The sequence below is a fragment of the Bufo bufo genome, chromosome 3 (genome assembly GCF_905171765.1).
Source record: "Bufo bufo chromosome 3, aBufBuf1.1, whole genome shotgun sequence".
NCBI classification, from domain to species: Eukaryota; Metazoa; Chordata; class Amphibia; order Anura; family Bufonidae; genus Bufo; species Bufo bufo.
This window is the reverse complement of record NC_053391.1, coordinates 655,577,289-655,649,377: the sequence shown is the minus strand read 5'-3', so window position 1 is coordinate 655,649,377 and position 72,089 is coordinate 655,577,289. Positions and strand designations below refer to the sequence as shown.

Genomic DNA, 72,089 nt, shown 5'->3' with positions numbered 1-72,089 from the left:
ACAGCGATCGTGCTGTCACCCTTCTGTTGGCAATTACAAACAGTATAACATCTGTTTGCTACAGTGTAAAGTTATTTACCTACTATGAGGTTTTTACAGCATAGTTTACTGTTGGGTTGTATAGCCCAGTAGTTAAGATTCTTGCCTCTAACGCAAAATGTTGTGAGTTCAAATCCAGGCATAAACATTTCGCAAATAGAGATAAATTAATATTTTATATTTTTTTTAGCAATTGTAAAAAATGTATGGCACAAAATAAATGTGTAAATAATATATATATATATATATATATATATATATATATATATATATATACAGTACATAATTATTCATACCCCTGGCAAATTTTGACTTAGTTACTTTTATTCAACCAGCAAGTAATTTTTTGACGGGAAATGACATAGTGAAGATACAAAGATAGTGGGGCCATTCTTCATCAATGGAAACCTCAAGGCCACTGGATATGCAAAATTGCTACATGATGATGTATTTCCCTCTTTATGCACTGAAGCTGGCACGTTCCCTGAGTTTTTCCAGCAAGATGGTGCACCACTACATTATGGGTGTCAGGTCCGAGCATTCCTAGATGAACAGTTTCCTGGAAAGTGGATTAGTCGTGGGCCAGTTGAATGGCCCCCAAGGTCTCCCGATCTGACCCCCTTAGACTTTTATCTTTGGGGTCATCTGAAGGCAATTGTCTATGCTGTGAAGATACGAGATGTGCAACACCTGAAACTACGTATACTGGAAGCCTGTGCTAGCATTTCTCCTGCGGTGTTGCTATCAGTGTGTGAAGAGTGGGAGAAGAGGGTTGCATTGACAATCCAACACAATGGGCAGCACATTGAACACATTTTATAAGTGGTCAGAAACTTGTAAATAACTCATGAAAGAATAAAGTTAAAACCAAGCACACCATTGTTTTTCTTGTGAAATTCCCAATAAGTTTGATGTGTCACATGACCCTCTTCCTATTGAAAAAACAAAAGTTGGATTCAAAATGTCCGACTTCAAAATGGCCGCCATGGTCACCACCCATCTTGAAAAGTTTCCCCCCTCACATATACTAATGTGCCACAAACAGGAAGTTAATATCACCAACCATTCCCATTTTATTAAGGTGTATCCATATAAATGGCCCACCCTGTATATATACAGTACAGACCAAAAGTTTGGACACACCTTCTCATTCAAAGAGTTTTCTTTATTTTAATGACTATGAAAATTGTAGATTCACACTGAAGGCATCAAAACTATGAATTAACACATGTGGAATTATATACATAGCAAACAAGTGTGAAACAACTGAAAATATGTCATATTCTAGGTTCTTCAAAGTAGCCACCTTTTGCTTTGATTACTGCTTTGCACACTCTTGGCATTCTCTTGATGAGCTTCAAGAGGTAGTCCCCTGAAATGGTTTTCACTTCACAGGTGTGCCCTGTCAGGTTTAATAAGTGGGATTTCTTGCCTTATAAATGGGGTTGGGACCATGAGTTGCGTTGAGGAGAAGTCAGGTGGATACACAGCTGATAGTCCTACTGAATACACTGTTAGAATTTGTATTATGGCAAGAAAAAAGCAGCTAAGTAAAGAAAAACGAGTGGCCATCATTACTTTAAGAAATGAAGGTCAGTCAGTCAGCCGAAAAATTGGGAAAACTTTGAAAGTAAGGGCTATTTGACCATGAAGGAGAGTGATGGGGTGCTGCGCCAGATGACCTGGCCTCCACAGTCACCGAACCTGAACCCAATCGAGATGGTTTGGGGTGAGCCGGACCGCAGAGTGAAGGCAAAAGGGCCAACAAGTGCTAAGCATCTCTGGGAACTCCTTCAAGACTGTTGGAAGACCATTTCAGGGGACTACCTCTTGAAGCTCATCAAGAGAATGCCAAGAGTGTGCAAAGTAGTAATCAAAGCAAAAGGTGGCTACTTTGAAGAACCTAGAATATGACATATTTTCAGTTGTTTCACACTTGTTTGTTATGTATATAATTCCACATGTGTTAATTCATAGTTTTGATGCCTTCATAGTCATGAAAATAAAGAAAACTCTTTGAATGAGAAGGTGTGTCCAAACTTTTGGTCTGTACTGTATATATATATTAAAGTGGAAAAACACACTACAGGCTAGTAGTGTGTGTGGCCTCCACGTGCCTGTATGACCTCCCTACAACGCCTGTGCATGCTCCTGATGAGGTGGCGGACGGTCTCCTGAGGGATCTCCTCCCAGACCTGGACTAAAGCATTTGCCAACTCCTGGACAGTCTGTGGTGCAATGTGACGTTGGTGGATAGAGCGAGACATGATGTCCCAGATGTGCTCAATTGGATTCAGGTCTGGGGAACGGGCGGGCCAGTCCATACCATCAATGCCTTCGTCTTGCAGGAACTGCTGACACACTCCAGCCACATGAGGTCTAGCATTGTCTTGCATTAGGAGGAACCCAGGGCCAACCGCACCAGCATATGGTCTCACAAGGGGTCTGAGGATCTCATCTCGGTACCTAATGGCAGTCAGGCTACCTCTGGCGAGCACATGGAGGGCTGTGCAGCCCTCCAAAGAAATGCCACTCCACACCATTACTGACCCAATGCCAAATCGGTCATGCTGGAGGATGTTGCAGGCAGCAGAACGTTCTCCACGGCGTCTCCAGACTCTGTCACGTCTGTCACGTGCTCAGTGTGAACCTGCTTTCATCTGTGAAGAGCACAGGGCGCCAGTGGCGAATTTGCCAATCTTGGTGTTCTCTGGCAAATGCCAAACGTCCTGCACAGTGTTGGGCTGTAAGTACAACCCCCACCTGTGGACGTCGGGCCCTCATATCACCCTCATGGAGTCTGTTTCTGACCGTTTGAGCAGACACATGCACATTTGTGGCCTGCTGGAGGTCATTTTGCAGGGCTCTGGCAGTGCTCCTCCTGTTCCTCCTTGCACAAAGGCGGAGGTAGCGGTCCTGCTGCTGGGTTGTTGCCCTCCTACGGCCTCCTCCACGTCTCCTGATGTACTGGCCTGTCTCCTGGTAGCGCCTCCATGCTCTGGACACTACGCTGACAGACACAGCAAACCTTCTTGCCACAGCTCGCATTGATGTGCCATCCTGGATAAGCTGCACTACCTGAGCCACTTGTGTGGGTTGTAGAAAGCACCGCCAGCATTCAAAAGTCACCAAAACATCAGCCAGGAAGCATAGGAACTGAGAAGTGGTCTGGGTCACCACCTGCAGAACCACTCCTTTATTGGGGGTGTCTTTCTAATTGCCTATAATTTCCACCTGTTGTCTATCCCATTTGCACAACAGCATGTGAAATTGATTGTCACTCAGTGTTGCTTCCTAAGTGGACAGTTTGATTTCACAGAAGTGTGATTGACTTGGAGTTACATTGTGTTGTTTAAGTGTTCCCTTTATTTTTTTTAAACAGTGTATATATATATATATATATATATATATATATATATATATACATACACAGTCCTGATCAAAAGTTTAAGACCACTTGAAAAATGGCAAAAAAAATTATTTTACATTGTTGGATCTTAACAAGGTTCCAAGTAGAGCTTCAACATGCAACAAGAAGAAATGAAAGCGAGCCAAAACATTTTTTGAGCATTCAATTAATTGAAAATAACGATTAAACTGAAACAGGCTGTTTTTCAGCTGATCCAAATTTTCGGACCACATGCCTTTAAAAGGCCAAATCTGTGCAAAGATGTGGATTCATTGTCCTTTTCTGTCAGGTAGTCACACGTTGTGATGGCAAAGGCAAAAAAACTCTCTCTTTTTAAACGTGGTCGGGTTGTTGAACTGCATAAGCAGGGTCTCTCACAGCGCGCCATCGCTGCTGAGGTATGACGCAGTAAGACAGTCATTTGGAATTTCTTGATTGATCCTGAGGGTTATGGAACAAAAAAGTCAAGTGGAAGACCCAAAAAAATTTCATAGGCACTGAGCCTGAGGATCCAATTGGCTGTCCGTCAAGACACTGGACGATCCTCGACCCAAATTAAGGCCCTTACTGGTGCTGACTGCAGCCCCAAAACCATCAGACGGCATCTGAGACTGAAGGGCTTCAAAAACAAAAAACGTCTTCAAAGACCTCGTCTCCTTGAACGCCACAGAACTGCTCGTTTGGACTTTGCAAGAGAGCACCAAACATGGGACATTCAAAGGTGGAAGAAAGTTTTATTCTCTGATGAGAAAAAAATTTAACCTTGATGGTCCTGATGGTTTCCAACGTTACTGGCCTGACAAGCAGATCCCACCTGAGATGTTTTCTACGCGCCACAGTGGAGGGGGCGCCATAATGGTCTGGGCTGCTTTTTCCTTCAGTGGAACAATGGAGCTTCAGGAAGTGCAGGGGCGTCAAACGGCCGCTGGCTATGTCCAGATGTTGCAGAGAGCATTCCTCATGACTGAGGGCCCTCGTCTGTGTGGTAACGACTGGGTTTTTTAACAGGACAACGCTACAGTACACAATGCCCGCAGGACAAGGGACTTCTTCCAGGAGAATAACATCACTCTTTTGGCCCATCCTGCGTGTTCCCCTAATCTAAATCCAATTGAGAACCTTTAGGGATGGATGGCAAGGGAAGTTTACAAAAATGGACAACAGTTCCAGACAGTAGATGGCCTTCGTGCGGCCGTCTTCACCACTTGAGAAAATGTTCCCACTCACCTCATGGAAACGCTTGCATCAAGCATGCCGAAACGAATTTTGGAAGTGATAAACAATAACGGCGGAGCTACTCATTACTGAGTTCATGTTTGGAAGTTGGATTTCTGTTTTGGGGGGGTTTAGTTTTTTTTTGGAGGTGTGGTCCTAAACTTTTGATCAGCTTAAAAACAGCCTGTTTCAGTTTATTCATTGTTTTAATTAAATTGAATGCTCAAAAAATGTTTTGTCTCACTCCCATTTCTTCTTGTTGCACGTTGAAACTCTACTTGGAACCTTGAGGACCTTTCACTAGAATAAAAAATGTAAACTAAGCATACAGACATGGAGAGCGGCGCCCAGGGATCTCCCTGCACTTACTATTATCCCTGGGCGCAGCTCCGTTCTCCCGATATAGGCTCCGGTATCTTCATATGTTCGGCTCAACTGGATGGAGCCTGCCGGCGTCTCCTTCTCCCAGGCTGTAGCGCTGGCCAATTGCAGCGCTCAGCTCATAACCTGAGAGGTTTTTTTCTCTCTCAGGCTATGAGCTGAGCGCTGCGATTGGCCAGCGCTACAGCCTGGGAGAAGGAGACGCCGGCAGGCTCCACCCAGTTGAGCCGAACATATGAAGATACCGGAGCCTATACTGGGAGAACGGAGCGGCGCCCAGGGATAATAGTAAGTCCAGGGAGATCCCTGGGCGCCGCTCTCTATGTCTGTATGCTTAGTTTACATTTTTTATTCTAGTGAAAGGTCCTCTTTAAGATCCAGCCATGCTAAATATGATTTTTTGCCATTTTTCAAGTGGTCTTAAACTTTTGATCAGGACTAATATATATATATATATATATATATATATACACACACTCACCTAAAGAATTATTAGGAACACCTGTTCTATTTCTCATTAATGCAATTATCTAGTCAACCAATCACATGGCAGTTGCTTCAATGCATTTAGGGGTGTGGTGCTGGTCAAGACAATATCCTGAACTCCAAACTGAATGTCAGAATGGGAAAGAAAGGTGATTTAAGCAATTTTGAGCGTGGCATGGTTGTTGGTGCCAGACGGGCCAGTCTGAGTATTTCACAATCTGCTCAGTTACTGGGATTTTCACGCACAACCATTTCTAGGGTTTACAAAGAATGGTGTGAAAAGGGAAAAACATCCAGTATGCGGCAGTCCTGTGGGCAAAAATGCCTTGTGGATGCTAGAGGTCAGAGGAGAATGGGCCGACTGATTCAAGCTGATAGAAGAGCAACGTTGACTGAAATAACCACTCGTTACAACCGAGGTATGCAGCAAAGCATTTGTGAAGCCACAACACGCACAACCTTGAGGCGGATGGGCTACAACAGCAGAAGACCCCACCGGGTACCACTCATCTCCACTACAAATAGGAAAAAGAGGCTACAATTTGCACGAGCTCACCAAAATTGGACTGTTGAAGACTGGAAAAATGTTGCCCGGTCTGATGAGTCTCGATTTCTGTTGAGACATTCAAATGGTAGAGTCCGAATTTGGCGTAAACAGAATGAGAACATGTATCCATCCTCTGATGGCTACTTCCAGCAGGATAATGCACCATGTCACAAAGCTTGAATCATTTCAAATTGGTTTCTTGAACATGACAATGAGTTCACTGTACTAAAATGGCCCCCACAGTCACCAGATCTCAACCCAATAGAGCATCTTTGGGATGTGGTGGAACGGGAGCTTCGTGCCCTGGATGTGCATCCCTCAAATCTCCATCAACTGCAAGATGCTATCCCATCAATATGGGCCAACATTTCTAAAGAATGCTATCAGCACCTTGTGGAATCAATGCCACGTAGAATTAAGGCAGTTCTGAAGGCAAAAGGGGGTCCAACACCGTATTAGTATGGTGTTCCTAATAATTCTTTAGGTGAGTGTATATATATATATATATATATATATATATATATTCTCCAAAGAAGAGGCAGCACTCCAGTGTATTGAAGGTGAAAAGACCCGCTTTATTGTCCCTCTGCAACGTTTCAACTGCTCATTGCAGTGTTTATCAAGCATGCTTGATGCTTGATAAAGACTGCAATGAGCAGTTGAAACGTTGCAGAGGGACAATAAAGCGGGTCTTTTCACCTTCAATACACTGGAGTGCTGCCTCTTCTTTGGAGAATTATAACTACTGATGACTGCCTTGTCCGTGGTCTGAGGAATTGCACCTGGATTTACAACCTAGTGCTGCTGTTTTTTCTTTGTTGGATATATATAAATATATATATTTTTTTTTGGTAATTACACATTTATTTTGTGCCATTCATTTTTTACAATTACTAAAAAACATATAAATTTAATTCAGTCTCTATTTCTGAAATGTATCTGCCGGCAGGGGTGTTGCTAGGGTCTTAAAACATCAGGGGCACAAGCCCAAGGCATATGTCTACCCCAACCCTCCCCCTCCCTCCTCAAAACTGAGCTCCTCCACTCCCAGTCTTTATGCACAGTGCCCCCACCCACAGTATATAAACAGCTCTCCCACCCACAGTATAAATGCACAGCTCCTCCACCTATAGTATACAGTATATGCACAGCTCCTCCACCCACAGTATATATGCACAGCTCCTTCACCCACAGTATATCTATAGCTCCTCCTCCCACAGTATATCCATAGCTTCTCCACCCACAGTATACAGTATATACACAGCTCCTCCACCCACAGTATACAGTATATGCACAGCTCCTCCAACCACAGTATATGCAGAGCTCCTTCACCCACAGTATACAGTATATGCACAGCTCCTCCACCCACAGTATATGCACAGCTCCTTCACCCACAGTATATCTATAGCTCCTCCTCCCACAGTATATCCATAGCTTCTCCACCCACAGTATACAGTATATACACAGCTCCTCCACCCACAGTATACAGTATATGCACAGCTCCTCCACCCACAGTATATGCACAGCTCCTTCACCCACAGTATATGCACAGCTCCTCCACCCACAGTATATGCACAGCTCCTTCACCCACAGTATATCTATAGCTCCTCCACCCACAGTATATCCATAGCTTCTCCACCCACAGTATACAGTATATACACAGCTCCTCCACCCACAGTATACAGTATATGCACAGCTCCTCCACCCACAGTATATGCACAGCTCCTCCGCCCACAGTATACAGTATATGCACAGCTCCTCCACCCACAGTATACAGTATATGCACAGCTCCTCCACCCACAGTATATGCACAGCTCCTTCACCCACAGTATACAGTATATGCACAGCTCCTTAACCCACAGTATACAGTATATGCACAGCTCCTCCACCCACAGTATATGCACAGCTCCTTCACCCACAGTATACAGTATATGCACAGCTCCTTAACCCACAGTATACAGTATATGCACAGCTCCTCCACCCACAGTATATGCACAGCTCCTCCACCCACAGTATACAGTATATGTGCACAGCTCCTAGAAGCAGTTTATAGTGTAACACACTGATGGGCCCATAAACAGACATGGATGAAAGTGGACTTAGGCCTCATGCACACGACCGTTGTTTTATTCCGTGTCCGTTGTTCCGTTTTCCGTGAAAACTCGGATAATGCACCGTTTGTCATCCGCGTCCATGATCCGTGTTTCCAGTCCATCAAAAAAATATGACCTGTCCTATTTTTTTCACGGACAACGGTTCGCGGACCCATTCAAGTCAATGGGTCCGTGAAAAAACACAGAGGCACACAAGATTGTCATCCGCGTCCGTGATCCGTGTCCGTTTTTTTCCTATCATTTGCAAGGCAAACTTGACTTAGATTTTTTTTTCACTTTTCATGTCTGGTGATCTTCCAAAAATCAAGGATTACACACGGAAACAAAAAACGGAAACGGATCACGGAACAACGGAACCCTGTTTTGCGGACCGTGAAAAAATACTGTCGTTTGCATGCGGCTTCCCTGCACTTCTCTGTGCTCCTTCACACTGGCACTGGGTGCTGCTGGGCTGGAAGAGGCAATTTACACACCCCTTTTACTGGTAAAGACAGGACACAGAAGCTCTGTAATCTGCTTGTCCTGTCTGGGATGCGGTGCTCAGCTGCTAGACCTGCTTAAGGGCCCAGGATATCTACAGGACGTTCTTCATAGACCCATACTGAGCCACTAGTGTTGGGCTGCTGGCTCATTCACCTACACTAGACTGGCAGTAAATGGAGCTCCTAATTATATGTTTGTCTCTTGCTAAACTTATAAACACTGGTGGCTCAGTGCAGAGTAATGGAGAAAGTGCTGGCCAGAGGTTCTGGTCAAAATGGTGCCTAGTGTTGCCCCTGTCTGCCGGGATTTGAACTCACACAACCTTTTGCATTAGAGGTAAGAATCTTAACCACTGGGCTATACAACCCAATGATAAACTGTGCTGGAAAAACCTCATAGTAGTTTCTAAAGTGGTAAGTATTCCTATAGAGAAGAAATACTTACTGATACAGTAACTACTATGAGGTTTTTCCAGCACAGTTTATCTTTGGGTTGTATAGCCCAGTGGTTAAGATGCTTGCCTCTAATGCAGAAGCTCATGAGTTCAAATCCTAGCAGAATCTTTTTTTGAAATACAGACTAAATTAGATTTAAATACACTGGGTGTCCCCAAGCACTGACTCCATACATGGACATAGCTATATGTGGAGTCAGAGCAGGGACTTCTAAGTCGCAGACTCACACTGGAGGATTCCCCCACTGTACAGCGATCTTCTGCATAGACATATTGGCTAAATTAGATTTAATTAAATACACTGACTTGAGCAGAACTGGTGCTCGGTCGAGCATGCTTGCTCAACACTATAAAACATATTGACTCAAATTTACCATTAACATTATGTGCAACGTGTCACAAAAAAACATTCTCAGAATGGCTTGGATAGGTAAAAGCATGCCAAAGTTATTATCAGATAAAAGTGACATGTCAGATTCGCAAAATAATGCTTGATCAGGAAGGGGTTAAGGCTACGTCTACACAACGACATTTGTCGAGCGACATTTTGCTGCACTGATGTCGCGCGACAATTTTTATAATGGCAGTCTATGGTGTCGCACTGCAACATGCTGCGACTGCGACACAACAGTCGCAGAAAATCCATTCGAGATGTTGCATGTTGCCGTGCGACACCATAGACTGCCATTATAAAAATTGTTGCGCGACATTGGTGCAACAAAATGTTGCGCTACAAATGTTGCAGTGTAGTTGTGCCCTATCAGTCGCGTGACAAATGTCGTCGTGTAGACCTAGCCTAAATGTCTTAAAGTGGTTAAGAGGATTAAGGCCCCTTTCACACGGAGCGAGTATTCCGCGCGGAATGCGATGCGGGAGGTGAACGCATTGCACCCTGCACTGAATACCGACCCACATCCATTTCTATGGGGCTGTGCACACGAGCGGTGATTTTCACGCATCACTTTTGCATTGCGTGAAAATCGCAGCATGCTCCTCTTTGTGCGTTTTTCACGTAACGCAGGCCCCATAGAAGTTAATGGGGTTGCGTGAAAATCGCAAGCATCCGCAAGCAAGTGTGGATGCGGTGCGATTTTCACGCACGGTTGCTAGGAGACGATCGGGATGGGGACCCGATCATTATTATTTTCCCTTATAACATGGTTTTAAGGGAAAATAATAGCATTCTGAATACAGAATGCATAGTAAAACAGCGCTGGAGGGGTTAAAAAAATAAATTGAACTCACCTTAATCCACTTGTTCGCGTAGCCCGGCATCTCCTTCTGGCTTCATCTGATCTCTGTGCAGCAACAGGACCTTTGGTGACGTCATTCTGGTCATCACATGATCCATCACCATGGTAAAAGATCATGTGATGTACCATGTGATGACCGGAGTGACGTCATCAAAGGTCCTGTTGCTGCACAGAGATCAGATGAAGCCAGAAGGAGATGCCGGGCTACGCGAACAAGTGGATTAAGGTGAGTTCAATTTTTTTTATTTTTTTTTTAACCCCTCCAGCGATGTTTTACTATGCATTCTGTATTCAGAATGCTATTATTTTCCCTTATAACCATGTTATAAGGGAAAATAATACAATCTACAGAACACTGATCCCAAGCCCGAACTTCTGTGAAGAGGTTCGGGTTGGGTACCAAACACGCGCGATTTTTCTCCACGCGAGTGCAAAACGCATTACAATGTTTTGCACTCGTGCGAAAAAATCGCGGGTGTTCCCGCAACGCACCCACACATTTTCCCGCAAAGCCCCGTGTGAAAGAGGCCTAAGAAAGAGAAGCATTCTAATACCATAGTTTTCCTCTGCTGTGTAACAAGGTTGATCACCAAGATTTGTTTCACTTTCAGTTTTGTAGCCAAAAAGGTCCCTGGAGATATTCCAAAAGTTTTCCAGAGCAAAAATGAACTTGGAAAACTCGGATGCCTCAGAAGGTTTTTTTGAACGCAGAGGAGGGAGGCAATTATGTGGCTATCGTGGGCAAACATACTAACCCTCAATTATATCAACTCGTCTGTATTTATCATATAAAAGAAGAAAAGAAATGAATCTCACATCCAGCTGCTATGCTGTCGATTGTCATCCCTGCTTATTTTGCTGATACTGCACTAAATAGCGCATGTGTACCGCCTCCTATGCTACATGCTAATGAGTTTAGTGTACATTTGATTCAAGAAGGCATAAGCCCACTCACCACGGTCAAGGTTGCCTCTATGAATGGGTCCTACTCTAAAATTGTCGCGCAGCTGCACGGCTACCACCAACGCTGTGGCGCCAATTTGACAGGCGGTGGGACGCAGCAGCCAAAAAGCCCCCCTGCTGCCTGACTATGCCATACCTAGCACTGGGCCCCACTAACCCGCCAGAAAAACAGCACAGTGGCCCCCCTGCAGCACCGCACCATGTGAACAGTTGTCAAAGCTCACCTTACCTGAAGCTCTCAGGAACTCCAACTGAGAGCATGGTAGGTTAATTTAACCCCTTCTGCAAAATACCTTGCTAATTAAAATTACCTGGCCGAATGGAATGAGTGCTGATCCAGGGACAGAATCTCTATACATATATAAAGAAGAAAAGAAAAGAAATGAATCGCACATCCAGCTGCTATGCTTTATATTTTATATCTGTATTTATTTTATGTATTTATTTTATGCACTTATATAGCACTACTATATTCCGCAGCACTTTACAGACATTAGCATTGGGCTGTCCCCAATGGGGCTCACAATCGAAGTTACTATCAGTATGTCTTTGGAGTGTGGGAGGAAACCGGAGAACCCCGAGGAAACCCAAGGAGAACATACAAACTCCATGCAGATGTTGTCCTTGGTCGGATTCAAACCTAGGACCCCAGCGCTGCAAGCAGTAGCTGCATATTGTTGTTTTGCAATATAATTATATTACAGTCTATTTTATTAATTGAGTTTGATTGATCTACGTGATGATAACAACATATGAGCAAACTGATGATAAAAGCTATGACTAAAGTTACCTGCCTACTATCGGTGAGTGCCGCTCGTTTTGTTCTCTCCTTCCTTTTATTATATATGCTCACTGCAGCTACAGGCTGAGCACCTCCGTGAGGCACCACTTCTCGGTATTTGCATCCTGACAATCCTAGGTTCGGTGTAGTGCCACTGGTTTACCTGCTCTACATTTCAGAAAAGCTATGACTAAGGGCAGGGTGCCTGCCCAAAACACGTAAGCAGCGTGTTCAGAATATTTTTGCTGAAGTATATTTTAAATGGCTTGAGAAATAAAAGGAGCAGTTGCAACTTTTAGGCCTCATGACATGACTTTTAGGCCAGCAGAGACACAACCTCATCTGGTACCACCTAGGTGGACTGCAGACTGCTAGCAATTCATTCATTACTTATAGAAAGAATGGCACAATATACACTGCTCAAAAAAATAAAGGGAACACTTAAACAATGCAATGTAACTCCAAGTCAATCACACTTCTGTGAAATCAAACTGTCCACTTAGGAAGCAACACTGAGTGACAATCAATTTCACATGCTGTTGTGCAAATTGGGTAGACAACAGGTGGAAATTATAGGCAATTAGCAAGACACCCCCAATAAAGGAGTGGTTCTGCAGGTGGTGACCACAGACCAATTCTCAGTTCCTATGCTTCCTGGCTGATGTTTTGGTCACTTTTGAATGCTGGCGGTGCTTTCACTCTAGTGGTAGCATGAGACGGAGTCTACAACCCACACAAGTGGCTCAGGTAGTGCAGCTTATCCAGGATGGCACATCAATGCGAGCTGTGGCAAGAAGGTTTGCTGTGTCTGTCAGCGTAGTGTCCAGAGCATGGAGGCGCTACCAGGAGACAGGCCAGTACATCAGGAGACGTGGAGGAGGCTGTAGGAGGGCAACAACCCAGCAGCAGGACCGCTACTCCGCCTTTGTGCAAAGGAGGAACAGGAGGACACTGCCAGAGCCCTGCAAAATGACCTCCAGCAGGGCCACAAATGTCATGTGTCTGCTCAAACGTCAGAAACAGACTCCATGAGGGTGATATGAGGGCCCGATGTCCACAGGTGAGGGTTGTGCTTACTGCCCAACACCGTGCAGGACGTTTGGCATTTGCCAGAGAACACCAAGATTGGCAAATTCACCACTGACGCCCTGTGCTCTTCACAGATGAAAGCAGGTTCACACTGAGCACATGTGACAGACGTAACAGAACCTTGAGATGCCGTGGAGAACGTTCTGCTGCCTGCAACATCCCTCCAGCATGACCGGTTTGGCATTGGTCAGTAATGGTGTGGGTGGCATTTCTTGGAGGGCCGCAAAGCCCTCCATTTGCTCGCCAGAGGTAGCCTGACTGCCATTAGGTACCGGGATTGAGATCTCTCAGACCCCTTGTGAGACCATATGCTGGTGTGGTTGGCCCTGGGTTCCTCCTAATGCAAGACAATGCTTGACCTCATGTGGCTGGATGTGTCAGCAGTTCCTGCAAGACAAAAGGCATTGATGCTATGGACTTGCCCGCCCGTTCCCCAGACCTGAATCCAATTGAGCACTATCTGGACATCAGGTCTCGCTCTATCCACCAACGTCACATTGCACCACAGACTGTCCAGGAGTTGGCAGATGCCTTAGTCCAGGTCTGGGAGGAGATCCCTCAGGTGACCGTCCGCCACCTCATCAGGAGCATGCACAGGCGTTGTAGGGAGGTCATACAGGCACGTGGAGGCCATACACACTACTGAGCCTCATTTTGACTTGTTTTAAGGACATTACATCAAAGTTGGATCAGCCTGTAGTGTGTTTTTCCACTTTAATTTTGAGTGTGACTCCAAATCCAGATCTCCATGGGTTGAAAAAGTTGATTTCCATTTTTTTATTTTTGTGTGATTTTGTTGTCAGCACATTCAACTACGTAAAGAACAAAGTATTTCAGAAGAATATTTAATTAATTCAGATCTAGGATGTGTTATTTTTGTGTTCCCTTTATTTTTTTGAGCAGTGTAGTTATAAGAATAAATACTTCTGAATTGTCTCCATATAGACAGTCCATAAAATGTTTATTCAGTGAAGCCTCCAGCAACACATAAGGCCTCACATCCTGCCCCCCCCTGAATGTTTGTAGGAGACCACTGCAATGCAGAATCAAAATGAAGATGGGGGGTTTAGACACCGGAGAATCCAGTACGGAGACAAAGTTACCAACATGAGGACATGAGGAGAAAAAAGTTGGATGGGAGGCCCCGTCACAGCCTTTCAATAAGTGAGCTGGTCATGTGGCCAATGCAGGCCATCTCCACTTCGTTTAGTCCACTTTTTTAACTGTTCATTGTTGGTACAGACAGCCCATTTTTGGGGGCAGAGCACAGTCTAGGAACATAATCATGAGACACCAGGAATCTCAATATGGCTTCCAGACAACCCCCACCAGTGAGCAGTTCAGTTCACAAGGCCCGGTCAGGTGGCTTCCAGGACAGTCCAGACTGTGAGATGGAGTATCTGGGGTCAGGGGGTTTCGTGGGACCTTTTATTACATTTAGAAGTCTCGTTGTGCTCAGTATGGTCTATTCACCCCTTCTCCTCCACCGTACATCAGGGCTCAATATATCATGTACTATAGGTTCACTATCCAACCCACTATCCAGACAAAGAGCACGCCATGCATCATCGATGAAATTGAAAATTGAAATTGAAAAGTCCAAAATTTTTAGAGACTGGGAAAGGGAAACAGAAGTGCAAATCAGTTACAGGCAGAAACATCAATGAAGAATAAGTCTTTTGTGTCTCATGACCATGGAGGTCACTGCTGCTCTTGGGAACATTGGTGAGCTAGCTTACAAAGATAATCACAAAATTGAATCATCTGATAATAGTACAGGCAAGTGCCAAAGATAACACACTGCAGGGCACCTGTAAAGATCCCCTACATTACTGTAGCAAAATAGCAGAACGGCTCACCCACCACACCCAATGGTGCATTTTCCCAACGGCTTTCTCTGGCTTTGAAGAAGCAGTGGTTCTCACGGAGCGCCAGCCTCTTCTAACATCTGATCAGCAGGGGTCCCCCATGTCAGACCCAGTATGGGTCCACTGTATGGGAAGGAGCGATCCTATGCCAGTCGCTTGTCTACATACAAAATCACTATTTGCCGGCAGACTGTGATCAGGTGGCACGATCTGCTGGCGGCAACGCTTTTATAGCATGTTAAACATGTGATTGCCCGTTTAATGAGAAAATGGCAGGACTATTATACAAATAGATCATCGCTAACAGGCGTTCCTACGAATAAGCTGCACGATTACCTGCTGGTGTAATACAGTCTTAACTGCAGATGCTAATCCTCATTTTGCACAATGCATGGTGTTCTGCTGCAGAACATTGACACTAAGGCCTCTTTCACACGGGCGAGTATTCCGTGAGGGTGCAATGCGTGAGGTGAATGCATTGCACCTGCACTGAATCCGGACCCATTCACTTCAATGGGGCTGTACACATGAGCGGTGATTTTCACGCATCACTTGAGCGTTGCGTGAAAATCGCAGCAAGCTCTATATTGTGCATTTTTAACTCAACGCAGGCCCATAGAAGTGAATGGGGCTGCGTGAAAATCGCAAGCATCCGCAAGCAAGTGCGGATGCGGTGCGATTTTCACACATGGTTGCTAGGTGACGATCGGGATGGGGAACCGATCTTTATTATTCTCCCTTATAACATGGTTATAAGGGAAAATAATATCATTCTTAATACAGACTGCCAAGTAAATTAGGGATGAAGGGGTAAAAAGAATTAAAAATAAAATTAAACTCTTCTTTCTTCTTCTTTACGGACCTGGGAGAAAAGGACCTTTGATGACGTCACTGCGCTCATCACATGATCCATCACATGGTCCATCACCATAGTGATGGACCATGTGATGGATCATGTGATGAGCGCAGTGACGTCATCAAAGGTCCTTTAGCCAGGTCCTGAAGAAAGTAGAAAGAAGTGGAGATCCGCTAAGCGACCTATTATTTTTAACCCCTCAATAGACATTTTACTAACCATTCTGTATTAAGAATGCTATTATTTTCCCTTACAACCATGTTATAAGGGGAAATAATAAAATCTACAGAACACGTGCAAAACGCATTAAAACACTTTGTACTCGCGCAGAAAAATCGTGCATTTTCCCGCAATGCACCCGCATCTTGGGCCCATCTAAGGCCTCATGCACACGACTGTATGTATTTTGTGGTCCGCAAAAAACACGAATAATTTCCGTGTGCATTCCGTATTTTGCGGAACGGAACAGCTGGCCCCTAATAGAACAGTACTATCCTTGTCTGTAATGCGGAACAGAAATACGGACAAACGGAAACGGAATGCACACGAAGTAACTTCCGTTTTTTTTTTTGCGGACCCATTGAAATGAATGGTTCCGTATACGGTCCGAAAAAATACGGAACGGACACGGAAAGAAAATACATTCATGTGCATGAGGCCTAAGAGCTCACACAAACTTTTTTTTTCAATGTCCGTTATGTTTTTTGTTGTTTTTTTTTTTGCAGCCTGTATGCGGAACCATTCACTTCAATGGACGCCGTAAATAAAGGGAAATTACTCCGTGGGCATTCCGTGTCCATATGTCCGCATAGCCGTTCCGCAAAATAATAGAACATCGCCTATTATTTGCATTATGGACAAGGATAGAACTGTTCTATTAGAAGCAGGCTGTTCCGTCCCGCAAAATACGGAATGCACACGGCCTGTATCCATGTTTTGCAGATCCACAATTTGCGGACCGCAAAACATCCAACGGTCATGTGCATGAGTCCTAAGGCAGAGAATGTGACAAACAGCATGGCATATATAACACAAGCTGATTCACATTAGAAACAGCCTAGCAGCTGTACACAGAACCAGAGCAAGGTTTAACCCTTGCAGTTCTGCCAGAATGAAGAGAGGCTTAGTGAAGAATTTCAGAATACATTCTCATCAATGGACACATGCATAACTTATAGGAATATTGCTTGTCCTTCATACCAGGGTGCAGGATACACACCCAGGTAAAGGGGAACAGGAAACAGGATAGATTCAGGGTACAGGATGCAGGCACAAGTTCACAGGTTTATACCCCAAGGGCCCCTTCCATGTAAAAGCAAGCCCTAAAGGTTTTCAGGATGCAGGTACAATTACAGATTAATACCCCAAGGGCCCTTTCCCTGATATAAGGGATTTCAAAGGGTTTTTAGAATGTATTCCAGGATAATAGCTTAGGTACAGGGTAAAGGTAGATACAGTGTACAGGTCTAACATGGAGATCCGCAAAGGAAAAGCAATTAGCATGGGTTGTGACGCTGATGTTGGCCACTATGGTGTTGGTTCCATCTATATCTGAGTTTGGTTCAGTTAGGCTGGTAGGTTCCAGAAGGTCAATCCCAGTTGATTCTCTGATTGCCTGGCAGAAGCAAAAATGACAGAAGCAAAGTAGCAGATTTCCAAGAAAGTGTTTCTTGGCTGCAGTGCACCCATCTCCATACAACATTTACTACTGTAAAATGATATTAGAAGAGGGAGTTTTGGTGGGCCTTGCAGGACAAGCCATAGAAAGAACATCACCCCCTTAAGCCAAGTTACATACTGTATGTTATTCTATAAGGAAATGTCTTGCCGACTCACATGGCATGTTTCCCATCATCCTCAAATAACTTCCAAAGATAGTTTACAAGTGCATACTCTTGGAAGCTGCAGAATGGAAAGAAGAACCTCATCATCTTCTATTTTAGTTACAAAATTCTAGACTGGAGGTCAATGATCGTTGACCATCTATGGAAAATAGCATGGTTTAGGAACAATGATATGTGACAGCTTGTCTATTCTGTAAGGATGTTACAGACAGAATGAGAACAACGGATGTAACTCTGTACGTTATAAGTAGGGATGAGCGAACTTCGGTTTTAGAAGTTCGGGTTATGGATCCCGTGACCACGGACTATAAGTTATGGTCCGTGGTCATTGGATCCATAATGCAATTCTGCGGTAACTGGAACCCAAACTTCTAAAACAGAAGTTTGCTCATTTACACTATTACAAAAAATTACCCTGATCCAGTGGCGTAGCGTGTGGGGGGGCGCTGGCGAATTTTTTTTTGTTAACCTCAGTTTTTCTCTCTGCCTTTGCTACACTGCACAGCGCCGCAGAGTGAGGAGCGGTTTCAGCAGAAGGAGCGCACGGCAGTATGGCACTTCACTGATAGGCTCCGCCCACCTTCCAGGCAGGAAAGGCACTGCGGAGCCAGAGCAAGAAGAAGAAGATGGCTGCAGTGCCCCTTCAGGACAGGCTTCACAGGCAGCCGGAATGAGTGACACTGACAGTGAGTGACAGTCAGTGTCACAGTGTGACTGAGTCACTCCCTGAGTGTTAGGTGGGGGGACCAGGCGGACAGGTGGTATATCAAGGGGTAATGCTGGTAGGCCTGGCCTGGTATATGGACAGCAGAGATGGGTAGATGGCATCCTCTGGGCAGTACTGTATCTCTGGTCATCCTTCACCAGCACCCTGACTGCCACCTGCTTGGTCTGGCTCTCATGGCACTTCACAGCACTGAGTGACAGTTGGTGTCACAGTGTGACTGTCACTCAGTGCTGATAGCCAAGCACCAGGCAGTGAAGTGCCATGAGAGCCAGGCCAAGCAGGTGGCAGTCAGGGTGCTGGTCAAGGATGACCAGAGAGACAGTACTGCCCAGAAGATGCCATCTGCCCGTCTCTGCTTTCCATATACCAGGGTGGGTTGGGGGGTGGATATAGAATTTGGCCCACACTGATGAAGCCTGGCCCCAGACTTCAGGTCACACTGTGTGTGTTCTGAATTCTGGGGATCACACCCATCTACTAGATTATCTGTACACAGAGAGTTATCACTGTGTTAACTGTGGTGTTACGTAGGGTAGGACTGCAGGTGACATCTACTGCATTATTTGTACAAAACATGCATGGTCGCAGGTTGGGGGGGGGCACAATACTTGGCTTGCCCTGGGTGCTGGCAACCCACGCTACGCCACTGCCCTGATCACACAATTGGTGACATTTACAGGGGTATTCTCATCTCAGACATTTATGGCATATCCTGTGGTGTGTGATGTGACCCTTAAACAAAACTAATGCAAAGGATTGCACTTTAGGGTGCCTCCACAGGCAGCAAATTTCTTTGCAGAACATTTCAGCGATTTAAAATCAGTTCCTTTCATCTGAAATAGACTTAAAGGGAACCTGTCACCAGTTTTATGGTGTCCTAACTAAGGGCAACATAAATAAGTGATTGATTCTCTTAGCACAATGCTGGGTCACTTTCTTAATTGACCCAGTCAATCTGCCAACATCTTGTATTGAAAAGCTCCAGCTGATAATGATGAGTCATGAATATTCATGAGCTCCTGACTCTCCCCGCCCACTTGCTGCTGAATGACAGTTTGTTTCCATATGAATCAGCAGCAGGTGGGCAGGGGAGTGGCTATAGCTCTGAATTAAATATACGCTGGACTCACTGACATCACGCTGGACTCAAACCAGCTCATTAGCATGCAGCATCTTTGTGTGTATATTATGAGGTAACCATCTGTCACACCAGTAAGTGAATACATCTAAGGCACTTTTTAGTAGTTAATGATTGTATATAATTAGTTAGATTATAATCAAATATCCACATGACAGGTTCCCTTTAAAGAACTTTCTCTGTGTAGCCTTGAGGAAACATCCCCATACCTACTCAATGAAAGTGATTTTCGAAATGTTCTGCAACAAAATCTGCTGCGTGTGAAGGTACTCTTACAGTCAACACTTCATTATGTTTCCTATAAGGGTATATGTAGAGAAAGAGACCACAACCAGAAGCCCTTCTTTTACTTGAAGGGGTTGTGCAAGAATACGGCGGTGGTTTTGTCAAAATCCCCCCCCCCCCCCATTCTGCTGGACCTGCAAAGAGACGATTATGCCTCATTCACTTGGTGTTTTGGTCAGTGATTTCCATCATGATTGTGAGACAAAACCAGGATTGGAGCCTCCACAGACATAAGGTATAAGGGAAAGATTAGCACCTGTTCTGCGTTTAGAGCCGCACCTGGTTTTGGCTCACAATCACTGATGGAAATCACTGACCGAAACACTGACTGTGTGAGTGAGACTGACCTGCTTCCGGGTGCCGGCTCCCTGCTCCTTCTCATGTAGGCCTGCAATGCTCTGCTGGGCTCCAGTGATGTCAACATCCAATCTGATATCATCGCAGCCAATCACTGGCTACAGCAGTGACAGGATGCCTTTACGTTATGTGAGCATTTGTCATGACGCAAGGGGAGCCGGACACCACCACAGCCAGTGATTGGCTGCAGCAGTATCACACCGGATGTTGACAACAAGGGAGCCCAGCGGGCCTGCAGGAGATGGAGCGGGTATCCGTCACCCGGAAGCAGGTAAGTAATTTTCCCTTTGCAGGTCCCCCCCATTCTTGGACAACCCCTTTAAGGCAAAAAGTCACATCTAGCATGCCTTTTGACTCAGGAGAACTGCAGTGAAATCAGTGATTCCATACTTAATGATTGCAGTTCCTTGCAGATGATGGATCCTCACATACAAATGTTTGAGGAATTCAACAATATGAGTAAGGGCTTTTCAGACATTTTTTTAATAGCAATTACACCTTGGATTGAAGGAGGTTTTTCATTTTCAGGGGGCCTTTTGCCATATACACCCTCCTTCTCATGGCCAGAGGGAAGTATACTTAGCTGCTCTCCGCCACTGGGTCCTGGCTCCTTTGGTCGCACAAAACCACTGCCTTACTAGCGTCTCCACATGTCAAAATTCTGTTTGACGCAGGTTATGTAACCGCTTCAGAATACCAGGTGTTGCTGAACAGTATCAATAGATCATAAACATAAATCCTCAAGTTTACAGGGGAGACCTACAGGGATACACTTGGGAAAGAAGATGTCCCTGCTAGATCCCTGGCTATTACCTCAACCCACATGAACACCCTGATGGTGGGTGGCCTGTGGTCCCGTACCTACCCAGTCTAACCCTCTCATTACCCTAAACATTTCCCCACATAGCGATTCATCAAGGGAATAATATGGGGTAATTATACATCAACACAAACTTAGTCAGTTTGTGTCATCACTGCCATCCTACCCCAGAGACACCATGGATTTCCTAAGAAAGTTAGAGACCCTTGACTTTGAACCCGATTGCATATTGGCAAGCATTGACGTTGAATCTTTGTATAGTTCAATTCCTCATGCCGAAGGCCTGGGGGCTGCCTGCCTCATACTTTCTGAAAACTCGGGGTGTCCATTTTAATAGCCACAATCAATTTGTGGTGGAATTATTAGAATTTATGTTAACACACAACTACTTTTTATTTGACGGTCGCTTCTGCCACCAGCTCAGGGGGACTGCTATGGGGGTCCCTTGTGCGCCCTTATATGCTAATCTCCTACTGGGCTGGTGGGACGATGTATGTGTCTTTCCGGATAGTCCGGTATGGTGGATGGACAAGATTGCATTTTGGACGCAATATATCGATGATGTATTCTTGATATGGAAAGGAAATCTAAGTGAATTTAAGGAATTTATCAACACCTTGAATGACATGAGTATTGGCCTCTCCTTTACATATGAATATAATGACAGCAGAATTACCTTTTTGGATGTAGAAGTAATCAAACAAGCTGAGAGATAGATTAATGACCACTGTTTTTAGAAAACCAACGGCTACTAATAGCTTACTTCATTGGTCTAGCTATCATCCTCCAGCTTTAAAGAAAGGCATACCAAAGGGCCAATTTTTAAGGATGAGGAGGAACTGTTTGGATGTGGAGGGATTTTACCAGGAGTCGAGAAAACTCAGTGATCAGTTTAAAGATAGAGGGTATCCGGAATCAACTCTGAGAGAAGCATTTAAATACGCTAGGGATCAGGATAGGAACGAACTCCTGAATCCCAAAAATAAATTGCGTGGTCATGAAGAAAATATGTCATCAGGGATTTTGTTAACTGTAAAAGTAAGGGTGTGATCTACTTATGCCAATGCCCATGTCCGAAAGACTATATAGGCAAAACATACAGAGAACTGCTACGAAGTGTGTGTGAACACGTTAATGATGTAATCATAAAAAATAATACACCAGTAGCTAACCATGTGTTGGAAGTACATGGAGGTAGACCTGAGGTCCTCAGGTTCTCGGCACTGGAAGTGGTTCGACAATCCCAAAGAGGGGGTGATTGGGACCAACGGATTTTGCAAAAAGAATCCGAATGGATTTATAGCTTTCGATCCCAGTCCCCCATGGGACTTAATGAAAGATTGACCTTCTCATGTTTTTCATAGGGTCTCGGATGTCTTTGGTGTAGTAGGGGGTTGGTTTGGCCTATTGTCCTCTTCGTCCCCTCCTTTTTTGATTGATTTTTGATACGTATAAGGGGCTGTGATCATCGACGCGGACAGCGTAATAATAGAATATCTTTGTTGAAATTGTGGTAGCCCTTAGTAACAAAGGGGCTTCAATTTACATATTATTTGCTTCATATACAATTATTATATTTCTTTTTATTGTTTTGGCTGCAGTGCATGTAGCAGCGGGGATAATAATTTATGCAAAACTCATACATATTGTTATATATGTTTAGTAGTCAAATCTCTAATGGCCCAATGAACATCCAAACAATACCTTTCCCCTACTCTTTATGAGTTTGAATCTAAATCTTGAGAGGCGCTTATGATATCAGCGCTTATGATAAATGCCTCCACTATCTGTGGAACGCATTTCTGGAAAGTGGAACGCATTTGCGCTCCATTGACCGGACTTCCGCCATTCAGGAGACGCATGTAGAGCTGGCATGCGCTCCATTAGCTGGAAGTACAACGCATAAGCTAGTGCTATAAGAAGGGGTAAATAGTGGACATAATAGGAACCTGCCGAACCTATACGTGGACCTCTATCTGCTATTTATCTATTACATAACTTCGGACTAATCAATCACTGGCGTGGCTCTTAAGCATATTGCAATAGGAGGAGTATACCCTTATGTCCGGTGAATATCTGGCAGTAAAAACCTCTAGGGCTCCATGAATTATAAACTATATACAGTGAGGAACAGAACTATTTGAACACCCTGTGATTTTGCAAGTTCTCCCACTTAGAAATCATGAAGGGGTCTGAAATTTACATTGTAGGTGCACACATTCCCACTCTGAGAGACAAAATAAAAAAATTCAGGAAATCACATTGAATGATTTTTAAAGAATTTATTTGTCTTCCACTGCTGAACATAAGTATTTGAACACCTAAGAAAATCAGTGTTAATATTTGGTACAGAAGCCTTTGTTTGCAATTACAGAGGTCAAACGCTTCCTGTAGTTCTTGACCAGGTTTGCACACACTGCAACAGGGATTTTGGCCCACTCCTCCACACAGATCTCCTCTAGATCTCTGTCAGGTTTCGGGGCTGTCACTGAGCAACACAGAGTTTCAGCTCCCTCCAAAGATGTTCTATTGGATTTAGGTCTGGAGACTGGCTAGGCTACTCCAGAACCTTGATATGCTTCTTACAGAGAGCCACCCCTTGGTTCTCCTGGCTGTGTGCTTTGGGTCGTTGTCATGTTGGAAGAGCCAGCCACGACCCATCTTCAATGCTCTGACTGAGGGATGGAGGTTGTTGCTCAAAATCTCACAATAAATGGCCCCATTCATCCTCTCCTTAATACAGTGCAGTCATCCTGCCCCCTTTCCAGAAAAGCACCCCCAAAGCATGATGTTACCACCCCCATGTTTCACAGTAGGCATTGTGTTCTTGGGATGCAACTCATACTTCTTTTTCCTCCAAACATGACGAGTGAAGTTTAGACCGAAAAGTTCTAGTTTGGTCTCATCTTACCACATGACTTTCTCCCATGCCTCCTCTGGATCATTCAGATGGTCAATGGCAAACTTCAGACGGGCCTGGACATGTGATGACTTGAGCAGGAAAACCTTCCGTGCAATGCATGATTTGAAACAATGGCATGATTTGAAAGGCGTAGTGTTCTACCGACAGTGACCTTTGAAACTGTGGTCCCAGCTCTCTTCATGGCATTGACCAGCTTCTCCCTTGTAGTTCTGGGCTGATTCCTCACCTTTCTTATCATCAGTGATACCCCACGAGGTGAGATCTTGCATGGTGTCACGGATGATGTTGCAGATAGCTGGAACTTATGAATAAACGTCCGACTGGCTTGATCCCAAACTAAGGAGGATATAGGTGAGCCCTATAAAACCCTAAGAGCTCTCCCTGACTGCTATGCCCATGCAAGGGTCTCAATGGTAGACGATTGCATGCCCACATACGTAAGACTGTGTGACACCTGAAAACCCCATAATAGTGAGGAGACACGACCACCGGCTCCCTGCACTTAATACGGACGGAGTCACGGTCACCTAGAATCAAGCCAGCAAGGAAACACAATACATGAAAAGACTTATCTGAGCAAACAGCAGCAGCAGCCTCCAGCAGTGAACACTTCATCCAGGAAGTAGTATAAACCGCAAAGTGAGGCAGCATGGGAGGGAATATAAAGGGAGACGATTAGTCTAAATAGGTGACACCTGGGAGAAGCAAAGGAGATGACAAAGTGAAACCAAAACAAAGAACGTCATGCAAGAGGTAGAGAAGGACGTCTGCCAGACCTTCTCACAGAATTTTCACCAAGCTGTTTGGCAATTGCCCCGTAGCCCTTTCCAGACTTATGGAGGTCCACAATTTTGTCTCTGGTGTCTTTTGACAGCTCTTTGGTTTTGCCCATGGTAATAGTTGGTGTCTGACTGTGGGGTGGACAGGAGTCTTTAACCACCTCCGTACCGCCTAACGCAGATTCGCGTTCCGGAGGTGGCAGCCCTGCGCAGAGTCACGCATATACGCGTCATCTCGCGCGAGCCGAGACTTCCTGGGAACGCGCGCACGCTCACAGGAACGGAAGGTAAGAGAGTTGATCTCCAGCCTGCCAGCGGCGATCGTTCGCTGGCAGGCTGGAGATGTGTTTTTTTTAACCCCTAACAGGTATATTAGACGCTGTTTTGATAACAGCGTCTAATATACCTGCTACCTGGTCCTCTGGTGGTCCCCTTTGTTTGGATCGACCACCAGAGGACACAGGTAGCTCAGTAAAGTAGCACCAAGCACCACTACACTACACTACACCCCCCCGTCACTTATTAACCCCTTATTAGCCCCTGATCACCCCATATAGACTCCCTGATCACCCCCCTGTCATTGATTACCCCCCTGTCATTGATCAACCCTCTGTAAAGCTCCATTCAGACGTCCGCATGATTTTTACGGATCCACTGATAGATGGATCGGATCCGCAAAACGCATCCGGACGTCTGAATGAAGCCTTACAGGGGCATGATCAATGACTGTGGTGATCACCCCATATAGACTCCCTGATCACCCCCCTGTCATTGATTACCCCCCTGTCATTGATTACCCCCCCTGTAAAGCTCCATTCAGATGTCCGCATGATTTTTACGGATGCACTGATAGATGGATCGGATCCGCAAAACGCATCCGGACGTCTGAATAAAGCCTTACAGGGGCATGATCAATGACTGTGGTTATCACCCCATATAGACTCCCTGATCACCCCCTGTCATTGATTACCCCCCTGTCATTGATCAACCCCCTGTAAAGCTCCATTCAGATGTCCGCATGATTTTTACGGATCCACTGATAGATGGATCGGATCCGCAAAACGCATCCGGATGTCTGAATGAAGCCTTACAGGGGCATGATCAATGACTGTGGTTATCACCCCATATAGACTCCCTGATCACCCCCCCTGTCATTGATTACCCCCCTGTAAAGCTCCATTCAGATGTCCGCATGATTTTTACGGATGCACTGATAGATGGATCGGATCCGCAAAACGCATCCGGACATCTGAATGAAGCCTTACAGGGGCATGATCAATGACTGTGGTTATCACCCCATATAGACTCCCTGATCACCCCCCTGTCATTGATTACACCCCTGTCATTGATCAACCCCCTGTAAAGCTCCATTCAGATGTCCGCATGATTTTTACAGATCCACTGATAGATGGATCGGATCCGCAAAACGCATCCGGACATCTGAATGAAGCCTTACAGGGGCATGATCAATGACTGTGGTTATCACCCCATATAGACTCCCTGATCACCCCCCTGTCATTGATTACCCCCCTGTAAAGCTCCATTCAGATGTCCGCATGATTTTTACGGATGCACTGATAGATGGATCGGATCCGCAAAACGCATCCGGACGTCTGAATGAAGCCTTACAGGGGCATGATCAATGACTGTGGTTATCACCCCATATAGACTCCCTGATCACCCCCCTGTCATTGATTACCCCCCTGTAAAGCTCCATTCAGATGTCCGCATGATTTTTACGGATGCACTGATAGATGGATCGGATCCGCAAAACGCATACGGACGTCTGAATGAAGCCTTACAGGGGCGTGATCAATGACTGTGGTTATCACCCCATATAGACTCCCTGATCACCCCCCTGTCATTGATTACACCCCTGTCATTGATCAACCCCCTGTAAAGCTCCATTCAGATGTCCGCATGATTTTTACGGATGCACTGATAGATGGATCGGATCTGCAAAACGCATACGGACGTCTGAATGAAGCCTTACAGGGGCGTGATCAATGACTGTGGTGATCACCCCATATAGACTCCCTGATCACCCCCCTGTCATTGATCACCCCCCTGTCATTGATCACCCCCCTGTCATTGATCACCCCTCTGTAAGGCTCCATTCAGACATTTTTTTGGCCCAAGTTAGCGGAATTATTTTTTTTTTTCTTACAAAGTCTCATATTCCACTAACTTGTGTCAAAAAATAAAATCTCACATGAACTCACCATACCCCTCACGGAATCCAAATGCGTAAAATTTTTTAGACATTTATATTCCAGACTTCTTCTCACGCTTTAGGGCCCCTAGAATGCCAGGGCGGTATAAATACCCCACATGTGACCCCATTTCGGAAAGAAGACACCCCCAGGTATTCCGTGAGGGGCATATTGAGTCCATGAAAGATTGAAATTTTTGTCCCAAGTTAGCGGAACGGGAGACTTTGTGAGAAAAAAATTAAAAATATCAATTTCCGCTAACTTGTGGCAAAAAAAAAAAATTTCTATGAACTCGCCATGCCCCTCATTGAATACCTTGGGGTGTCTTCTTTCCAAAATGGGGTCACATGTGGGGTATTTATACTGCCCTGGCATTCTAGGTGCCCCAAAGCGTGAGAAGAAGTCTGGTATCCAAATGTCTAAAAATGCCCTCCTAAAAGGACTTTGGGCACCTTTGCGCATCTAGGCTGCAAAAAAGTGTCACACATCTGGTATCGCCGTACTCAGGAGAAGTTGGGGAATGTGTTTTGGGGTGTCATTTTACATATACCCATGCTGGGTGAGAGAAATATCTTGGTCAAATGCCAACTTTGTATAAAAAAATGGGAAAAGTTGTCTTTTGCCAAGATATTTCTCTCACCCAGCAAGGGTATATGTAAAATGACACCCCAAAACACATTCCCCAACTTCTCCTGAATACAGCGATACCACATGTGTGACACTTTTTTTGCAGCCTAGGTGGGCAAAGGGGCCCATATTCCAAAGAGCACCTTTAGGATTTCACAGGTCATTTACCTACTTACCACACATTAGGGCCCCTGGAAAATGCCAGGGCAGTATAACTACCCCACAAGTGACCCCATTTTGGAAAGAAGACACCCCAAGGTATTCCGTGAGGGGCATGGCGAGTTCCTAGAATTTTTTATTTTTTGTCACAAGTTAGTGGAAAATGCAGATTTTTATTTTTTTTTCCATACAAAGTCTCATATTCCACTAACTTGTGACAAAAAATAAAAACTTCCATGAACTCACTATGCCCATCAGCGAATACCTTGGGGTCTCTTCTTTCCAAAATGGGGTCACTTGTGGGGTAGTTATACTGCCCTGGCATTCTAGGGGCCCAAATGTGTGGTAAGGAGTTTGAAATCAAATTCTGTAAAAAATGACCAGTGAAATCCGAAAGGTGCTCTTTGGAATATGGGCCCCTTTGCCCACCTAGGCTGCAAAAAAGTGTCACACATCTGGTATCTCCGTACTCAGGAGAAGTTGGGGAATGTGTTTTGGGGTGTCATTTTACATATACCCATGCTGGGTGAGAGAAATATCTTGGCAAAAGACAACTTTTCCCATTTTTTTATACAAAGTTGGCATTTGACCAAGATATTTATCTCACCCAGCATGGGTATATGTAAAAAGACACCCCAAAACACATTCCTCAACTTCTCCTGAATACAGAGATACCAGATGTGTGACACTTTTTTGCAGCCTAGGTGGGCAAAGGGGCCCATATTCCAAAGAGCACCTTTCAGATTTCACAGGTCATTTTTTACAGAATTTGATTTCAAACTCCTTACCACACATTTGGGCCCCTAGAATGCCAGGGCAGTATAACTACCCCACAAGTGACCCCATTTTGGAAAGAAGAGACCCCAAGGTATTCTCTGATGGGCATAGTGAGTTCATGGAAGTTTTTATTTTTTGTCACAAGTTAGTGGAATATGAGACTTTGTATGAAAAAAAAAAAAAAAATCATCATTTTCCACTAACTTGTGACAAAAAATAAATAATTCTAGGAACTTGCCATGCCCCTCACGGAATACCTTGGGGTGTCTTCTTTCCAAAATGGGGTCACTTGTGGGGTAGTTATACTGCCCTGGCATTCTAGGGGCCCAAATGTGTGGTAAGGAGTTTGAAATCAAATTCTGTAAAAAATGACCTGTGAAATCCGAAAGGTGCTCTTTGGAATATGGGCCCCTTTGCCCACCTAGGCTGCAAAAAAGTGTCACACATCTGGTATCTCCGTACTCAGGAGAAGTTGGGGAATGTGTTTTGGGGTGTCATTTTACATATACCCATGCTGGGTGAGAGAAATATCTTGGCAAAAGACAACTTTTCCCATTTTTTTTATACAAAGTTGGCATTTGACCAAGATATTTATCTCACCCAGCATGGGTATATGTAAAATGACACCCCAAAACACATTCCTCAACAGCTGGGTTCATACAAAACAGGTCCAGTATTGGGTTGTGGTTGGACTGCCAGACTAACTCAGGTACTGACCGTGAGGTCAGGTATCTGGTTAGTCTTCCCTAGGAGGGGGAGATGTGTGGCGAAACCAACCTCGCCACTGGGTTTTGGAGAGGCCTGTTTATCAGCCTCTTGCCTCAGGATTATGGCCCATACTAACTTTAAAGGAGCAGACAGACCGGCCGCACAGCTTAAATCTGTCTTTGCAATTGTATTTTGTTATGTGAGGGTACCCAGATAGCTAATTGTATTGTATTTGTGTATTCTGAGTGCCATTCACCTAATGATATGCACTCAGACTTGAGCTATCTGGGAATATTTTAAATGTCTGTGTTTGCTGTGACATTGTGTGTTTGGGTGGTGATTTCTGTCCGGTTGTCCCCACATGTGTATTGGCGATTTCCCTTTGTCTTGAGAGATAATTGGATTGCTCCTCGGGTGTCTCCAGGGCAGAGAGGAGGAAACCATGATGCATTGTGGGGATGTGTTGTGTCTGTGTATCCTGAGTTGCTGCATATCTGTCCTGTGTCGCAGTCTTCCTTCTGGTCCACTAGGGGCGTGTCCACCAGATGGGGACCTGCATAAATACGGGCGGGTAGCCCTCAATAAAGGAGTTCCTGTTTTATACCTTCATGAAGTCTTGGCTCATGTTTGGGGGATGGAATAACTACACTCTTGGGGATTGCTATATCACAATACTCCCCTGAGTATAAGCTCTTGTTAGGCTCCATTCACACGTCCGCAAAATGGGTCCGCATCCTTTCCGCAATTTTGCGGAAAGGATGCGGACCCATTCATTCTCTATGGGGACGGAATGTGCTGTCCGCATCCACATTTGCGGATCCGCACTTCCGTTTCCGCAAAAAAATAGAACATGTCCTATTCTTGTCCGCAATTGCGGACATGAACAGGCATATTCTATTATGTCGGCAATGTGCGGTCCGCAAAATGCGGAACACACATTGCCGCTTTCCGTGTTTTGCGGATCCGTGTCTCCGTGTATCCGCAAAACACATTGCGGACGTGTGAATGGAGCCTAAGAGCTTGCTCCTGGTTCCTGTCTCTGCATTTAGGAGAGGTTCACCCACTGGAGCCTTATCGTAGGTCCAGGGTGGGTAGGAGACGGCGGGACCTCCACCAAGCTTCGGCGGTTCGTGGGGTCTGCAGTGCTGACGGTGTCAAGTGGAGTGCTTGGAGTCCTCTGGAAGCACTAGGAGCACCTATCGACGGAGGTACCCGGTCGGGGTGCTAGGAGTTCCGTTACACTTACTTTTTCAATACCCTGTACCATAATGTGACTCACATCCCCTCCATGATGGTGTAAAACATGATGGGAGACTGCTGAAATATGGCGGAATGTGTTTGTGTTTTTATTGTCGTCTCTGAATTGCATCCGACAAATGCCGTCTAATCCTAATTTTTAAGGGTCCAGATGTACACCCTACATATTGGAGTTGGCAAGTTTTGAGGGTAATCAGGTAAACTACACCATATGTGTTACAGTTGATGTATTGTTTATTCATGTATGTTTGGTTCTCTGTGCAAGAACGTGAATACGTGAATAACAGAGCAGCAGGTGCAGACATTGTGGCCACATTGATATGTACCTTTATGTTGTAACCAAGTTTTATTTTCGCCAGTGCTATTCTCTCTAAATAGACTGGGGGATAAAGTATTACCCAATGTTTTTGCTCATCTCGCTACACACTGAATTCCCATACGGACTACTTCAGCAAAACCTGGGTCCATTTGAAGAACTGACAGGTGTTTTTTTCATAATTTGGAAAATTGTATTATATTGTGTACTATATGGGGTTGAAAACACATCTCATCTCTCTGACTCCAGTCAGGATAACTGCGTCTTATTAGTCTCTGAACTAGGTCAGTGGATTATTTTTGGTAGTCTTGTTCACATGTACAATTCCGTTTTGCTCTGACTGGTTCTTCTACAGGTATACTTTTAATTGTATGTGCAGGATGACATGATTTACCATGGAGTATAGTGTTACCTGCCATGATTTTTCTATAAGTGGATGTAATAATCCCCCCTGTGTCTGGTGAAGCTCTCAGATTCAAATCAAAAAAGGAAATGTATCTTTTGTAACTGCTTTTAATGGAGAAAAAATTAAATTGAATGGATTTTACCAATACCGGTGGCAGGAAATCGCTTATATGTTTCACAGTTGTGTTGTGGCTTTTCAGTTTTAAGATCCGGCAGAGGATTTCAAAACAGGGCCAAAACAGATCAGTTTTGTCCGCATTCATTGTCAATGGGGAAAAAACTGATCAAGATGCGTTCCTTTTTTTTTTTATCGAACACAAAACCCCAGCAACTGATCTCTGAAACGGAACAACCAGATCTGGCATAAAAATCAATGTTAGGCTACTTTCACATATATGCTTTTGCCTGATCCGGCAGGGATCATAAAAAACGCGTCCGTTACTAATAATACAATCGTCTGCATCCGTTATGAAAGGATCCGGTTGCATTATCTTTAAAATAGCTATGACGGATCCGTCATGAACTCCATTGTAAATAAATGGGTGCCAGATCCGTTTTCTATTGTGTCCGAGAAAATGGATCAGACACCATTGACTTACATTGTGTGTCATGCCGGATCCGTTTTGCTCCACATCCCATTCCAGACAGAAAAACGCTGCTTGTAGTGGTTTTCTGTCCAGTATGGGAACACAACCAAACGGAACGGAGTGCGCTCTTGTGCATTCTGTTCCGTTTGCATTGACAATGAATGGGGACAAAGCGGAATTTTGCCCGATATTGAGATCCGTCAGAAAAACACAGAAGGGAAGGGAGACTCCATACTAAAAGGTAAGCTTTTACCACACCTGTTTGTGGCGGCTAAATCATTAATTCCAAAGCACTGGCTTGAGAGGAGTCCCCCCTCCCTGAAGATGTGGTTTGGCCTTGTCAGTTTGATTAGTGCATTCGAGAGGAGAAAGTGGTCAATTATGAGAAAACCGGAACAATACGATAAGATCTGGGATAAATGGATACGTTTTAAAACTTCTGACAAATGTCTTTCTATTATTAATTTAACTGATGAGTCTATCATATCAAACGTTTAGGCAGGAACCCAAGTTTCTTTCTCGGTTGCAAGGTTCCTAGTAAAATTTGTTTTTAGTTGCTATGCTTCTATATCCCCAGTCTTCGTTATCTTCATCCTTCTCCTTCCATTTCTACTATCCTTTTAATTTTGTCTCTTTATCCCACTCTTTCCTCTCCCTCACCTTTTGGAAAATAATCTTTTATGTTTATTCTCTCATTATAACACATTATGTGCTGTTCCTACATAGAGGATAAGTGGGGATTTGAACACCCGTAAACTCTGCTTCTGTGTCTATACATTTTACATACACACACCATTGGCTGAAGCCTCCTTGGTTTACCTCCAATGTTAGCTATTCCCCTCTTTGCTCTGATTCTCTGTTATATTAATTTATCTGTTACCTACTCTCTGATATCCCTTATTTTCTGTTCAAATTGTAATATAAAGTAATATACTTCTACATTGCAGTATAACACTTTTACTCAAGATCCCGTTATTTATATTTTTTTATAACGTGCTTTTTTCACTCCTTGCTCTATGACCATAATATATTATTCTCTCTTATAATGCTATTGGTTTTGTCATGAACCAGCGTGTGTGAAACCACTGTGCCACGTCTAATACCTCCTCTAAAGGCGTTGTCGATCTTCACAATACCCCTGATGGCGGGGATAGATTTTCCTGATGAGAACGCCAGGTCGCTACCTCTTGAGGATAGGCACAAGAGGCAGCTGGTCCAGACGGACCAGGAGGTACCAGAGGTAAAGGCATTGTCAGCAAGCTGAGTCGTTACCAGGAGCAACAGTGCAGGACCAAAGGATGAGGCAGAGGCAAAGTCAAACAGGTAGCAGAGTCCAGGAACACAAGTACAAGTCAGAAACACAAGCAGATATGAGGAACCTTAGCAGGACACAAGGACATTGACACTGAGGCATCTGGGAAGGGGGCTGAGCCACTTATATATGTGGCATAAGGAAGCACATCTCTGAGCGAAACGGCCGTCGCCGCTATGTGTGGACTATTTGCTATCCGCCCCGTTACCTCTGCTGATACTGCATTTGCATCCCATATGAAATAAAGGATAATTTTTATTGAACTGCATGGGTGCCGCCTCCTTTACCTTCTACTACAGTAGTACCTAGTTGTCGTGTTGGGCTGAAACTAAATGCCGGAGATAGTTCTCTAATATTTTGTTGACCCACTCGACTTGCCTGTTGGTCTGGGGATGATAACTGGAAGAGAAGTCAAGGTAGACCCTGCAAGCGGAATATGTGTCTCACGAACAGTTTAGCAAGTTCAGCAGCCGAAGGAACAAAGTGCGCCATCTTGGAGAACCGGTCCACGACCACCCAGATAGCTGTACATCTGGCAGAAGAGGGCAGATCTGTAACAAAGTCCATGGCAATGTGTTGCCATGGGGCATCAGGAATATGAAGAGGTAACAACAGCCTGGGTAGTTTGGTCCTGGAGACTTTATTCTGAGCACAGACGGTTCAGGCAGACACATAATCATGCACATCCTTCCAGAGGCCGATTCTTCCTCTAGTGTCCATCCCATCTGAAGAGCCTATGCAAATAGAGCGTCTTTGATTGTCTGACCAGGAACGTTTACACTGCAAAGTAGAGAACCTGTGTCTGTATTGTGGAGGCAAGGCCCACTTTGTGCATAATTGTCCAGAGAAGCAGGGAAATGCCAATGTCTAGGGCAGGGATGAGCAAACTGCGGCTCTCCAGCTGTTGTAAAACTACAAATCCCATCATGCCCTGCTGTAGCCTGATAGCTGTAGGCAGAATGGGCATACTGGGAGTTGTAGTTTTACAACAGCTGGGTAGCCGCAGTTTGCCCATCCCTGGTCTAGGGTCAGTTGGAGAGGTGGTCCTAGACAAGGAGAAATCCTCTCCGAAACTTTCAGTTCCGGTGACTCTCACAAGGGAATCACACTGTCTGTGCCTGCATTCTTGGACTCTGGGTCAGCCGCTAACTTCATTCAGCAAGCTCTGGTCCATCAGAACCGGCTTCCTACCATCTGTCTAGAAAGGCCTCTGTCAGTGTCTTCCCTAAATAGAATGCCATTTCCCGAACCTGTGCTTTGTTACTATGCCCCTTAAGTTGCAAATAGGGGTTCTGCATTCTGAGATGATCTCCTATGTGCTGCCAACATCCGTGAATCCAGTTATCCTTGGTCTTCCCTGGCTGTGTCAGCACACTCCAGTTCTGGACTGGCACTCCGGTCAGATTCTGCGGTGGGGATCATCCTGCCAGTCCACCTGATTATCAGAGGTCTTACCTGCTTCCTCACCTACTGTACCTGTAGACCTGCCTGAGACTTCCGCAGCAGTACGCCAGTTTTGCGGATGTCTTCAATAAGAAAGAGGCAGGGACCCTGCCTCCTCATGATTATTAGATTGACCTTCTGCCTGGTACCACTCCTCCTCGCGGTCGAGTCTACCCACTCTCACTTCCTGGTACCCAAGCGATGTCCGATTACATCAAAGAGAATCTAAAGATGGGGTTTATTCGGAAATCTACTTCACCAGCCGGTGCCAGGTTCTTCTTTGTGCAGAAAAAAGATGGATCCTTACGGCCCTGTATCAACTATCGAGGTCTGAATAAGGTCACAGTCAAGAATCGATACCCTCTTCCGCTAATCTCCGAACTTGACAGGATCCGGGGAGCTAAGGTATTAACAAAATTCGACCTGCGCGGCGCATACAACCTTATCCGCATTCAAAAGGGCAATGAGTGGAAGACTGCTTTCAACACTCATGATGGACACTACCAGTGTTTCGTCATGCCCTTCAGTCTGTGCAATGCTCCCGCAGTATTCCAGGAATTGGTAAACTATATCTTCTGGGACCTGCTCTATGTCTGCGTGATAGTGTACCTGGACGATATACTCATCTATTCTCCAGATTTGACCACTCACCGGAAGCATGTACATTTGGTTTTACAGCGGTTGAGAGAGAATTTACTTTATGCCAAACTCGAGAAATGCATCTTTGAGAAATCTACCGTACCATTCCTCGGATATATAATCTCAGATGCCAGGTTGCAGATGGATCCTGAAAAATTGAATGCAGTAATGGACTGGCCCCGCCCACAGGGTCTTTTTGCTATACAGCGCTTCCTTGGATTTACTAAATTTCTATTGTCAGTTCATCCCGAATTTTTCATCTCTTCAATCTCCGATCTCTGTTCTTACTAAGAAAGGGGTGAATGCCAGAGTCCAGACTCCTGAAGCGGAGGCTGCCTTCGTCCAATTAAAACGGTCCTTTGCTTCTGCACCTGTTCTGCGTCATCCCGATGTCTCCTGACAATTCTTTTTAGGAGTCTGCACCTGCCAGATCAGCGGCAGGGGTCCGGCAGTCACTGATAGCCGGATCCCTGCTGTATGCGCCGGCACGGCCGCGGTCAGCGCTGACAGTGGCACGTGCGGGATCCTGCCGGGTGTGGGTGGCTACCGGGTCCCCGCGCTGCTGTGATGGGGACCCGATGGCAGCTCTATAAAAATATCACATGACCTAACCCCTCAGGTGAAACCAGTCAAAAAATAAAATAAAAACTGTGCTAAAAAAAAAACATTTTTGTCACTTTACATCACTAAAAGTTCAACACCAAGTGATCAAAAAGGCGTATGCCCCCAAAATAGTACCAATCTAACCGTCACCTGATCCCGCAAAAAACGAGATGCTACCTAAGACACTAAAACATGATTTTTTTTTGTTTTAAAAATATTATTGTGTAAAAAATAAATAAAAAAAGAAGTATACATGTTGGGTATTGCCAAGTCTGTAACGACCTACTCTAAAAAATACCATATGAAACTAACCCCTCGGGTGAACGCCTTAAAAAAAAAAAAAAAAAAACTGCCAAAAAAGCTATTTTTTGGGTCACCTTACATCACAAAAAGTGTAATACCAAGCGATCAAAAAGTCCTGTGTACTCCAAAATGGTACCAATCAAACCGTCATCTCTTACCGCAAAAAAAAAATAACCCCTACCTAAGACAATCATTAAAAAATAAAAAAAATAGGGCTCTCAGAAAATGGCAACACAAAAACAAGATTTTAACCTTTTCAAAAATGATTTCACGGTGTAAAACTTACCAAAAATAAAAATGATAGACATAGTAGGTATTGCAGCGTCCGTAACAACCTGCTCTATAAAAAATATCACATTATATGCCCCCTCAGGTGAATGCTGTAAAAAAATGTAAAAAATATGCCAAAGCAGCCGTTTTTTTCACCTTGCCTCACAAAAAGTTTAATACCAAGCGATTAAAAAGTCTTATGTACCCCAAAATGGTACCAATCAAACCGTCAACTCATCCCACAAAAACAGAGCACCCATCAAGCTATCCACCAAAATCTGTGCTACAAAAGCCATATGGCGCTCCTTCCCTTCCGAGTCCTGCCATGTGCCCCTACAGCAGTTTACCACCACATATGGGGTGTTGCCGTATTCAGGAGAAAATGGGTAACAAATTATGTAGTGCTTTTTATCCTGTTACCCCTTGAAAAAATAAATCTTTGGGCTAAAGCAACATTTTATTGGATGACGTCTTCCATTTCGGTGATGTCATCGGCGCAGGCGCACTGAGGGAGTTCTGAGGAGACGAGCCTCCTCATCTCAGAGCGCCTGCGCCGAATCAACACAGGCGTGCGATTTTTGAAATGCCGACAGGGCTGGCCGGAGGAGGAGATCCCGGCTGGCCCTGTCAATCAACACGACGAGGGGGCGGATTTCTGCAGCAGCTACCAGCAAGTAGCCGCCCTACTTGCTGGTAGAGACCTAATTTACATATTATAAAACTTAGTTTTTTAAATAAACTGCTGGATCAAAGTAAGTAACACAATTATATTTTCATATATCGCTATATAACTAATTTAACTAGCCCAAAAAAAAAAAATCACTTTAGTGGGGTGACAGAAGCCCTTTAAAAAAGGATTTTAGAGATATGTAAATTATTCTTGTAGGTGCCCAAGGGGCTGTACGAACCTTCCTGGAGCCCAGCCGTGCCCGCCTGTGAAGGAGCTCAGCACCGCCTATGTCCTCCCAATCTCCTACTTTCATCACCGATAGATTGCCGTAATCTCGCGATGCGGGAGCTCGCGCATGCGCAGTGCCGGTATAGTGTTCCTTCCCTGTGCTGGCATCAGCCTCAGGGAAAGAACTGCGCATGCGCGAGTTCCTGCATCACGAGATTACGGCAATCTATCGGTGATGAAAGTAGGAGATTCGGAGGACATAGGCTGTGCTGGGCTCCTTCACAGGCGGGCACGGCTGGGCACCAGGAAGGTTCGTACAGCCCCTTGGGCACCTACAAGAATAATTTACATATCTCTAAAATCCTTTTTTAAAGAAAATAAAAGCACACAGCCCTATAGGACCGGTATATTGCGGACATGCTAGCGGCGATCTAGCCGTGCATATCCGCATCTCTATAGGCCAAAACTTGGTGACAGAATCCCTTTAACATTCCCCACATGTCTGCTTTATGTTGGCATCATTTTGTAAATGTCATATTTTTTATTTTTTTTAGGATGTTAGACAAAATTTCCAAAACCATTTTTTTGAGCACCAATTCAGTTATAACGTGATTTTGAGGGGTTTACGCAATGGAAACCACTCATAAATGACCCCATTTTAGAAAATACCCCCCTCAAATTATTCAAAACTGATGTTACAAACTTTGTTAACCCTTATTGACCCGTTTCTTATTCGTCCAGTTTCTTATTCACTGAAGTTGGTTTCTTATTCGGCAGTTTCTTATACATTACTATGACAAATAAACCTTTTTTCCTCTTATTCCTCTGCAGTAAATCTGTTTTTTTCTACATAAATGTTAAATATTATTTGTGAACAATCAGATTAATAAAAAAAAATCTAGATTATTTGTGTTTTTACAAAAAAAACGATAGTGAAAAATGGATGAAAAAATATGCATTTTGAATAAGTAACTGAGGAATTTAAGGGGTTAAACGCTGTTGGGCCACTGATCTAAGGGTGGAAATATAAAGAGTAAGGACCCCTCCATAACAACCAACTGTACCCAGCCTGGCCCAAACTGTGGATTGGCAAGAAAACAGGTGCCAACCTTGCCAACTATATACATTTTCAGCATTTTGAATAAGTAACTGAGGAATTTAAGGGATTAAACGCTGTTGGGCCACTAATCTAAGGGTGGAAATATAAATAGTAAGGACCCCTCCATAATACCCAACTGTATCCAGCCTGGCCCAAACTTTGGATTGGCAAGAAAACAGATGCCAACCTTGCCAACTATACACATTTTCAGCATTTTGAATAAGTAACTGAGGAATTTAAGGGGTTAAATGCCGTTGGGCCACTGATCAAAGGGTTAAAATATAAAGAGTAAGGACCCCTCCATAATACCCAAATGTATCCAGCCTGGCCCAAACAGTGGATTGGCAGGAAAACAGGTGCCAACCTTGCCAACTATATACATTTTCAGCATTTTGAAGAAGTAACTGAGGAATTTAAGGGGTTAAACGCTGTTATGCCACTGATCTAAGGGTGGAAATAGAAAGAGTAAGGACCCCTCCATAATACCCAACTGTACCCAGCCTGGCCCAAACTGTGGATCGGCAGGAAAACAGGTGCCAACCTTGCTAATATACATTTTATACATTTTGAATAAGTAATGGAGGAATTTAAGGGGTTAAACGCCGTTGGGCCACTAATCTAAGGGTGTAAATATAAAGAGTAAGGACCCCGCTATAATACACAACTGTATCCAGCCTGGCCCAAACTGTGGATTGGCATTAAAATAGGTGCCAACCTTGCCAACTATATACATTTTCAGCATTTTGAATAAGTAACTGAGGAATTTAAGGGGTTAAACGCTGTTGGGCCACTAATCTAAGGGTGGAAATATAAAGAGTAAGGACCCCTCCATAATACGCAACTGTACCCAGCCCGGCCCAAACTGTGGATTGGCAATAAAACAGGTGCCAACCTTGCCAACTATATACATTTTCAGCATTTTGAATAAGTAACTGAGGAATTTAAGGGGTTAAACGCCGTTGGGCCACTAATCTAAGGGTGGAAATATAAAGAGTAAGTGCCCCTCCATAATACCCAACTGTATCCAGCCTGGCCCAAACAGTGGATTGGCAGTAAAACAGGTGCCAACCTTGCCAACTATATACATTTTCAGCATTTTGAATAAGTAACTGAGGAATTTAAGGGGTTAAACGCTGTTGGGCCACTAATCTAAGGGAGGGAATATAAAGAGTAAGGACCCATCCATAATACCCAACTGTATCCAGCCCATCCCAAACTGTGGATTGGCATTAAAACAGGTGCCAACCTTGCCAACTATATACATTTTCAGCATTTTGAATAAGTAACTTAGGAATTTAAGGGGTTAAACGCCGTTGGGCCACTAATCTAAGGAAGGGAATATAAAGAGTAAGGACCCCTCCATAATACCCAACTGTACCCAGACTGGCCCAAACTGTGGATTGGCAAGAAAACAGGTGCCAACCTTGCCAACTATATACATTTTCAGCATTTTGAATATGTAACTGAGAAATTTAAGGGGTTAAATGCCGTTGGGCCACTGATCTAAGGGTGGAAAAATAAAGAGTAAGGACCCCTCCATAACACCCAACTGTACCCAGCCTGGCCCAAACTGTGGATTGGCAAGAAAACAGGTGCCAACCTTGCCAACTATATACATTTTCAGCATTTTGAATAAGTAACTGAGGAATTTAAGGGGTTAAATGCCGTTGGGCAACTGATCTAAGGGTGGAAATTTAAAGAGTAAGGACCCCTCCATAATACGCAACTGTACCCAGCCCGGCCCAAACTGTGGATTGGCAAGAAAACAGGTGCCAACCTTGCCAACTATAAACATTTTCAGCATTTTGAATAAGTAACTGAGGAATTTAAGGGGTTAAATGCCATTGGGCCACTGATCTAAGGGTGGAAATTTAAAGAGTAAGGACCCCTCCATAACACCCAACTGTACCCAGCCTGGCCCAAACTTTGGATCGGCATTAAAACAGGTGCCAACCTTGCCAACTATATACATTTTCAGCATTTTGAATAAGTAACTGAGGAATTTAAGGGGTTAAACGCCGTTGGGCCACTAATCTAAGGGAGGGAATATAAAGAGTAAGGACCCCTCCATAATACCCAACTGTACCCAGCCTGGCCCAAACTGTGGATTGGCAAGAAAACAGGTGCCAACCTTGCCAACTATCTACATTTTCAGCATTTTGAATAAGTAACTGAGGAATTTAAGGGGTTAAATGCCGTTGGGCCACTGATCTAAGGGTGGAAATTTAAAGAGTAAGGACCCCTCCATAATACCCAACTGTATCCAGCCTGGCCCAAACTGTGGATTGGCAGGAAAACAGGTGCCAATCTTGCCAACTATATACATTTTCAGCATTTTGAATAAGTAACTTAGGAATTTAAGGGGTTAAACGCCGTTGGGCCACTAATCTAAGGGTGGAAATATAAAGAGTAAGGACCCCTTCATAATACCCAACTGTATCCAGCCTGGCCCAAACTGTGGATTGGCAGGAAAACAGGTGCCAACCTTGCCAACTATATACATTTTCTGCATTTTGAATAAGTAACTTAGGAATTTAAGGGGTTAAACGCCGTTGGGCCACTAATCTAAGGGAAGGAATATAAAGAGTAAGGACCCCTCCATAATACCCAACTGTACCCAGCCTGGCTTAAACTGTGGATTGGCAAGAAAACAGGTGCCAACCTTGCCAACTATCTACATTTTCAGCATTTTGAATAAGTAACTAAGGAATTTAAGGGGTTAAATGCCGTTGGGCCACTGATCTAAGGGTGGAAAAATAAAGAGTAAGGACCCCTCCATAATACCCAACTGTATCCAGCCTGGCCCAAACTGTGGATTGGCAAGAAAACAGGTGCCAACCTTGCCAACTATATACATTTTCAGCATTTTGAATAAGTAACTGAGGAATTTAAGGGGTTAAATGCCATTGGGCCACTGATCTAAGGGTGGAAATTTAAAGAGTAAGGACCCCTCCATAATACCCAACTGTATCCAGCCCGGCCCAAACTGTGGATTGGCATTAAAACAGGTGCCAACCTTGCCAACTATATACATTTTCAGCATTTTGAATAAGTAACTGGTGATTTTAAGGGGTTAAACGCTGTTGGGCCACTGATCTAAGGGTGGAGATATAAAGAGTAAGGACCCCTCCATAATACCCAACTGTATCCAGCCTGGCCCAAACTGTGGATTGGCAGGAAAACAGGTGCCAACCTTGCCAACTATATACATTTTCAGCATTTTGAATAAGTAACTTAGGAATTTAAGGGGTTAAACGCCGTTGGGCCACTAATCTAAGGGAGGGAATATAAAGAGTAAGGACCCCTCCATAATACCCAACTGTATCTAGCCTGGCCCAAACTGTGGATTGGCAAGAAAACAGGTGCCAACCTTGCCAACTATCTACATTTTCAGCATTTTGAATATGTAACTGAGGAATTTAAGGGGTTAAATGCCGTTGGGCCACTGATCTAAGGGTGGAAAAATAAAGAGTAAGGACCCCTCCATAACACCCAACTGTACCCAGCCTGGCCCAAACTGTGGATTGGCATTAAAACAGGTGCCAACCTTGCCAACTATCTACATTTTCAGCATTTTGAATATGTAACTGAGGAATTTAAGGGGTTAAATGCCGTTGGGCCACTGATCTAAGGGTGGAAAAATAAAGAGTAAGGACCCCTCCATAATACCCAACTGTACCCAGCCCGGCCCAAACTGTGGATTGGCATTAAAACAGGTGCCAACCTTGCCAACTATATACATTTTCAGCATTTTGAATAAGTAACTGAGGAATTTAAGGGGTTAAACGCCGTTGGGCCACTAATCTAAGGGTGGAAATATAAAGAGTAAGGGCCCCTCCATAATACCCAACTGTATCCAGCCTGACCCAAACTGTGGATTGGCAGGAAAACAGGTGCCAACCTTGCCAACTATACACATTTTCAGCATTTTGAATAAGTAACGTGATTTTAAGGGGTTAAATGCTGTTGGGCCACTAATCTAAGGGTGGAAATAGAAATAGTAAGGACCCCTCTATAATACCCAACTCTATCCAGCCTGGCCCAAACAGTGGATTGGCAGGAAAACAGGTGCCAACCTTGCCAACTATACACATTTTCAGCATTTTGAATAAGTAACGTGATTTTAAGGGGTTAAATGCTGTTGGGCCACTAATCTAAGGGTGGAAATATAAAGAGTAATGCATTTCCCCCATGTTGGGGGAGATTTATTAACACCTGTCCATAGAAAAGTTGCTGAGTTGTCCATAGCAACCAATCAGATCGCTTCGTTCATTATTAACAAGGACTCTACAAAATGAAAGAAGCGATCTGATTGGTTTATGTTCAACTCATCAACTTTTCCTTTGGACAGATTTTGATAAATCTCCCCCGTTATCTGTAGGTCCATATACAAACCGGATTCCAAAAAAGTTGGGACACTATACAAATCGTGAATAAAAACTGAATGCAATGATGTGGAGGTGCCAACTTCTAATATTTTATTCAGAATAGAACATAAATCACGGAACAAAAGTTTAAACTGAGAAAATGTACAATTTTAAGGGAAAAATATGTTGAATCAGAATTTCATGGTGTCAACAAATCCCCAAAAAGTTGGGACAAGGCCATTTTCACCACTGTGTGGCATCTCCCCTTCTTCTTACAACACTCAACAGTCGTCTGGGGACCGAGGAGACCAGTTTCTCAAGTTTAGAAATAGGAATGCTCTCCCATTCTTGTCTAATACAGGCCTCTAACTGTTCAATCGTCTTGGGCCTTCTTTGTTGCACCTTCCTCTTTATGATGCGCCAAATGTTCTCTATAGGTGAAAGATCTGGACTGCAGACTGGCCATTTCAGTACCCGGATCCTTCTCCTACGCAGCCATGATGTTGTGATTGATGCAGAATGTGGTCTGGCATTATCTTGTTGAAAAATGCAGGGTCTTCCCTGAAAGAGATGACGTCTGGTTGGGAGCATATGTTGTTCTAGAACCTGAATGTATTTTTCTGCATTGATGGTGCCTTTCCAGACATGCAAGCTGCCCATGCCACACACACTCATGCAACCCCATACCATCAGAGATGCAGGCTTCTGAACTGAGCGTTGATAACAACTTGGGTTGTCCTTGTCCTCTTTGGTCCGGATGACATGGCGTCCCAGATTTCCAAAAAGAACTTTGAATCGCGACTCGTCTGACCACAGAACAGTCTTCCATTTTGCCACACTCCATTTTAAATGATCCCTGGCCCAGTGAAAAAGCCTGAGCTTGTGGATCTTGCTTAGAAATGGCTTCTTCTTTGCACTGTAGAGTTTCAGCTGGCAACGGCGGATGGCACGGTGGATTGTGTTCACTGACAATGGTTTCTGGAAGTATTCCTGAGCCCATTCTGTGATTTCCTTTACAGTAGCATTCCTGTTTGTGGTGCAGTGTCGTTTAAGGGCCCGGAGATCACGGGCATCCAGTATGGTTTTACGAACTTGACCCTTACGCACAGAGATTGTTCCAGATTCTCTGAATCTTCGGATGATGTTATGCACAGTTGATGATGATGGATACAAAGTCTTTGCAATTTTTCGCTGGGTAACACCTTTCTGATATTGCTCCACTATCTTTCTGCGCAACATTGTGGGAATTGGTGATCCTCTACCCATCTTGGCTTCTGAGAGACACTGCCACTCTGAGAAGCTCTTTTTATACCCAATCATGTTGCCAATTGACCTAATTAGTGTTAATTGGTCTTCCAGCTCTTCGTTATGCTCAAATGTACTTTTTCCAGCCTCTTATTGCTACTTGTCCCAACTTTTTTGGGATTTGTTGACACAGTGAAAATTGGAATCAACGTATTTTTCCTTTAAAATGATACATTTACTCGGATTAAACGTTTGATCTGTCATCTACGCTCTATTACAAATAAAATATTGACCTTTGCCATCTCCACATCATTGCATTCAGTTTTTATTCACAATTTGTTTAGTGTCCCAACTTCTTTGGAATCCGGTTTGTATTTACAACAATACAATATAGGTCTTGTTTTAATCCACAGTTTGGGCCTGGCTGGATACAGTTGGGTATTATGGAGGGGTCCTTACACTTTATATTTCCACCCTTAGATCAGTGGCCCAACAGCGTTTAACCCCTTAAAATCACCAGTTACTTATTCAAAATGCTGAAAATGTATATAGTTGGCAAGGTTGGCACCTGTTTTCTTGCCAATCCACAGTTTGGGCCAGGCTGGGTACAGTTGGGTATTATAGAGGGGTCCTTACTCTTTATATTTCCACCCTTAGATTAGTGGCCCAAGAGCATTTAACCCCTTAAATTACTCAGTTACTTATTCAAAATGTTGAAAATGTATATAGTTGGCAAGGTTGGCACCTGTTTTCCTGCCAATCCACAGTTTGGGCCAGGCTGGATACATTTGGGTATTATGGAGGGGCCCTTACTCTATATATTTACACCCTTAGATTAGTGGCCCAACAGCGTTTAACCCCTTATATTCCTCAGTTACTTATTCAAAATGCTGAAAATGTATATAGTTGGCAAGGTTGTTTTCTTGCCAATCCACAGTTTGGGCCTGGCTGGATACAGTTGGGTATTATGGAGGGGTCCTTACTCTTTGTATTTTCACCCTTAGATCAGTGGCCCAACAGCGTTTAACCCCTTAAAATTACCAGTTACTTATTCAAAATGCTGAAAATGTATATAGTTGGCAAGGTTGGCACCTGTTTTCCTGCCAATCCACAGTTTGGGCCAGGCTGGATACAAATGGGTATTATGGAGGGGCCCTTACTCTATATATTTCCACCCTTAGATTAGTGGCCCAACAGCGTTTAACCCCTTATATTCCTCAGTTACTTATTCAAAATGCTGAAAATGTATATAGTTGGCAAGGTTGGCACCTGTTTTCTTGCCAATCCACAGTTTGGGCCGGGCTGGGTACAGTTGCGTATTATGGAGGGGTCCTTACTCTTTATATTTCCACCCTTAGATTAGTGGCCCAACAGCGTTTAACCCCTTAAATTCCTCAGTTACTTATTCAAAATGCTGAAAATATATATAGTTGGCAAGGTTGGCACCTATTTTAATGCCAATCCACAGTTTGGGCCAGGCTGGATACAGTTGGGTATTATAGAGGGGTCCTTACTCTTTATAGTTCCACCCTTAGATCAGTGGCCCAACGGCGTTTAAACCCTTAAATTCCTCAGTTGCTTATTCAAAATGCTGAAAATGTATATAGTTGGCAAGGTTGGCACCTGTTTTCTTGCCAATCCACAGTTTGGGCCAGGCTGGGTACAGTTGGGTATTATGGAGGGGTCCTTACTCTTTATTTTTCCACCCTTAGATTAGTGTCCCAACAGCGTTTAACCCCTTAAATTCCTCAGTTACTTATTCAAAATGCTGAAAATGTATATAGTTGGCAAGGTTGGCACCTATTTTAATGCCAATCCACAGTTTGGGCCAGGCTGGATACAGTTGGGTATTATAGAGGGGTCCTTACTCTTTATATTTCCACCCTTAGATTAGTGGCCCAACGGCGTTTAACCCCTTAAATTCCTCCATTACTTATTCAAAATATAGAAAATGTATATTAGCAAGGTTGGCACCTGTTTTCTTGCCAATTCACTGTTTGGGCCAGGCTGGATACAGTTGGGTATTATGGAGGGGTCCTTACTCTTTATATTTTAACCCTTAGATCAGTGGCCCAACGGCGTTTAACCCCTTAAATTCCTCAGTTGCTTATTCAAAATGCTGAAAATGTATATAGTTGGCAAGGTTGGCACCTGTTTTCTTGCCAATCCACAGTTTGGGCCAGGCTGGGTACAGTTGGGTATTATGGAGGGGTCCTTACTCTTTATTTTTCCACCCTTAGATTAGTGTCCCAACAGCGTTTAACCCCTTAAATTCCTCAGTTACTTATTCAAAATGCTGAAAATGTATATAGTTGGCAAGGTTGGCACCTGTTTTAATGCCAATCCACAGTTTGGGCCAGGCTGGATACAGTTGGGTATTATAGAGGGGTCCTTACTCTTTATATTTCCACCCTTAGATTAGTGGCCCAACGGCGTTTAACCCCTTAAATTCCTCCATTACTTATTCAAAATATAGAAAATGTATATTAGCAAGGTTGGCACCTGTTTTCTTGCCAATCCACTGTTTGGGCCAGGCTGGGTACAGTTGGGTATTATGGAGGGGTCCTTACTCTTTATATTTTAACCCTTTGATTAGTGGCCCAACTGCGTTTAACCCCTTATATTCCTCAGTTACTTATTCAAAATGCATATTTTTTCATCCGTTTTTCACTATCGTTTTTTTCAGTAAAAACACCAATAATGTAGATTTTTTTTTATTATTCTGATTGTTCACAAATAATATTTAACATTTATGTAGAAAAAAAACTGATTTACTGCAGAGGAATAAGAGGAAAAAAGGTTTATTTGTCATAGTAATGTATAAGAAACTGCCGAATAAGGGCTCTTTCACACCTGCGTTATTGTCTTCCGGCATAGAGTTCCGTCGTCGGGACTCTATGCCGGAAGAATCCTGATCAGGATTATCCTAATGCATTCTGAATGGAGAGTAATCCGTTCAGGATGCATCAGGATGTCTTCAGTTCCGGTACGGAACGTTTGTTGGCCGGAGAAAATACCGCAGCATGCTGCGCTTTTTGCTCCGGCCAAAAATCCGGAACACTTGCCGCAAGGCCGGATCCGGAATTAATGCCCATTGGAAGGCATTGATCCGGATCCGGCCTTAAGCTAAACGTCGTTTCGGCGCATTGCCGGAGCCGACATTTAGCTTTTTCAGAGTGGTTACCATGGCTGCCGGGACGCTAAAGTCCTGACAGCCATGGTAAGTGTAGCGGGGAGCGGGGGAGCAGTGTACTTACCGTCCGTGCGGCTCCCCGGGCGCTCCAGAGTGACGTCAGGGCGCCCCAAGCGCATGGATCACGTGATCGCATGGATCACGTCATCCATGCGCATGGGGCGCTCTGACGTCATTCTGGAGCGCCCCGGGAGCCGCACGGACTGTAAGTATACCGCTCCCCCGCTCCTACTATGGCAACCAGGACTTTAATAGCGTCCTGGGTGCCATAGTAACACTGAAAGCATTTGGAAGACGGTTCCGTCTTCAAATGCTTTTAGTACACTTGCGTTTTTCCGGATCCGGAGTGTAATTCCGGCAAGTGGAGTACACGCCGGATCCGGACAACGCAAGTGTGAAAGAGGCCTAAGAAACCAACTTCAGCCTCGTGACCCGATTGTGCTTTCTATCTAGAGGCAAGGGTTAATGACTCGTCCATCACGCTGACAGGCGGGGGAATTCCAAAGTCACTCATCAGGGACTTTCCACTGTACTTCCCCTAGCGGAGTGCCACGTACATCGTTTGTATACCACCCACTGAGATTACGCTAAGTACACTTCTTATAAAAAAGAAAAAAAAACATCCAAGTATTTCAAAAATCTAAAATTATATATAAAAAAGAAGGAAAAAAAAAAAGTCACCGACATAAAAATAATATCGTCCAGACCGCATCGCACCCCCGCTGTAGAGTGGAATGGGCTGCTCCAACCAACGGCTGAGGCGGAGAGGGAAGCCATTTCGCGCTGAGGTAAGTTTGGGGGAGAACGACTAGAGTCCTGCTTCTACGCTTCCATTCCCGGTGCAGGAAGCCAAAACGAAGAGGACAGCGCGGGAAACCGTGTGGAAAATAATAAATATATGTGGGGAGCGCAGAGAGAGAAAGGAGACGGCCGCCGGGAACACGAAGCCCTCCTAAAATGGCGCAGCCTGGTGTGAGGAGAATGCTGTAGCGAATACCGGGGGAAGCCTGAGCCTCCGGGGTCCTCAGAGGGAAGCGGCCGGGGGAAGCCTGAGCCTCCGGGGTCCTCGTCCTCCGATTAAGTTATACTAAGGACATTATAGATGGGGCGGGGCGGGGCGTGTGTGTCCACGGAATACGGGGCGGGGCGATTATAATGCATGTATTATGTGTCTATATAAATGGAGAGAGAAAAGTCGGGCAAAATATTAGAAACCTGTGTAACTATGCGAGGCAGCCCGTCACGTCTGCAGGTAAGTCACTTCCTGCGGGGAAACCTACCTTACAGGAGGGACCTGCTGTCTGCGCCATCTTATATACACGTTATATCTGCACAGACCAAGTATACACCCGTGCAATGTCTGTGCATCCAGTATACACAGACTACATACATGTACTACATACATGTACTATATACATATATGTATACACAGTATACACAGACTACATACATGTACTATATACATATATGTACACACAGTATACACAGACTACATACATGTACTATATACATATATGTACACACAGTATACACAGACTACATACATGTGCTATATACACATTATACATATATGTACACACAGTATACACAGACTACATACATGTACTATATACATATATGTACACACAGTATACACAGACTACATACATGTACTACATGTACTATATACATATATGTACACACAGTATACACAGACTACATGCATGTACTATATACACATTATACATATATGTACACACAGTATACACAGACTACATACATGTGCTATATACACATTATACATATATGTACACACAGTATACACAGACTACATACATGTACTATATACACATTATACATATATGTACACACACAGACTACATACATGTGCTATATACACATTATACGTATATGTACACACAGTATACACCCACAGACACTATATATTACACACATCTGTGAATACACAAGTATACAACTGTATACAGTGTGCCATGAGATATATATAACTTATACACAAGTTATTACACATCCAGACGTTGTATACAGTGTGTACTCTCTGGGGCACATTTACTCCGTTTAGTCCTTGTCCCTATTGGTGCTTGTAACCTAAATGACAAGTTAATGGGCTGTTCTGGTTAGGGCAAGTGATGTCCCATCTGGTAGATGGCCGATAACTGTTAGATTGTGGGGTGTGACTGCAGGTAATCCCCCCCCTCACCATGAGGACAGGTTGGGGCCGCTGGAGCCCTCTGTGGAGCGGACTGGTTGCCCGCCATTCCATTTGTGGGGGGCGCTGATACCTGTTGGGAATATCCCCTAATGCAGAGACCCCTCGGCATACAGTGCTTCTGAGACCACCATTCATGCAGAAACCATTGTATATTATATAAAAAGCTGGTCAGTGGTTAATAAACAAAAAAAAAAACAACTCCTACACTCTCCTCACTGACCCATTGCTTCCGTGAGCTGGTGAAGGGGTCTGTGCTGTGTGTCCTGGCAGAGGACAGTCCTGAGGGTGTAGGCGCAGCGGATGCTGGCTGCACTGCTGCACTAGGGGGGCTGTCTGACACTCTTGGTGTTTACTGCACAGTATTCAGCCAATCAGCATTCACCCAGATGTCAGCACTGGCTGAGAGACAACAGCCAATCGCATGAGCTGTGAAAGGTGCGTGCTGATTGGCTGGATACTCCATCCAATCGTGGGCACTGCTGATACTCCATCCAATCGTGGGCACTGCTGATACTCCATCCAATCGTAGGCGCTGCTGGCGGATGCGTCATCAGAACCGGAGGCTGAATTCAACTTAGAATGGTCCATGAGAGGCTGTTGTAAGTCGGATTCATCTTTGCGGGACAGACCAGAATTTTTGGTGTGTTTTCTCTAGTAGATCTGCTGCAATGCTGGCTTGGGATAAAAACAGCTGGGTTGTTTTATATTCTATATAGGCAGCATTTTTTTAAAAGGGGGGGGGGGCAGTCCTTCATTCACCCATGTGGTAACAGGCTCTGTTGTTGAGCTGAAAAACATTGCTTTCTCAAGCTTGCTGTTACCACATGGGTGAATAAAGGACTTTTTTTTGTTTTGTTTTTTGTGTGCTGCCCTTTTTTTTTTTTTTTTTGGTAATGGCTTATTCCCCTTGGGCTTGCACCTGTTTGTTTTAGTGCTTGTGCTGCCATTTTTTGTTATATAAATTTTTATTTTATTTTTTTTAAATGTAATGAAGGAATAAAAAAAGGGTAATGTCCGACCTCCTTAACCAAAGAAAAAGATGACCACCTCTTTCAAGCTGCTCTGTTCCAGTGCTGACTGTCCTGTCCCCTCTGCTTCTGGTACCCTGTGGACAGAAGTGTGATGTCCCTTTCGTCATCATGTGCTCTGCTGCAGCCAATCACTGGCCTCAGCAGTCGTGTGCTGCTTGGGGACATGTCGCCGCTGAGGCCAGTGACTGACTGCAGTAGTGGACATCACACTTCTGGCCCACAGAGGACAGGGCAGTCTGTGCTGGAGTAGCTTGGAAGAAGTGTTTTTTTTTTTTTTTTTTTTTTTTTTTTTTTTTTTTTCCCCTCTTTATTGTAAACAAATTCTTGCCCTTAATTTTGGGTTAGGAGTTGGACAACCCCTTTAATCCACTTATCAGTACCACGCAGTAATTTGATTATTAATACTTAAAGTGTAACATCCGTTTCACTTTTTATTCCCTAATGGTATAGTACACCCTGCTGTATAAGTGCTTTTTTGCTTTAAAATGTGATCATTTTCAGTTTTACAAATGCATGCTACTTTCCTATTCAGCAGCTCTCCTCTCCCAGCGTTGCCATGTGCAGTCCGTCTTCTCAGTATTATAACAAGAGACGGAGGAGCTCAGCCCTGACAGCCTGGAGCTGGGCTCAGGCAGAAAGTGGAGGGGGTTGGGCTGCTTTAGATGGTGATATCTTCTCAATGGTGGCAGCTAGAAATATGCAACTGGTCTTGTTTGAAAGCCGACAGCTCTAGTCCAAGCAACAGAGGAGAAATCACTGTTAGAAATAGAGTCGGGAATAATCGCGGGTAAAATCTGCTTCTACTTTCAGCTTTATTCACAGCATCCCGATTTCTATCATTGATCTCTTCCCCTGTACTGAACAGATGTATGTCATTCTGGTATTGTCTGAAAGCTTGGATTTTCAGCTTTCAGACAATACGAATATTTCTAGCTAGTACCAAACCAGAGATATAAGCAGCTAAAGCAGCCCCCCACCCCCTCCCTGTCAGTTTGGAAGTGAATGAAGCAAAGCTGGCTATTAAGAGATTAAAATAAATGCTTACGGATTTAATGTAATTGCAGGACTTGTCTCTGGTTAGCTGTATGTGAGGATACACACTACTCTGGGTACTGTGGGAAGTTATCTGCGTTCTGATTGGTCCTGCTAGTTCATGTGAGGAGAGCAAGGGCTTATGGGAAGTGAGGGAAATACAGGATGTCTTCAAGGAAGGGCAAAGATCACCACAGGAAGTGCAGCAGACTCTTAGGAAGGTGCTGAAATAGAGGCACAGAAAAATAGGGTTGCTAAGGGCTGAATGCAGACATCAGAAAGGTAAAATTAGCTGAAAAATGCAGCTTCATGAATATCTTCCCTTCAACATCACATACGTTAGGAATTTCATTTTGGTAGTGAAATGGCAGTTACACTTTAATAGTAATGGTAAGAAGATATGAACATGTGGTTTTGCTTAGACAGGTAATTTCTCCTGTGTGAAATTACATTGTACCAATGCCCCAAATTATATTAAAGCCGTACTCCTCTCCGGCTGTCTGTTTCCATATACAGTACAGACCAAAAGTTTGGACACACCTTCTCATTCAAAGAGTTTTCTTTATTTTCATGACTATAAAGGCATCAAAACTATGAATTAACACATGTGGAATTATATACATAACAAACAAGTGTAAAACAACTGAAAATATGTCATATTCTAGGTTCTTCAAAGTAGCCACCTTTTGCTTTGATTACTGCTTTGCACACTTGGCATTCTCTTGATGAGCTTCAAGAGGTAGTCCCCTGAAATGGTCTTCCAACAGTCTTTAAGGAGTTCCCAGAGATGCTTAGCACTTGTTGGCCCTTTTGCCTTCTCTCTGCGGTCCAGCTCACCCCAAACCATCTCGATTGGGTTCAGGTCCGGTGACTGTGGAGGCCAGGTCATCTGGCTCAGCACCCCATCACTCTCCTTCATGGTCAAATAGCTGACTTCTCCTCAACGCAACTGATGGTCCCAACCCCATTTATAAGGCAAGAAATCCCACTTATTAAACCTGACAGGGCACACCTGTGAAGTGAAAACCATTTCAGGGGACTACCTCTTGAAGCTCATCAAGAGAATGCCAAGAGTGTGCAAAGCAGTAATCAAAGCAAAAGGTGGCTACTTTGAAGAACCTAGAATATGACATATTTTCTGTTGTTTCACACTTGTTTGTTATGTATATAATTCCACATGTGTTAATTCATAGTTTTGATGCCTTCAGTGTGAATCTACAATTTTCATAGTCATGAAAATAAAGAAAACTCTTTGAATGAGAAGGTGTGTCCAAACTTTTGGTCTGTACTGTACATGAGGATGATGGAGCAGGTACATGACTTGTGACTATTGCAGCCAATCCCATTCCTCATAGTATACTGCTGAGGGCTGTGATTGGCTGCAGAAGTTTTCCTACAATTTACCGCTCCAGTCTCTAAGTGGGTGAATGATCAAACCAGTGGCACAAAGAATAGTGGGGAGTGGTATTTTTTTGTTTGTTTTTTTTTCCAGTTATCTCAGACAACCCCCATTAAGTGTTTTTGTTTTCCTTTTTCTCTTGCAGATTGTGAAGAATTAGCGCTAATTGGCGCTATCATTTTTTTACGGTGTGGTCACAACAAATATGCAGGGCTAGAGGCCTAACAATGGAGGGGAAGTCATCTCTGGGAGGCGGTTTTGCACATTCATCAATGCTTTAGTTCATTTTAAGATTTCTAGCACTAGAAAATTAGCAAGTTATATTCCACCTTAACTCTTTCTATCTTGTTTAGCTGGTCTGCTTACCTTATGCTTTAAATGCACTCTTGTCAGTGGAATATTATGTTGGCAGCATATCAGGTTTTGGCATTTAGACATGACCTTCTGGTCCCCATGTCTGCCGTAACATGAGAGGGCTTATAATGCTAAGGAAGGCTGGACATGGAGGGACATTTACTAAGCCCTGTATGCCACTATTGTGGTGTAAAAAATAAATAAAAAATCTGACATTATGGCGCACACCATATGTGCGCTATAATATGCAGCTTTTTGCTTGCTTGCCACTTTCCTGAACTGGTTATAAAAGTGGAGTGGCTTTGTGCGGCCTGCCAGATTTACTATCACTTATGCCAGAAACTGGCGGAAGCTATAGCTGAAGTCTGTGCCAGCCCCTGGCTGACGTAGACTTCAATTTCTGGTGCACGGCAGGGAATTGATGCAACAAGTTTATTAAAGGGAACCTGTCACCGGGATTTTATGTATATAGCTGAGGACAGTCCTCATTGCTCTGTGTGCTTTTATTGAGTAAAAAAACCCATTTGATACATATGCAAATTAACCTGAGATGAGTCCTGTACGTGAGATGAGTCAGGGACATGACTCATCTCGGGTTCATTTGCATATGTATAAAATCTGTCTTTACACAATAAAAGCACACAGAGCAATGAGGACTGGGTATTGCGGATGTGCTAGCGGCCATCTAGCAGCCCATGTCTTCAGCTCTATACACAAAATCCCGGTGACAGGTTCCCTTTGTGCATCTCACTCCAACATAGGGAGATCAAGACGGGCGTGTGGGTATGCCAGTCTTGATGAATTTCCCCCATGGTGTCAGAAAGTGAGCACGCTGCAGCATTTTATTTAGTCAGACGTGCCCTGTAGAGGAGCTTGAGGTCTTATTGCTATTTCATGGCAGATAGGTTGACATCTTAATTTTAGTTGGGCACATGAAACACTTTGTGCAGAACTGCCTCCCAGAGGGACTTCCCCACCCTTTTTTATAAAAAAAAAGAAAAGAAAATGCAAGAATTAAACAATAACACATTTTTGAACGTTCTGCTGAAAGCTTCAATGAGTAGTAAGAATACAATTGGCATGGACCCGTCTTGTGAACTGTACAGATTTTCCACTTTCTCCAAATATCCAGCACATCCGCCTGTATCAGAACGCAGCCTGGCTAAGGCTGGCTTCTATTACCTCGGCATAGATGACAAGGTGAAATGCTTCAACTGTGGCCTGATGCTCGATAACTGGAAGAAGGGAGACAATGCAATCGAAAAGCACAAGAAGCTCTATCCAAGCTGTAGTTTTATCCAGAACGTCTCAGCCTTAAATCTTGGGGCGTCTTTATATTCTGCCTTTTCCCCTCCTAATCAGACACATTCTGAAGAAGAAACCGGCTACTTCAGTGGTTCTCACTTGAGTTTTCCTCATGATGCAGTTACATCAAGGGCAGTGGAAGACCTGTCTCACCAAAAGAGCAGTGACCACTCTTATATGTACACGGAGGCGGCCAGACTGGGCACATATACAAATTGGACTCTATCCTATCTCGCTCCGGCTGACCTCGCTAAAGCCGGATTTTACTATGTTGGGCCTGAAGATAAAGTTGCCTGTTTTGCTTGTGATGGGAAGTTAAATAATTGGGAACCTAATGATAATGCCATGTCCGAGCACCGTAGACACTTTCCAAATTGTCCATTTGTGAGCAACAGCGCAAGACCCTCTTTGAGGTGCAGCGTTTCCAATGTCAGCATGCAGACCACCTCGTCAAGACTTAAAACCTTTCTGAACTGGCCTGTTAATATCCCAGTGACACCAAAAAAATTGGCAGAAGCCGGCTTTTACTATGTTGGTACGTACTGCAGAGTCAGACTACACTTAGCCTTTACAGTGTTGACCTAATACTTTTGGCCTTTGTGCTGAAAGGGTTAATTATAATTTTTATTTTTATTATATATATATATTTTTTTATGTATACACATAGGTCGTAATGATGATGTCAAGTGCTTTTGTTGTGATGGTGGTTTAAGGTGCTGGGAATCTGGAGATGATCCATGGGTTGAACATGCAAAGTGGTTTCCCAGGTATGCCCGCCTTTGCTTTAAAAAAAAATCTCAGTTTAAAGTTAAAGGGATTGTCCCATATTGCTGACCCCATGTGGCTGGGCTTACAGAAAGTGCCAAGCGGGTCACCGCTTTGTTGTTTCCCATCTCAGACAATGGGGGCATGTCGCCAGGATATGCCTTCATTGTCTGATAGGTGCTGGCTCGGCAATTGCCATCTGCCCCATAGAAATGAATGGGAGCATGGGCCGCGAAATCCGGAGTCCTCCAGCCACAGTGCTCCCCGCTTCGTTTTTGTTGTAGGTGCAGGTCCCACCACTGGGACCTGCACCTATCAGACAATGGGGGCATATCCTAGCGATATGCCCCCATTGTCTGAGATGGGAATACACCATTAACTCATTGCGTTGAATGGATGGACAGCAAGCTATGCTTTTTCCATAACTCAGCCGCCGGGAGACGGCGCTTAGTCCCTTCTCTCTGATGAAGCGGTGAGATGGGACAACCCCTTTTTAAAGAAATTGTGTTGAAATTAACATCTTAAGGGTTTTGAGCAGCAAATGTAAACCTAGCTGATGGCTGATAATTGATGCTGTGGAAACTAAGCTTGGTTTTTTAGCTGCATGATATTATATTTTTGTTCTATTACAGTTGGCATGAATGTTTTTGTTTTTTCTCTTTCCCTCCAGATGTGAATATTTACTAAGTGTAAAAGGTCAGAGTTTTGTCACGGATATTCAGAATAGATATCCGCATCTTCTAGATCAGGTAAAGTCAAGATTGCTGTAAACCATTGCACATTTCAATTCTCCCAAAAATCTGTCTCCTATTTATGTGGCCTGAAAATGGAACCCAGACTGCATTGTGTGGTTATGTGTTGGTTGCCTAAAGTTGTTCACCTTTTTTTTTTTTTTTTTCTGTTTTCCCCCTTTCTAGCTATTGTCCTCTTCTGAAACACAAAATGAAGCTCAATATCCACCCAGTAAGTACCGTATATTTACAGTTTCTTTCCAGAGAGCAGAACAAGAACTGTTTAGGGCTCAGTTGCAAACCTTGTCTGAGTAAAGACTAAGGCAAGATGTGTGTTTTTTTTTGTTTTGTTTTGTTTTTTCCCTTTTATTATTTAACCATTTTAGCCCCTTATTTTAACTTCCTCATGACCCAAATTTGAGAAGCCACTATAGTTATTTTCCTACTCATGGCCCAGTTGAACTACGTGTCTTATTATTCATTGCTTTGCAACTTTAGAAGAAAATACCTATCATATTAATTTGTGAGAGAACAACTTCTCCTGATCCTGTTTTACAAATGAGGGGCAGACAAAGCAGGGAGGGAGGCTCCTGTTTCCGCCAGCAGAGGAAGGGGAAATAGAAAAATGCTGTATTGATTTCCCAGTTTTGACAGCAATATAAAACCATATATGATCAAAGGAAAGGAGGAGATTTTGGGGCAGATTTCTCAAACTGGTGTAAAGTAGAACTGGCTTTTGATTCCACCTTTCATGTTTCACAGCTCCTTTATAAAATGAAAGATGGAATCTGATTGGTTGCTATGGGCATCTAAGCTGGTCCTACTTCACATCGGTTTCATAAATCTCCCCCTTTTCTTTGTGTATTCTTTGAATGACCCTTTGAAGGTGTTGTCTCATTACAACAACTTATCCCCTGTCCACTTCTCTCACTCCAATGTCTGGTTGTCTGGGGTCCCTGCTGATCACTCCATTCAAACAGGGAACAGGTCCCTGCATCAGCCATTCAGAGAGTTGAGTTGTATTTGGACAACCCCTTAGAATGATTGATCTAAAAACCTGTCATATCGGCAATATATGTTCTTTTTAATTGAACCTTTTACAACTGAATACACTTCTACTTCTCTTAGCTAAGTGTGGTGTCTACAGTGAAGACTATATTCATAGCATTCAGGGGAACTTGTTTGGCGTATATACCAGGAAAGCTACCAGCATGTCATTATAGAGCCGTAGATGCCTATCTACATTTATTGTGCCTTGTGCATCTTATAGAATGCAGTCAGTCCTCTTACATTTCTTTCCTATCAGATCATCATATGCATATTTTTTTGTAAACTGCCATAGGTTTTTATTAACGTAACTGCTTTGGTAGCACACAGCAAAGTGGTCCATGCATCTGAATGCATGCTGTGCAGAAGAGGCCCCTTTCAGATGTATGGCAATAATTACTGCAACCAATCTCTATCATGTATACGTGCCCTTATTTCTCTAATGATATTTTCTTTCTTTTCCAGTAATTCGGTTGGGCAATGAAAACAACAAGGAAGATGAGGTTTACCTGAACTCTACTGTAGTTCAGAATGTACTACAGATGGGATTCAATCGAACACTAGTAAAAGAAACTGTCATGAGTAAAATATTAACATCAGGAGATAATTACAAGGAAACTGAAGATCTGGTAAATGACTTATTATGCACCCAAAAAGAACAGACTGAAGAGGAGAGAGACCGACAGATGGAGCAGAGTTCATCAGGTAATGCGGCAGGTCTTCATGGTGGGGACTTCATTGTTACTGCTTTAGATCACCAATTGGTTTACTAATGAGACGTCACTGATGATGGGCCTGGGATAACCTTTAAGATGTATAGTTAAGCCTGTGATGCGCTGTTTCCAGCTGCCATTTTAAATGCTTACCACAGTGTTGGGGCTTAAAGAGGTATTTCCATCTAGGACATTGCTGGCATATCGCTTGTATATTCCATCAATGTAAGCTAGTATCAGGAAGAACCTATCCCCAAAACGGGGCTGCCGACGTGAAGGAGTGCTCACCGTCCATGTGCAGCTCGCTCTCCATTCACTGCTGTAGGACTTCTGAAAATAGTAGCAATTTTTAATTTATGACTGGAGTGTTCCTTTCAGTCTAGATCTCTCTGGTTAGGCATGTGGACTATGACTGGTTATAGATGAGTTTTACTTTCCACATTGTAATTGTATTTTAATATTGACTCTTTTAGATGAACTCTCGCTAATCAGAAAAAGCCGACTTGCCTTAGCTCAGCGCATGACAAATTGCCTTCCAATTATAGAAGACTTGTTCACCTCAGAGGTTCTTTCCTTAACTGAATATGACTCCATAAAGCAGAGGGTGCCAATTGTTTTACAAGTTCAAGAGTTGATTGAAATGGTTTTAATAAAAGGCCGAAATGCAACTGAGTCTTTTAAAAAGAGTCTCAATAAGCACGATCCGAGTCTGCACAGGGAGTTATTCCGTAAGTTCAGTTTTAATTTCGAAATGTTTATTCGGATGAGTCTTATACACCCCCATCCCCTCAAGTTTCTAAATCCTTTTATTACTTTTTTTTTTAGTTGAACAGTCGCTGATATGTCAAACGTCTGATAGTTACTCAGGTATGTAGATTGTTATTTGTTTGCCGTCCTTTGTGTTTTTATGGTCGATTACTCGTCAGGGGCATTTACATGTACTGATAGTGTTCTGGCAGTAAGTGTGCGTCTTCTACGAGACTTGTTTCCTTTTGCAGCTTGTTCTGCCACTGGTACATATGAATAGAGCCTAACTAGAAGTAATTCTGCACTCTGTCATTCAGTGCATCTGTCATCCCTTTTCTGTGTTGCCTGTTTCGTAGAAATGTAATACAACTGCAGGTCCCAGGCCAACTGTGGACCTAATGACCTGAACTTATAGGGACCTACTGTATCTGACAATTAGCTGAAATTAGCCTGCATGTATGCATTGTTAATGTTTAGTGTATTGGGACTAGACATGTACCTATGTAAGGGTTATGAATGGCCAGCTACCAGGGTGCAAAACCACCCTGTTTGCAACAAAGAGTGGCATTTATGTAGCCTGTACAGATGAAGAATTTCTCCTGTAGAAGCTGTGTAGCCAAAACCTGTTCTGCTGTTTGGCACGTGAGAATGCACTTTATTATGCAGGACACTGGCTGTAATCTAAATTAAATGCTTCTTCTTTATCACTTTTTTTTTTTTGTAGATCTACCAATGGAAGAGCAGTTGAGAAGGTTACAGGAAGAACGGACTTGTAAAATTTGCATGGACCAAGAAGTTTCTATTGTGTTTATCCCATGTGGCCACTTAGTGGTTTGTAAGGACTGCGCACCATCTCTTCGGAAATGCCCAATTTGCAGAGGAATCATTAAAGGCACAGTTCGAACCTTCCTTTCATAAAACCAGATAGTGAGGATTGTGTTCAGTTGTCACAATCTCCTCTTGAACACATCCCAAGCCACCTAAAGCTGCATAAATCTGATTCATGTGGTCTAATAGTCTTTGGGTGGAGGGTTAAAGGGTAACTGTCATTTTTTTTATTTATTTTTTTGCTAGTTTTTTAGAGCTAGGCATGTATACCTGAGTTAGTCTGTCAATGATTGTCAAAAGATCTGTAATTACCTTATAATAACAGCTTTTATTAATGTCCTCTGTCCCTTTCCATTGCTCCCTTTTAGAGACTGTTGCTAGGGCTTGTCTATCTCCAGCTAAGGCTACTTTCACATTGGCTTTCCGTTTGTGAGATCCGTTCAGGGCTCTCACAAGCGGTCCAAAAGGGATCAGTTTTGCCCTAATGCATTCTGAATGGATAAGGATCCGCTCAGAATGCATCAGTTTGCCTCCGTTCCATCTCCATTCCGCTTTGGAGGTGGACACCAAAACGCTGCTTGCAACGAAACTGAGCCAAACGGATCTGTCCTGACACACAATGTAAGTCAATGGGGACGGATCAGTTTTCTATGACCCAATCTGGCACAATAGAAAACGGATCCGTCCTCCATTGACTTTCAATGGTGTTCAAGACGGATCAGTTTTGGCTATGTTAAAGATAATACAAACCGATCCGTTCTGAACTGATGCAGACTGTTGTATTATCTGAACTGGTCTGTCTGTGCAGATCCGCAGCAAACGTGAGTGTGAAAGTAGCCTTAGAAGACGGAGGGGCAGTCCTTCACACTGCATGCCTGCATTAGGCTTCAGAGAGAGGAGGCGTGTCTCTCAGTAATCCAATCTGATTGAATGGCAGGGAGCTGCTGACTACAAGTGTGTATGGGAAGTGAGGGAAAGTAGTTTTGGCCTCAGAGAACTGGCAGAGGAGCCATCTTGAGAAGGTCCTCATATTGTAAATGTTTAAACAGCCTGAGAAACTCAAGGAAAACAGTGGTATGTGAAGAAACTAAAGATTACTTTATGCATAATGCTGCTGCAGCAGTAACAGATTCTAAAATTTATGTTTTAGTTTTTTTGTTTATTTTAAATCAATTTTTATTAAAACATGGCAGTTACCCTTTAAAAGTATGACTAATGATCTGGTCAAGTCATGTGAATCTTGAATTGTTTATCTGTAAGCATACCAAGTCATCGTGACTGCAGTTAAAACTTGTTTGTACTGTAATCAGCATGTTTGGTATATTTATAAAAAGTACATTCACACTGAAACATTTTTTTAAAGACCTTCTTCTGAGAAACTGCATTAATTCGTGAAAGTGGAGATTGTCTGTCTGAACCAGGGCTGTGGAGTCGGAGGCAATTTTGGGTACCTGGAGTCGGCAAAAAATGAACCGACTCCTACTAGATTTAAATTGGAATAAAAAAAAAAAAAGCAAGTTTAAATGTCCCAATTCACAAAAAGTTATAATTAATTACTGTATTTTCCGCCCTATAAGACGCACCTGCCCATAAGACGCACCTAGGTTTTTGAGGAGGAAAATAAGAAAAATAAATATTTTGAACCAAAAGGTGTGCTTTTGGTGGGTTTTGAACTAATGGTGGTCTGTGGGTGGCACGGTTATGGGGGCGTCTGTGGGTGGCACGGTTATGGGGGCGTCTGTGGGTGGCACGGTTATGGGGGCGTCTGTGGGTGGCATGGTTATGGGGGCATCTGTGGGTGGCACTGTTATGGGGGGCATCTGCGGATGACACATATACAGCATCTTATCTTATGTGTCATCCACAGAACCCCCCCATAACAGTGTCCCTGTGTAGTGAATGGGGGCCGGCATCTGTTTCTGTAATGGCAGCGGGGCCCGGTGCCTGCTTCATTCATAAAGTGGGCGGAGCAGGCGCGTGACGTAGTGAGCTACGCTACGAGCGCCCACCCTGCCTCCTGACTGCCAAGAAGTTAGTAGTAAGAAGTAGTACAGCACTAGATTTAAGATGATTGGAATACTTTAACAATACCCACAAGTTAGATATGATTACCGTATACTACAGTGAGCGGGGCCAGGTGTAGTAGAATACAGTGACTGCAACGGGCCCCGCTGCCATTACAGAAACAGATGCCGGCCCACAGCCCCTCCTCCCTCTTAGCCTATTCACCGGACATTCGCCCCATAAGACGCACTGCTATTTTTTCCCCCCACTTTTGCGAAAAATATGGTACTTCTCTACTGTAAGAATAAAGGCCAATGCATGCAGTGCGTCACGTTACCGCAAAACGAACACGTTAAGTGACCATGAAGAAGCATGCTTTTCATATGCTTCACTATATGGCACGCAACGCACAGTTAACCACCTCCCGTCTGCCCATAGACTATAAACGTCCGGGAGGTGGTTCTCTATTTCTGAACGGACGTTCCAGAACGTCCGTTCAGAAACTGCAGCTGCACGCTAATCGTGCAGCTGCTGATCGGGTTGCCCGCTGTCAGTGACAGCAGGGCAACCCTAAGAAGGCAGGGACAGTGCCCAGGTGTCCCTGCCTTCTGGATCACTGCATACACAGCGCTCACCGCTATGCGCTTCCTGTTCCGGCCCGGCGGTCATGTGACCGCCGGGGCCAGAGAGTGCAGGAGCTGTGTGAGGTCTTTCAGAGACCTCAATCAGCCCTGCACTGAGGCTGTATTGCGCTGTACAGCCTCTCTGGGGGTGCATTTCTCCTGTAACTGGGGCTACTATGTCAGCCCCAGTTACAGGAGAAATCAACAGTGAAAAAGTGAAGTAAATGTCCCCCAGAGGTCTTGTATGAACTTATGGGGGACGAAAAGTGTAAAATAAAGTGTTAAAAAAATAAAATAAAAAAAAGGTTTCACATGTAAAAAAAAAAAATAAATCCCCAAGTAAGGAATAAAAAAAAAATGTTAAAAATAGAAAAAATAAAATAGACATATTTGGTATTGCCGTGTCCGTGACGGTCGGCTCTATAAATATATCAAATAATCGACCCAGTCCAATAAACACCATATAAAAATAAAGAACTGTCAAAAAAAGCCATTTTTATCGCCTTACATTACAAAAAGTGCAACACCAAGTGATCAAAAAGGAGCATGTCCCACAAAATAGTACCAATAAAACCGTCACCTCATCCCGCAAAAAATGGGCCCCTACGTAAGAAAATCTCTCAAAAAATAAAAAAAATATAGCTCTTAGAACATGGGAGACACTAAAACATAATTTTTTTGGTTTCAAAAATGCTATTATTGTGTTAAAGTGAAATAAAAAAATAAAAAAAGTATACATGTTAGGTATTGCCACGTCTGTAAAAACCAGCTCTATAAAAATATCACATGGCCTAACCCCTCGGGTGAACACCGTAAAAAAAAAAAAAAGCAATTTTTGTCACCTTACATCACAAAGTGCAACACCAAGTGATCAAAAAGGCGTATGTCCCACAAAATGGTACCAATGCTATTATTGTGTAAAACTTTAATAAATAAGAAAAAGTATACATATTGGGTATCGCCACGTCCATAACAATCTGCTCTATAAAAATGTCACTTGACTGAACCCCTCAGGTGAACGCTGTAAAAATAAATAAATTTAAACTGTGCTAAAACAACCAATTTTTTTTTGGTCACCTTGCCCCATAAAGTGTTATAATGAATGATCAAAAAATCATATGTACCAATAAAACTGGCACCTTATCCCCTAGTTTCCAAAATGGGATCACTTCTTGGGAGTTTCTACTGTAAGGGTGCATCAGGGGGGCTTCAAATGGGACATGGCATCTAAAAACCATGTGGAGTTCCTTTTCTTCTGCGCCCTGCCGTGTGCCCATACAGCAGTTTATGACCACATGGGTGTTTCTGTAAACCGCAGAATCTGGGTAATAAATATTGAGTTTCCACCTCATCACCACGACGGCTACTAGGAGATTGACCCCTGACCTCTGTAGGGGCAGGAACAGAGAGGGGGTTTAAATCCCCCCCCCCTCTCCTACCACCAACACCAGTGTTTTCTGTCCCTACAGAGGACAGGGGCAGAGACAGTCTCCCTGTGGGGAGATGAAGATGGTTAACTTTGTAACACCTTACCTGGTGTTCCCTCTGCCTGGGTTGTGGCTAAATGAGTTCGAATCTCACATCAGAGATAACACTCCTAGGGAAGAAATCTTAAAGTCCCTCCCCTTATTAAAGTCCGCCACGGCATTTATGGCAGATGCCTCGGCAGAATCTGCCAGATTTGCTGCTAAAGACGCGGATCTCTCCAACGCGGCCCGTCTGGCTCTGTGGATGAAGAGCTGGTCAGGCGACAACACTTCTAAAATGAAATTATGCTCCATCCCGTTCTCGGGGGGAGTACGTCTTTGGCCCTGTCCTGGACCGTATCTTAGAAAAAGCTACTGACAAGAAAAAGGGCTTCCCAGAGGAGAGACCCTATAAAAGGAAATATCCCTTTCGGGCCCCCACTAGCCAGAACAAATCCTTTAGGGATAAAGGGAAGTCAGGACGCTGGAGCTATCCGAAAGGAGGCAGGGGTAGAAATAACCCTTCCTCCTCTCAAAACAAGTCCTTGGATAAACAATGACGCCAGAGTCGGGGGGGAAGTTGAAGAATTTTCTGACTCCTTGGGAGTCCATTACCCCGAACCCTTGGGACATCATAAAATTCGGATACCGAATCAAACTTTCTTCATCTCCCCCAAACCGCTTCATTGTTACCAATCCAAACTCCCCCAATGTACGCAAGAAGATTCTGCAAGGAATTCAGAGCCTTCTGGCGATGGATGTAATAGTACAGGTCCCATCAACACAGCTAGGACAGGGGTTCTATTTGAATCTTTTCTTAGTAGAGAAAAAAGAAGGCTCGTTCCGGACGATTATAAACTTAACCCCTTAAGGACTTAGGACGTACCGGTACGGCATGGGTTCCGAATCCTTAAGGACCCATGACGTACCGGTACGTCATGGCTTTAATTTGCTATTCCGGCGCCGCGGGGGTTAATCGGAACGGGATTTCGGCTGAAATCATTCAGCCGGCATCCCGTAACAATGCAGGGGGGGGTCAAATGACCCCGCCGTATCGACGATCGCAGAAAACCGCAGGTCAATTCAGACCTGCGGTTTTCTGCGTTTCCGGTCCATTCGGGTGTCCTGTGACCCGATGAACCGGAAAAAGACTGCGATCGGTGGTGTAATTATACACCACCTATCGCAGTCCGAGGATTTGGAGAGGCGGCGCTGGCTCTGGTGCTGAATGCCGCTGTCCAGGGTGCTGATTGGTGCAGGGGAGAGAGGCACGAGATTCAAACTTCCTGCGCTCCTCTCTCCCCTCCTCTTCCTGTCCAGCACCCTGACCGTGCAGCACCGTTAAGCACCAGCTCCTGCGTCCCCCTAATCGCCATCCATCACCCTCCTGCACCCATCGCCACCCAGGTAGGTTAGGGTCAGTGAGGGAGAGGCACCGTTAGGCAGGGAAAGAAGGGAAAAGTTAGTTAGAAAAAAAAAAAAATGTGCTTTTATTTCAAAACTTTTTTTGATCCATCTACCATTTTCAGTAACCCACTGGTGAATCTGATGGTGGAGCAAACGAATCTGTACGCCCAACAGTTCGTCGCTCAAAACCCAGGCTCATTTTTGGCTAGACCCGGTGGCTGGACGCCGGTCAGTGCAGCCGAGATGAGGACATTTTGGGGCCTCGTGCTGCATATGGGTCTAGTCCAAAAATCCAGTGTCAGGCAATACTGGAGTGGGGACGTCCTATACCAGACCCCACTGTACAGTATGGCCATGACACGTCCCCGGTTTGAGGCCATCCGGAAATGTCTGCATTATTCCGATAATGCAGCATGTCCACCCCGAGGTGATCCTGCCTATGACCGTCTGTATAAGATACGGCCGGTCATCGATCACTTTGGGGCCAAATTTGAACAGGCCTACGTACCTGGAAGGGAGGTCGCGGTTGATGAGTCTCTCGTTGCGTTCAAGGGGAGACTCCGTTTCCGCCAATATATTCCCACAAAGCGGGCGAGGTATGGCGTGAAGCTATACAAAATTTGTGAGAGTACCTCAGGGTACACTTACAAATTTCGTGTGTACGAGGGGCGAGATTCCCGTATTCAACCCCCAGAATGTCCCCCCACTCTGGGTGTTGGCGGGAAACTCGTGTGGGACCTTATGTACCCACTGCTGGATAACGGTTACCACTTGTACGTGGACAACTTTTATACCAGCATTCCCTTGTTCAGGTCCCTTGCCGCCAGATCCACGTTCGCTTGTGGGACCGTGCGGAAAAATCAACGCGGCCTCCCTGCCCACCCCCTCCAGGTACCTATCCCCAGGGGTGAGACCCGTGCACTTACCAGTGGAAACCTGTTGCTGGTCAGGTATAAGGACAAGAGGGATGTCCTTATGCTGTCCACAATCCACGGTAACAGCACCACCCCTGTCCCTGTGCGAGGTACCGCGGCAACGGTCTTCAAGCCCGATTGTATCGTCGCCTACAATCGGTATATGGGAGGAGTTGATCTCTCTGATCAAGCCATATAATGCCATGCGCAAAACCCTGGCATGGTACAAAAAAGGTGCGGTCTACTTGGTACAGGTTGCCATGTACAACTCTTTTGTACTATCCCGAAGCGCTGGCAGCACAGGGACATTCCTCCAATTCTATGAGGCAGTCCTCAAAGACCTGATCTTTTCGGACCGGGAAAGAGCAGGCCGGAGTACCTTGGGAATTGGAGGCGCCCGGATCATCCCTGGCCAACACTTTCCAGGTGTGGTCCCCCATACTGGAAAGAAGGGACGAACCCAAAAAAGATGCAGAGTGTGTTACAAGAGGGGGATACGGAAGGACACCACCACTCAGTGTGACACGTGCCCCGATCATCTGGGCCTCTGCGTTATCGATTGCTTCAGGGAGTATCACACTTCCATGGAGTACTAAATTTTTATAATCCCCAACAGTCCACTAGAGAACATAAAAAACTATGGCTCTCAGACTTTGGAGACACGGAAACAATTTTTTTCCCCCAAAAAATATTAGTTTTAGAGCAGGCATCCTCAAACTGCGGCCCTCCAGATGTTGTAAAACTATAACTCCCAGCATGCCCAGACAACCTACAGCCATCAGCAGGGCATGGTGGGAATTGTAGTTTTACAACATCTGGAGGGCCGCAGTTTTTAGGATGCCTGCTTAGTGTCTCCAAAGTCTGAGAGCCATACATATTGGGCATCGTCGCGTGCGTAAAAGTCGTCGCTATAAAAATAACTTTTGACCAAACGCCTCGGATGAACGGTGTTAAAAATATAAAATAAAAACGGTGCCAAAACACCCATTTTTGGGCAAAATTTCCATTTGAATCCTTTTTGCCGGTAATAAAGCAAGGGTTAAAAGCCAAACAAAACTCAATATTTATGGCCCTGATTCTGTAGTTTGCAGAAACACCCCATATGTGGTCGTAAATGGCTATATAGCCGCATGGCAGGGCATAGAACGAAGGGAACTCCATACGGTTTCTGGAAGGCAGATTTTGATGGACAGTTTTTTTTTTTTTTGACACCATGTCCCATTAGAAGCCCCCCTGATGTAGCCTAGACTAGAAACTCCAAAAAAGTGACCCCATCTAAGAAACTACACCCCTCAAGGTATTCAAAAGTTACTTTACAAACTATGTTAACCCTTTAGGTGTTCCACAAAACTAAATAGTGAATGTAGAAACAATTTTGGAATTTTTTTTTTGTTACATTGCCTCAAAAAAGAGTAATATAGAGCAACCAAAAATCATATTTACCCCTAAAATAGTCCCAAAACAACAACCACCTTATCCCGTAGTTTCCTAGATGGGGTCACTTTTATGGAGTTTCTACTCTAGGGGTGCATCAGGGGGCTTGAAAGGGTACATGGTGTAAATAAACCAGTCCAGCAAAATCTGCCTTCCAAAAACCATATGATGTTCCCCTTCTTCTATGTCCTGCCATTTAGCCAAATAGTAGTTTACGACCACATATGGGGTGTTTCTGCAAACTACAGAATCAGGGCAACCCATTTTGAGTTTTGTTTGGCAGTTAACCCATTTTTTCCAGTAATAAAGTAAGGGTTAAAATGGAAAATTTTCCAAAAAATAGAAATTTCTAAATAGTTTCTCCATCTGCCATTAACTCTTGTGGAACACCTAAAGGGTTAACAAAGTTTGTAAACCCAGTTTTGAATACCTTGAGGGGTGTACTTTCTTAGATGGAGTCACTTTTTTGAAATTTCTATTCTAGGGGTGCAACAGGGGGCTTGAAATGGGACATGGTATAAACAAAACCAGTCCTGCAAAATCTGCCTTCCAAAACCCATATGGCGTTCCCCTCTTTCTACGTGCTCCCGTTTGGCCAAACAGCAGTTTACGACCACATATGGGGTGTTTTTGCAAACTACAGAATCAGGGCAACCCATTTTGCGTTTTGTTTGGCAGTTAACCCTTGTTTTACTCCTGGAAAAAATTGATTATATTGGAAAATTTTCCAAAAAATAGAAATTTCTAAATTGTTTCTCCATCTGCCAATAACTCTTGTGGAACACCTAAAGGGTTAACAAAGTTTGTAAACCCAGTTTTAATTACCTTGAGGGGTGTACTTTCTTAGATGGAGTCACTTTTTTGAAATTTCTATTCTAGGGGTGCAACAGGGGGCTTCAAATGGGACATGGTATAAACAAAACCAGTCCTGCAAAATCTGCCTTCCAAACCCCATATGGTGTTCCCCTCTTTCTACGTGCTCCCGTTTGGCCAAACAGCAGTTTACAACCACATATGGGGTGTTTTTGCAAACTGCAGAATCAGGGCAACCCATTTTGAGTTTTGTTTGGCAGTTAACCCTTGTTTTACTCCTGGAAAAAATTGATTATATTGGAAAATTTTCCAAAAAATAGAAATTTCAAAATTGTTTCTCAATCTGCCATTAACTCTTGTGGAAGACCTAAAGGGTTAATACAGTTTGAAAAAACAGTTTTGAATACCTTGAGGGGTGTAGTTTCTAGAATGGGGTCATTTTTGGGAGGTTTCTATTATCGAAGCCTCACAATATGACTTCAAACCTCAACTGGTCCATAAAAAGTGGGATTTTGAAGATTTCTGAGAAATTTCAAAATTTGCTTCTAAACTTCTAAGCCTTTGTAACATCCCCAAAAAATAAAATATCATTCCCTAAATGCTACAAATATGAAGTAGACATATGGGAAATGTAAAGTCATCACAATTTTTGGGGGTATTACTATGTATTACAGAAGTAGAGAAACTGAAACTTTGAAATTTGCTAATTTTTCTAAATTTTTGGTAAAAATTGTATTTTTTTATGCAAAAAAATTAACTTTTTTGACCCAATTTTAGCAGTGTCATGAAGTACAATATGTGACGAAAAAACAATCTCAGAACGGCCTGGGTAAGTCAAAGCGTTTTAAAGTTATGAGCACTTAAAGGGACACTGGTCAGATTTGCAAAAAATGGCCAAGTCCTTAAGGTGAAATAGGGCCTTAAGGGGTTATAAATTCATAATTTATCGGACATTCAGGATGGAATCCCTAAAGTCCCTGATTCCTTTAATAGGGAGAGATGCTCTGATGTGTTCTGTAGATCTTCAGGACGCTTACTACCACGTCCCAATCCATCCAGACTCCCAAAAGTTTTTGAGATTTGCCATCCAAGACCACAGGGGGGTAACCTGTCACTTCCAGTTTACGGCCCTTCCCTTTGGGATATCATCTGCGCCCAGAGTCTTCACGAAACTGGTGGTCGAAATGGTGGCCTTCCTGGGGCGCAAGGGATTGGTGATTATACCATACCTGGACGATTTCCTCCTCATTGGAAATTCAGAGAACAAACTCATCCAAGATCTAGGGTGGTTGGTGAACCAAAGAAAATCAAGTCTTGTACCTTCCAGCACTATCCAGTTCTTGGGTGTCGTCCTGGATTCCCGGGTTCAACATACCTTTCTCCCACCAGATAAGGTCAGAAACCTCTAGTTGAAGGTTCGACGGTTTCAGAACAGGAGGTCTTGTCCCATAAGGGAAGCTATGAGTCTCCTGGGTCTTCTCTCATCCTGCATTCCATCTGTCCCATGGAGCCAATCCCACTTCCGATCTCTCCAGTCATGGATCCTCAGAACTTGGAACAAGCAGCAGTCCTCTTTGGATCACAAAGTTGTGATCCCTCCAGCGGTGAAGACCTCCCTAGACTGGTGGAAGAGCACAAACAATCTGTCCTTGGGAGTTACCTGGGAGAAGACTCCCTACATTCAAGTGCTTACAGATGCAAGCGAAAAAGGATGGGGAGCGAAAGTGGGAGATCACTTCTTTCAGGGTTCCTGGATACCAACAACCCGATCTCAATCTTCCAACTTCAGAGAGCTGGAAGCAGTTTTGAAAGCTCTGAAAGCTGCAGAATTCCTTCTCGTGGGTCGGCACGTAAAAATTCTTTCAGACAATACGACGACGGTAGCTTACCTCTCTCACCAGGGAGGCACGAGATCGCAGAAGCTGATGTCCGTCGCAAGAAAGATTTTCAATTGGGCGGAGTCCCACGTGAGATCCATCTCCGCGATTCACTTGAAAGGGGTACTGAACGTGGAAGCAGACTATCTCAGTCGCCAGTTAATAGACCATACTGAATGGTCTGTAAATCAGGACGTGTTTCAGGCTCTGGTAGAAAGATGGGGCACTCCACAAGTGGACCTGTTCGCCTCCAAGAAAAACACAAAAGTCCCAACATTCTGTTCTTTGAACCCATGGCACAATCCTTGGGCGCTGGACGCGCTCACGATACATTGGGACTGGGACCTCTGTTATGCGTTTCCACCCCTGCCTCTACTTCCCAGGATAATTCAGAAACTCAACCTAGAGGACACGACTCTAATACTAATAGCTCCTTATTGGCCGAAAAGGAGCTGGTTCCCTTCCTTAAGAAACCTGTCAATAGAGGACCCATGGCCTCTTCCTTCCAGGAGGGACCTCCTTCATCAAGGGCCAATCCTACACCCAAACCTCCTCAAGTTATCAGCTTGGATCCTGAGGTCCAGAGGTTGAAGTCACAAGGGCTTTCTGACGAAGTAATATCTACCCTGAAAGCGAGTAGGAAGAAGGTTACCTTCTCGATCTATCTAAAGATTTGGAAGAGATTCTGTTCCTGGATCGGTAACCCTGCCCCAAACTTAGAGCCGCCCAATTTTCAGAAAATCTTGGACTTCCTCCAGCAGGGACTCGAATTAGGTCTTAGACTTTCCACCTTGAAGGTACAGGTCTCGCCCTGACTTGTTTTTTTTAAACAAGATCTAGCCAATCATCGCTGGATCAGAAGATTTATGAAGGCAGCTTCTCGGCTACGCCCCTCTCTAAAATCCCGGATCCCCAACTGGGACCTCAATGTGGTGCTCACAGGCCTAACACTTGCCCCGTTTGAGCCCCTGTCAAGTTGTTCCACCAAACATCTATCTCTAAAGACTGCGTTCTTGGTGGCCATCGCGTCCGCAAGAAGGCTAGGCGAGATTCAAGCTCTATCGATACAAGAACCCTATCTCCGTATCGCCGACAATAGAATTATTCTTAAGTTAGATCCCGGCTTTCTGCCTAAAGTAGTTTCCGATTTCCACCGTAACCAGGAGATAGTTTTGCCTTCCTTTTGTGGTAATCCCTCTAATGATAGAGAATCTAGTTTTCACTCACTAGATGCAAGACGCTCAGTCTTACGGTATCTTGAAGTTTCAAAAGGATTACGTAAATCCAACAACCTGTTTGTCTTATTCTCAGGTAAGAATAAGGGTCTAAAAGCTTCCAGGTCCTCCCTAGCACGATGGATTAAGGATTCCATTTCTATCTCTTATGAGACCCAAGGCCTTCCTGGCCCCTCAAACCTAAGAGCTCATTCTACCCGAGCTATGTCCTCCTCCCAGGCCGAGCGGGCCGGAGCTTCTCTTGAGGATATCTGTAAAGCTGCTACTTGGTCCAACATTCACACCTTTACAAAACACTATAGGCTAGACCTATCTAGTTCAGACTTGTCTTTTGGACGTAAAGTCCTTCAGGCGGTCCCCCCCAAAGGTATAATTTTTTATATCTCCTAGTAGCCGTCGTGGTGATGAGGTGGAAAGCCGGAATTAGACTTACCGGTAATTCAGTTTCCACAAGATCACCACGACGGCACATATATTCCCTACCCTTTATTTAGTCTTAGCTGGGAGGTTATGAAGTAATACCCTCTCGATTTATTTTATTTGTGTTCTCACCACCTATTTTCTGTCTCTGTAATTTTGGACACACTGGTGTTGGTGGTGGGAGGGGGGGATTTAAACCCTCTCTCTGTTCCTGCCCCTACAGAGGTCAGGGGTCAATCTCCTAGTAGCCGTCGTGGTGATCTCGTGGAAACTGAATTACCGGTAAGTCTAATTCCGGCTTTTGTTTGGCTGTTAACCATCGATGTGTTAAAGAAGAAATTGGATTAAAATGGAAAATCTGCCAAAAAAGTGAAATTTAAAAATTTGATCTCCATTTTCCTTTAATTCTTGTGGAACGCCTAAAGGGTTAACAAAGTTTGTAAAATCGGTTTTAAGTAACTTGAGGGGTGTAGTTTCTACAATGGGGTCATTTATGGGGG

The 72,089-nt window shown here is 44.0% G+C and overlaps 1 protein-coding gene and 2 long non-coding RNA genes across 3 annotated transcripts; 2 read left to right on the top strand and 1 right to left on the bottom strand.

Moving 5' to 3' along the window:
- Window positions 1-32,082: 32,082 nt before the first annotated feature.
- LOC120996405 lies at window positions 32,083-48,275 on the bottom strand. The gene is made up of 3 exons (XR_005777770.1): window positions 48,161-48,275; window positions 33,703-33,704; window positions 32,083-32,094 (listed from the first exon to the last, which is right to left on the bottom strand). It is a non-coding gene; the product is annotated as an uncharacterized LOC120996405 (long non-coding RNA).
- Window positions 48,276-48,336: 61 nt separating this feature from the next.
- On the top strand, window positions 48,337-53,449 carry LOC120996404. The gene is made up of 2 exons (XR_005777768.1): window positions 48,337-48,484; window positions 53,052-53,449. It is a non-coding gene; the product is annotated as an uncharacterized LOC120996404 (long non-coding RNA).
- Window positions 53,450-53,889: 440 nt separating this feature from the next.
- BIRC2 (baculoviral IAP repeat containing 2) lies at window positions 53,890-59,722 on the top strand. Its single transcript, XM_040426287.1, has 8 exons — window positions 53,890-55,100; window positions 55,233-55,332; window positions 56,001-56,079; window positions 56,248-56,293; window positions 57,574-57,813; window positions 58,295-58,549; window positions 58,647-58,688; window positions 59,293-59,722. The coding sequence occupies exons 1-8, from the start codon at window positions 54,266-54,268 to the stop codon at window positions 59,484-59,486; spliced, it is 1,791 nt and encodes a 596-aa protein (XP_040282221.1). The 5' UTR covers window positions 53,890-54,265; the 3' UTR covers window positions 59,487-59,722.
- The last annotated feature ends 12,367 nt before the right edge of the window (window positions 59,723-72,089 follow it).

Coding starts and splice junctions, on each gene's coding strand:
- BIRC2 (XM_040426287.1), top strand. CDS start 54,266: ATGCAAGAATTAAACAATAACACATTTTTGAACGTTCTGCTGAAAGCT. Junction 55,333..56,000: donor CATGCAAAGTGGTTTCCCAG/GTATGCCCGCCT, acceptor CTTTCCCTCCAG/ATGTGAATATTTACTAAGTG. Junction 56,080..56,247: donor ATCCGCATCTTCTAGATCAG/GTAAAGTCAAGA, acceptor CCCCCTTTCTAG/CTATTGTCCTCTTCTGAAAC.